The sequence below is a fragment of the Neovison vison genome, chromosome 4 (assembly GCF_020171115.1).
Source record: "Neovison vison isolate M4711 chromosome 4, ASM_NN_V1, whole genome shotgun sequence".
NCBI classification, from domain to species: Eukaryota; Metazoa; Chordata; class Mammalia; order Carnivora; family Mustelidae; genus Neogale; species Neogale vison.
In genome coordinates, this window is record NC_058094.1 from 191,733,712 (window position 1) to 191,805,800 (window position 72,089).

Below are 72,089 nucleotides of genomic sequence, written 5' to 3' on the forward strand. Positions count from 1 at the left end.
CTTTTTGATTATAATAGCTTTATAATAATTCTGAAATTGGAAAGTGTAAGTTCTAGATTTTTGTTTCAGTATTATTTTGACTATTCCACTTGTCTTTCCAATATATGTTTTAGAGTCAGTTGGCTAATTTATATAAAATCCTTGCTATGATTTTGAAAAGGATTGCAACAAATCTGTATATTAAATTGGGGAGAATTGCCATTTTAATTTATTTTTCCATTCAACTGATACTCTTTTTTTGGTCTTTTGGCAATTTTATTAAAACATTTTATAGTTTTCAGTGTATAGTCCTTTCAAATATTTTAAGATTATCTCTAAGTAGTATGGTATTTTTTATTTTAAATTCCCAATTTTATGTTTAGTATGTAGAAATTAGTAAATTTTTCCATACCAACCTTGAATATTTGACCTCCCTAAACTTACTCATTACTTCTAATAGCTTTTTTTGCACATTCCTTATAATTTACACTGGGTATGGTCATGTTATCTGTGAATGAAGACACTTTTATTTCTTCCTTTCCAATATTTATTATATTTTGTTCCATTTTTTTTTTCCTTATTGCAGTGGCTAGGACCTCTGTTATTAAGATGAATAGAAGTTGTAAGAGCAGATATTGTCACCTTATTCTTTTTTTTTTTAAGATTTTATTTATTTATTTGACAGAGATGACGAGTAGGCAGAGAGGCATGCAGAGAGAGAGGTGGAAGCAGGCTCCCTATTGAGCAGTGAACCAGATGTGGGGCTCAATCCCAGGACCCTGGGATCATGACCTGAGCCAAAGGCAGAGGCTTTAACCCACTGAGCCACCCAGGCGCCCCTCGTCACCTTTCTTGAAGTTACAGGTAAACATTCAATGTTTCAACATTAAATATAATGTTAACATTGTTGTCGTTTTTTTTTTTTCAAAGATGTTCTTGATTGGGTGGAGGAAATTCCTCTTTATTACTAGCATAATGAGAAATTTTAAAAATCACGAATGGATGTTGGATTTTGATAAGTACTTTTTCTATAATTCTTGAGATGGTCATGTTTTTCTTTTCTTTCTTTTTTTTTTTTTCTTTAATTTTCCAGTCTGAAAACAGTGACTTACATTCATTGCTCTTTGCATGTTATATAAACCTGTATTCCTGAGATAAATCTGACTTGGTCAGGTCATATGGTCATATGGTGCATATTATTAACATATGGTTAAATTTAATTTGCCAGCATTTGGTTATGAAATATTATGTCTGTGTTCATGAAGAATATCTGTCTGTAGTTTTCTTTTAATGTCTATAGTATCTTTTGCTGTGTTTGATGTAAAGATAATACAGACTTCATAAAATGAGAGCAAAATCTTCATTATTTTCTGAAAGAGTATGGGTAGAGTCTAGTTGCATGGTTTGGCTTTTTAACATTTTTTGTGACCTCTTTATTTTGTTTGTCTTGCTTTATAAAATTCTTTCCTGCCTCTTTTCCAGTTGTATTAAAGCAGAAACTGCCCATCCTTGATTTTCAGTTTGGTCTTCCTCCCTTAGGTAACTGAGTGTCCTTCAGTGTATTGCATTTTTAATTTTTTGGCTCATAATTTGGGGATTTTTCAGAATCCATGAAGTTCAGCTTTTTGGCATCTGTCCTGTAGCAGGAAACCAGTATATAGTGGAAAGCAAAGCAGTTTCTCTTTTGGACTAAAAACAGCGAGTGGGTTGGAAGTCTGGTCCCTCTATTGTCTCCCTGAGGGGCAAGAAGCAGTTGGCTCCACTGCAGGATCTGGGAGCTGTTCAGCTTACCGGAGCAGCTTCTCTCTGCATCCACAGCAGGCAGGCAGTTGCAGACTCCTAGCTTCTCAAAGCATTCACAGGGGGTCGGGGTTGTTGGTTTATTTATCTAGGCAGCAAGGAATAGCAGGTACTCTCCTCTGTAGCCACTCATTTATTCAGTCATTCATAGTATTTAGTGAATGTCTGCTGTATATCAGACAGTATTCCTGGCACAGAATATATAGGAAACAAACAGAAAAAGTTTTCCTCATGCATGAAGGATGTGTTTATAAGTGTTTAAGGGTGATAAAGCGTAAGTATAAAAACGCTATCAGAAGAAGAAAAATTGGAGGATGAGGGAAACCTCAAATGTTAAGAAGAGAGAGATAGTTTGCTGTTATTAAATAGGACAGTTAGAATTCTTCTCCTTGAAGAGGAGATATGTGAGAAAGAACTTGATGGAACTGAGAGAATAAGCCACGTCAATCTCTAGAGAGGAATATTCCAGGGATGGGAATTGCAGAAGCTAAGGCTCCAAGGCAAGGCACATGGCTTCCCAGCAACACAGTCGAGAATGGACATCCTCTCCCTTCCTAGAGATGCAGGCTGTGACATCATCTCTGGGTTGGTTGTTTTGTTACTCCCTATAGAGAACTGGGAAGAAGAGGGGATCACAAGTGTATATAGAACCTGCTTCAGCTTCTCAGAACTCATCTATAAAATGTTGTGGAAGCACTGTCCTAGAACAGATACTAGGATTTCTAGCCCAGTGTGGTACTTTTAAATATTCTAAAATGAGACACAGAGAAAACCAATTAATCTGTCATCAGGAGAGATTACTGTATATCATTTTATGGTAGGATAGTCCTGATGACAAATAGTAAAATATAAGCAAAATGATGATTAGTATTTGATTTATTGTAAAGACACCTAAGCAGAATAGATCCTGTTTTTTAACCTTAAAATAGCCAAGCAGTATCTCTTACATAAATGCAAAAATGCATTATTTATGATGGGTTTTCGTGTATTTAAAGATTTCAGAATTCATGTTTCTGCAGTATCCTTAGGATCCATCAAGAGCATTAGGAAGTAAGATAAAGCTGAAGGCAGTTTCATTAAGAAAGAAATAAAACTTTGGGGCTTTAAATATTAAATAATTTGTATACCTGGCATTTTCTTTATTAAAAGTACATTCCTCTGGATTTTTTTCTTAGGACTGATTAGTATCATAATTTAGTACTAGTGGGTTTGTTTTTCTCTTGGTAACAAGCTAGAATAATTTGTGAATCTTTCAAATTCAGAATAAGGAATAAAAATTAGATTGCATTAGGAAAAATGCAGTAGTTGCCTTGACAGCTATTTTAAAGGTAAACCTGTATTTTTCAATAATTCTCTATACCTTTATATATTAAACATCGTTTTTCTTTTTTGAGTTTTAAATATAAAGCTGTTCATAAAGTCATGTATTTTTTTGTATTAAACACATTTATTTATTTATTTATGAATTTATTTATTTTATGAATTAAACACATATTCTTTTTTTTAATTTCAGAAATTCAAACTCAGATCATTGTATTCTTTGTAAAGTTACTGAGTATACTTCATACCTAGTCTTACTTTGGTTCTCAATGATGATAAACATTTAAATGTGCATACATGAATCTCCAGGATGAGAGTTTTCACCTTTAGAAGAGGAGTTGTGTTACGCTTTTTGTATCATATGTTAGAAAAGTTAATTATTTTGTGTAGACCTGGGCATATTGTTTACCAACGATTTAGAGGGTGGTGTTTGTGTGTATGTGTGTATATATTACCCAAGTTCTTATTGAGTCAATTAAAAAGGATTTAGAATTCTGACTCAACCTGCCAGTAAATATTTATTTACACAAAATCCCAAGAATCATGATAGTTTCATTTTTAGAAACCAAATTAAAACTGCTTTGCATAAATGACTAATTGAATCAAAGTAAGTAGACTTACAGAATGGCACAAAGGGCAATAGAAGTGAGAAGCAAAGCTTTTTTCACTAAACTACAGTTTAGTGAGAAATTAACAACTCCAAAATTTTTTTAAAAATACAGTTTTTTCAGTCCTGACACTCTTGTATCAGTTTGCTGGAGCTGCTGTAGAGAAGGAGCACTTTGAGTGTTTTAAATAAAAGAAATTTAATGTTTAACAGTTCTAAAGGCTAGAAGTTGAATGAAAATGTTACTAGCAGGGTTGATAATTTTTGAGGGTGGTTTGTTACAAGGAGAAGATCTATTCCAGGCCTTTCTGCTTAAGCATGTAGTTGGCTCTCTTCTCCCTGTGTCTCTTCCATTGTCTTCCCTTTATGCCCATTTGTATATGTGGCCACATTTACCCATTTCAGGGTAAGGACATCAGTCCTATTGATTTAGCGCCACCCCAGGGGCTTCATTTTAACTTGATTACTTCTGCAAATATCCAAATAAGGTCACATTCTAAGGTACTGGAGGTTAGGACTGCAACATATCTTTCTTTGAGGTGGACACAATTTAAGACATAACTTGTCTTAGGAAATGCAAATAAAACATTAAAAATTAATATTGTCTTCCATTACAAACTGCAAAAACCTTCAAGTTAGCTTTTAGCTTCATGTCTCACTTTACTTTAATTTTGATACTAGCAGAGTTTCCCCTCTCCTGTAAGGCTAATTACCTTTGTCTAGTTGGTTCCTTTGTTTCTCTGTCACTGTACAGATCATCTAAGCTCACTTAGAGCAGAGAGAGAAGGCACATAATTAGACAGAAAATCCACTCCAGCAATTAGAAAAGATTATGTCAAATGGCTATTTCTGCCTTATGGATACAGGGAACAATCGTCTCCCTGTTTGAACACAGTGCCAGGCCTTGTGTATTTCTGAAGTTTGCTTGAGCTTAAAGTCTTTCAAGGTGAATTAGTAGCTGCAAAATTCTTAAATTGAAAATCAGGAGATGAATTTCTTTTCCTGTTGGCATTTGTCTTTCTCATTATTATTAAAAAATGTGCTTTCATTTACTTTATGGTATTTTAGTAATAAAGAACTAGACACAGAAATGCAAATTACATTATTTATTTTCAGAAGGTCTCATTCCAGACAGCTTATTTTGCTTTTAGCCTCTATTTCTTAAGTTTTGACTAAGGTGGCCTTACTATTCCCTTCTGCGTGACTAAACTTTAGACAGGTTTCTCCCTGACTAAAAGCCCTTGACCTTCTTTTTCTTAGAGACTTTATTTTAGAAAACTTGCAGTTATGTCTTTCTCTGCCCTGCTGTATTGAGATGTAAATTTTTTACAATAGCAACTTCTTACTTAAGGACTTTGGAGCCATCCTTTTGTAATGTAATCCTTAAGAAAGCTTGAGTTTCTGTCTCCTAGTTTCTGTGTGAGTATAAGAGCCCAACATCTGCAAGTGACAAGTAGGAAACACAGCCTAAGGACATTGAACAAACCTTGCTCCCTCCTCAGGGTCTTCTAGTGCTTTTCAGTTCTCTTACCCCAGCTTTTAAAAATCCTTCTGCCTTTCTTTCAGGACATTTGAATTTGAGCTCTCTCCCCTATTGCAATAGTCTTGAATAAAATCTTCCTTGCCATTTTTAGCAAGTGTCTGGTGGAAATTTTCTCTTTCACAGTTTTACCTGGTCATTTATTTGGGATTTTCTATGAATAAGAAGACCTATATGACTATGTCTTATTCTCTACTTGAAGTGACTGCAGTGTTACTTATCATTGTAATGTTAAAGCTATTAATAAACCTGAAACTAGTGTCACAAATACAATATTTGTGATCACTCAGAAATTCTGCTCTTAGTTTATTCTATGCAATATTTTGATTATTTCTGTTTCATTAGAAAGATGGAGAGATATTTAATGTTAACATCAAATACAAATATTTTTGCCTCCAGAAATCCAAGGTTCCTATCCATCTACTGTTTAAATATTTCCTAAGTTCTCTCTCTCGTCCAATTTTTATAACAACTCGTGTACTTAAGGGTTGTGTCATCTTTCATTTGGGCTAAATATATTTTACTTGAATCTGTACTTTCTTCCTACTCCCACACAAATTTATTTTCTATCTCTCACAAGGGTGATCTTTCCAAATTGGATGTCAGGATATACTGGCCTGTATCTTTATGTGAATTAAATAAGAAGTCCTTTTCTTCAGCTAAAATAGAATTAGGAAGGAGGGTATGAACTAAACAACTGTACTTGGGATGAGCTGGAGAAAGTGGGAACTTGAGCAATTTTCCCTTCTAGGTCTTAGCTTCTTGGAAAAGGATGAGGACAGATTATTTGTTGGTTTCTATGGGAAATACAGACTACTTCAATGGAGAGTGCTGGCTGTTCCTAATGTAGTAACACACTGACAAATTATAACTTTAACAATAGCAGGACTACTGGCTTTAGATGCTTTCTGATACAATGCATGTTGATCCACAGTATTACTTGTCAAGTATTCTTACCAAAATGATTCTAATCAGGACTGATTTTAGGTCTAATTTCTAGTTTACAAAAAAGGTAGACAACAGAGAAATGGATTTAATATCACAGGACATAAACTGGCAAATCCAAAAGGTGAGACATTCTACAGGACAGCTTGCCTTTTATCTTCCAACAGTGGATGCCATGAAGAAAGTCGGTCTATTCTAGATTAAAATGCATTTAAATGCTACAGCAACCAAACATAAGGCATAGCTCATGATTGATTACTGGTTTAAACTAATGAGCTATATTGGTTGGTGTTATTTTAGGATTTTTTTGTTGTTGTTAAGTAGGATAATAGTACTGCTAGTATAGAAGGAATTATACTTATTTAAGGGTGAAATGTCACAATAATTGCAGTTTACTTTTAAAAAACTTAGGTGAAAAAATGAAGCAAATATGGCAACATATAAATAGTTATTAAATTTACATGTCTATAAATCACAACTTATGATTGGGTAATCTTCAACAAAGCAGGAAGGAATATCCAATAGAAAAAAAGACAGTCTCTTCAATAAATGATGTTGGAAAAACTAGACAGCAACATACAAAAGAATAAAATTGGACCATTCTCTTACACAAAAATAAATTAAAAATCGATTAAAGACCTAAATGTGAGACAGGAAGCCATCAAAATTCTAGGAAAGACCATAGGCAATAACTTCTTTGACACTGACCATAGCAGCTTCTTACTAGATATGTCTCCTGAGGCAAGGGAAACAAAAGCAAAAATAAACTATTGGGGCTTCATCAAAATAAAAAGCTTCTGCACAGTCAAGCAGACAATCAATAAAACTTCAAAGGCAATCTACAGAATAGGAGAAGATATTTGCAAATGACATATCTGAGAAAGGGTTAGGATCCAAAATACATAAAGAACTTATACAATTTAACACCTAGGGGCGCATGGGTGTTTCAGTGGGTTGAAGCCTCTGCCTTCGGCTCGGGTCATGACCCCGGGGTCCTGGGATTGAGTCCCTCATCGGGCTCGCTGCTCGGCAGGGAGCCTGCTTCCTCCTCTCTCTCTCTCTCTCTCTCTCTGCCTGGCTCTCTGTCTACTTGTGATCTCTGTCAAATAAATAAATAAAATCTTTAAAAAAATAAAATTAGGGGTGCCTGGGTGACTCAGTGGGTTAAAGCCTCTGCCTTTGGCTCAGGTCATGGTCCCAGAATTCTGGGATTGAGCCTCACATCGGGCTCTCTGCTCAGCAGGGAGCCTGTTCCCCCTGCTCTCTCTGCCTGCCTCTCTGCTTACTTGTGATCTCTGTCTGTCAAATAAATAAATAAACTCTCATAAATAAATAAATAAATAAGTAAGTAAGTAAATAAAATTAACACCTAAAAGTAAATAATCCAGTTTAAAACTGGGCAGAAGAAACAAATAGACATTTTTCCAGAGAGAGTTGTAAGGCCCAGTCTCTATATAAGAAAGAGTTCTTAGAGAATCCAAAGTAAGCAGATGAGGGAAAAATAAGGACATTAGAGAATCCGAAGCCCCTGGAACCTATAGCTGCAGCAAACATTAAAGACCGCCCAACTCTCAACCAAATTAACATAACACCTCCTGCTAAAGACCTGTTAATCTCAGATCCTATTATTCAGTATATCATGTCTGGGTTCCAGCAAAATCACAGGGCATAACAAAAGGCAATAAAATAAAACAAAAGGCAAAACAGTCATCAGAACCAGACTCAGATATGGCAAAAGTGTTAGAATTATATCAGATGGGAATTTAAAATAAGTATGATTACTATATTTAGGGCTATCCTGGAAAAAGTAGATACATATAAATTCAGATGGGTAATTTAAGCAGAGAGATAGATGTAAAGCCTAAAAATGAGTCAAAAGGAAATGCTAGAAATAATATTTAAAAAGAAAACTAAAAATGAAGAGTGCTTTGATAGGTTTATAAGTAGACTGGCATGATCAAAGGAAGAGTGACTCTAAATTTATCTGGTTAATACTCAGACTCATTTCTCAGATGTAGATCAGTTATCATTTCCTCAAAAATGTATTTTTTCACCCATCTCTTTCTTGTCTTTATACCGTGTCGACTACTTGTCTACAAGGGAATCGTAAACTACCTTTCTAGACATCAACCTTCTCTAGTAGACTATGACCATGGTGTATGCAGTGTGGATCACTTTGTTATCACTTTCTGTTAGTCAGGACTAACTCATCATAATGCCAAACTAATGCTGAAGAATTAAGCCAGTAAATTGTATTTCTTATTTTTCTAAAAACCTTTACAGTCTATATTATAAAGGCAAACATCTGAGATATCTAACTTATATTTTTAACCATCGTTTGGCATCCAGAGTTTAATAATTGGAAAATTTCTCAAAAACCATGCTAAATTGTAGTAACTTGAGATATGGTTTTAAAAAAATGTGAAATTTGATTAGAATGATGTAAATATTGAATGTGTATCTAATTATTTTCCCCAAAGAAATCACCCCTTTAGAAGAATTACTTGATATGCAGAAACAGCTTAAAATTAGGACTTTGATTTCTTTTCCCTGGCTTTGACCTCAGTACACTTTGGATGACAATTCTCTGTAAGTCTCTCATGTTTCTGAATATCTTGTGATCTTGTGACACTTGGTCTGGAGTATATTTTCAAAGATATTTGTATATTAAATAACCTAGTAAGATAGAGATAGTACCTTCTTCCAAAGAAAAGTATATAGTTACTGCCCATGAGAAAAGACTCAGGGTCCTTACTTAACAGCATTGTTCCTCCCTTAGAATGCGATCCTGTGTGTGTGTGTGTGTGTGTGTGTGTGTGTGTGTGTTACCTGGCCCTCTTTGCATTGGTTTGTGGGAATTGGGGCTCAGAAACTCAGAGAAATGCTGATAGTCTAGCTACTGTTCTTGCTGTGAATAGTAAAGTGGCCTTTATCGCTGGCCTGGGAGTCTCAGTTTTCTGCCAGCATTCATGCTCCTGTAGCAGGCTAACTTGCTAGCTTGGAAGGAGGATACAATCTCAGGTCCTTCACCGTTTTTAAAATATACTGTTAGAAAAAAAAAAAATGCCTTCAGTTAGACAGTGGAGACCGCTCTTTAAGCAACAATTATTTAATTAGGGCAAGAATGGTTCTTTTGAAACTATAAATAATGGCTCACCTCAGGAAGTAGGTGATCCCATAATAACTTAGTGTTCTTTGCTGGGAATATAGAACCCACTATAAAACTACTTTAGCCTGTAACTCAGAGCCTTAGGGTTGGGGGGCAAAACTATACATGGTGATAGATTTCCAAGATCCCTTACTACTATTTTAGTCAAGAAGCTAAACAGATGACTCCATTAAATGACTTAAGTCATATATTCAGGTTGTAGTTAGTGACACACATGGATAAAACAAGGGATAGACAGACTTGGCAAGGCTCTTCTACACAGGGTGAAAATGAACCTGAAAGTGAAGAGAAGGAAGCGAGAAAGGGGTAGTGATGGGGAGAGAGAGAGAGAGAGAGAGAGAGGGGCAGACAGAAGTGGTGGGGGTAGACTGTGAGAAAAGTGGGGGAGGGAGGAAGTAGGGAGATAGAGCAATAGAATGACAAAGGGTTGGAGGAGGGGAAAAGAGTGAGTAGGGAGAGAGATGGGGGAGAGAGTGAGAATTGATAGTTAATAGCAAGCACATGAAAGAGAACAACAAATCGACAAATATCCCCTATTTAACTAACTGTCTAGGCAAATTTATATTGTGAATGTGCTAAGAAAATGATGTTTTCACTTATAATTCGTTTTTCTCCCTGGTGCTGTTGATCTGATCTGAGAAGTTACCATGCCGGTAAATTTGACTGTGAAATTACATTTCAGGTACCTAAAATTCAAAACCATGGCTTAAAATGTTAGCTCTTCTTGCAGTGGATGAACAGATACTCCTATTACAATCCAAATTGCATTTTGCTACTCATTTCCACATACCCTGTGATAGAGTCAACCCTTAACAATAATTGCATCTTCAGTCCACAAATCATGTGACTATGTTGATTGAATTGTGTTGTGAAAGGATCCAGTAAGGCATAATGAAGGGAAAGAAAAAAATTAATATTATATACAGTTTTATTAAATAAGCCATCAAAATATATGATCGATTTACTGAATCTTTGAGAATGTCTCATGACGGAAGTTTTGACTAATATTATCCTACCATAAATATGATTTAATCATTAAGAAAATAAGGTACATCACAATTAACAGTTTTATTCAGTTTGCCATATAAATTTCTAACTGAAAAACATTAAAAAAAATTTCAAAGCAGAGTTCTTGATGAGATTTTGGCTATAAAGAAACTAATGACAGGTAAAAAGTTATCAGTGTCCTTATTGGAAACCTTGGCATATTTAAAATCTAAATGAAATTGGTTATGAATGTCAGTGATACACTAACAAAGATTAACAAAGAGCTCTGAAGATATTAAATAACTGAAGTGGAAAGATAGAATGGTTGATGTGGTAAAGGTATTAAAAGACCAGCTGACAAAAGGCATGTTTCAGTGTTACTGGACTGGGTGTGGAATCCTCGAAACAAATGTAGAACATCAGAGCTTCTGCTTTGCTTGAAACACTGGATTTGAAGAGCTATTTAGAGAAGATAGAAAATGTATTATTCTAGGACACGATAGTATTATTAACATTAACAGTTATGAATGTTACTGCTTGCATTTTAAGTTTAGAGCTTTGTGAGAAGTGTTTACTTTTTATCTAAAATTACCATGATATGCTGGAAGATAGTTATTAGTATCCATGTTTTATCAAATAGAAACCAAGACAGAGAGCTTCAAGGTAAGGTTGAACTAGTTAATGGTGTGGCAGAGATTCAAAGCAAATTCTGAGGCTCTTTCCACTATGATAAAAGAAATATTCCTAGCCTTCAAATCAACTTCTTTCAGTGTAACAAAGGAAGGTATCTTTGCATTTGTTTTCTCTTGCTGCCTTAACAAACTTACCACACTTAGCTAACTTTTATTTTTTTAATTTTTTTTCCTAAAGATTTTATTATTTATTTATTTATTTGATAGAAAGAGAGAGATCACAAGTAGGCAGAGCAGCAGACGGGGGTGGGAGGGTGGGGGGGTGGGAAGGAGGCTCCCTGCAGAGCAGAGTTTGATGCAGGCCTTGATCCCAGGACCCTGAGATCATGACCTGAGGGGAAGGCAGAGGCTTAACCCACTGAGCTACCCAGGCGCCCCCTAACTTTTAAATTTAGTCACTAAACTTTAGTAGTTTATTTAAAAAAGAATTTTTTTTTTTTTTTTTTTTTTAAACTTTAGTGGTTTAAACCGTACCTGCTTTCCTGTGGCTTTAGATTGGAAGTCCCCATTTCTGGATCTGCTGTTAGCTGGGGACTGCCTTTGTTCCTAGGAGTCACCATCATGCCATCTTCTGTGGTTCCTCTATCTTCAAACCAAAAATGACAACTGAGTCCTTCTCACGTTTTAGATCTCTCTTCTCTTACTTTTTCTTTGGCCACCAGCTAGAGAACACACTCCATTTTTACAGGGCTAACATGAACGTCGGGTAATTTGGGACTTGTTACATTTGCAAACTCCTTTCACAGCACTACATAATATTAGTGTTTGAATAACCAGTAGAAGGGAATCTTGAAGGGAGGGAATCTTTAGAAGTTTCTCAACTACAATCTCTTGCAAATAACTGAATATTTGAAGTGTGGGGTCCAATTTTTTTTCTTTTTTTAAAGTAACTAGGATTTACAGTTTTATCCAGCATCCCTTATGATCTTCTCTGGGGGCATCCCAAAGATTTGCTAAGGTCTATTTGTCATTCTAAAAACTTCCATCGAATAATAACAGTCCAATGTAATAGGATAATTCCTAACTTATCTCAAAATTATACTTACTCTTTTCTCACTATCTAAGGCCTATTTCAATTTGAAAGCCTGAAGTCATGGGTGGTAGCAGGGGAAATGCAGTTTACTTTACAGGCCATAATCATCTCCTAAGTTGACTGTTGTTTCCGACCCCTCCAGGGTCAGGCTAAGAGAGAGAAAGAATTAGGAAGAATGGGCGTGGCCTTGCATCATATGGCCATAGTATTTCGAGGCTTAAGAGATACTTAAAATTGCCATTTCCTTTTGTAGAAAATTTTTGAGATTACTTAGAGATTCCTCTGGTTAATTCTACTTTCTATTCAGTTTTCTGTACCCATGGAGAAAATGTTTTAAAAAATATTGAGTAAGCTTCCTTTGAATTCCTGACCATTGTTCTCACATGGACCATCAGTGCTGCCCATCATCATCCAGTGTATGCTGAGTCTTTTGCCTTCCCAGATGGTGTTTTCATGCTTTAGCTTTACTCTCAAATTTTTAACACATTTTCCTCCATTCTTGTTCAGGGGTAATGATCGTTGATTTTTATTTGCCAAAAGAGAGTGAGAGAATAAAAAAGCCTTCAAAACAGAAAGAACATCTCCAGTTCCACATCGGCCTCCTCCTGTGCCCATATGTGCTAACCCCCTCTTGTTACTATGAAGGAATTCTCCATGCTTCTCTGAGGACACTTGCTCTGTGTGTGTTCTATATCCCAGTGCTCTCACCTCCTCAAAGAATTCCAAGCCCCTCTGTCTCTTTCCTGCGTTATTAGTATTTCATTCTTTACTACATACTGGTTGTTCCTCATTAGCATACAAAAGTTTATTTCCCTCCATTTTAGAAAAGAAGAAAAACAAAAACAAAACAAAAACCTTCCCTCTCAACTACTGCTTATCTGTATGTCCCACTTTACAGGAAACACTCTTCAAGATTATCATGGATTATCACTTTCTGCAAATCAGTGTCCTTTTCTCACGGATCCCTTGATTCCCTCCATTAATTATTTTCTCTCCCTTCCCAATTTTTCCAGCATCCAACTCCTTCTCCCCACTTCCATGTACCATCATTCTAGTCCAATACCGTATCATCTCTAACTTTGGTTACTGAATGATCTTCCTCCTGTTATCACAATCGGCCCAATAACAGTTTATTCTTAACACAAATGGTTCTAGTTCCTATCATGTCTTTTCACCTAAAAGCCTCCAGTGGTTCTGCCTTTTATTTGGTATTAAAACTTAAGTTTGGCCCACAGACCCTGCAAGTTCTAGGCTTCTTGATCCCCTTGGTTGCACTTTTGCTTATTTCCCTCTTATTTTACCTGCCCTGACAACTGTCCCTTTTCTGGTCTTGAACAGCTGAAGCCATTCCTGCCTTAGGGCCTTTGCTATTTACTCTCCTGGAAAGATTTTCCCCATATTTCCACATACCCCCTTCCTCATTCCTGTAGGTTTTTTCAGTGAGACTTTTCTTTTTTTTTTAAGAATTTATTTATTTATTTGACAGAGAGAGAGCTCACGAGTAGGCAGAGAGGCAGGCAGAGAGAGAGAGAGGAGGAAGCAGGCTCCTTGCCAAGCAGAGAGCCCGATGAGGGACTCAATCCCAGGGCCCTGAGATCATGACCTGAGCCAAGGTCAGAGGCTTTAACCCACTGAGCCACCCAGGCGCCCCAGTGAGACATTTCTTGACACCTTATTAAAAGCTTAAATACAGTGATGCTCTCCAGACCCTTATCTTTCCTTTTCTCTGTGTGTTTATTATTTGTTTTGGATTTGTGATTTTTCCAGCCTTGTTGACATATAATTAATATATAGCATTGAGTACATTTAAGGTATAATGTCAGTTTGATACATTTATGTATCACAAAGTGATGATCACTATACCCTTAGGAACATTTCTATCTCATCACGTAATTACCATTTCTTCCTTGTGGTGAGAACATTTAAGATTTAGTCTCTAAACAACTTCCAAGTGTATAAAATACACTATGAACTATAATTACCATGCTATACCTTAGATCCCCAGAACTTATAACTGGTTGTTTATATGCTTTGACCAATATCTCCCCATTTCCCTATCTCTTAGCCCCTGATAACCTCCATTCTACTCTCTCTTTCTATGAGTTCAGCTTTTTAAAATTCCAGATATAAGTGATAATCATTGAATATCTGTCTTCTTTGTCTGAGTTATTTCACTTAGCATAATGCCCTTAAAGTCCATCTATGTTGTCACAAATGGCAGGATTTCCTTCCTTCTCATGGCTGAATATTATTCCATTGTATATATGTATACCACATCTTCTTTATCCGTTTTGATTATAACATTTATTGCTTTCTAATCATACACATTTCTAGATTTTTTTCTTTTAGTCTGTATTGTTCAATAAGATCTAGGAGGGCAGGGAATTTTGTTTTTTATTATTATATTCCCAAAAAGGCATGGAAAAGCATAGGTCGTCATCTTTCTGTTTGTATGTGTATCTAGGTATCTAAATTTGCTGTGTAAGCATCTGGTGGCATAAATTTTCTTTTGAGCACCTGTGAGGAAGCATTTTCTCAATTTTGATAAGATATATTGTATTACCATTGAGTTAAAAATATTTAAAATTTTCTTTGGTCATTTTGTTCTTTGATCTATAAATTATTTAGAACTTACTATTTTTTAATCCTTTGAGGTTTTCTTAGAGATCTTACTGTCTTTAATTATATATTTATTATGTTTTGGTCAGAGGATGTATTATATATTATTAACCTTTTTAAGTATGTCAAGACTTACTTGTTATGGGCTAGAATATGGTTATCTTGGAGAATGCTCTATGTGCAGTCAAAAAAAAATGTGTATCCTATATTGGATGTAGTGTCCTATAAATGTCTTTTAAGCAATGTTGACTGATAATATTATTTTCTTATATCATTAACAATTTGGGGCCAGTCTAACAACTCATAAAAAAAGTGTGTTATTTCTCTGACCATGACCATGGGTTTTCCCATTTCTTACATTAATTGTATCAAGTTTTGCTTCACATTCTCTAAAGTTTTGTTTTAAGTATGCACTTTTATAATTGTTAGAACTTTTTGTGGATTAGCCCTTTTGTTATTATAAAATATCAATCATTATTCTGATACTACTTCCAGAGTTGAAATTTATATCCTCTATTTTCAAATATATATACACACACACACACCAGCCTTTTCATAAGAAGTGTTTATTTTGCATTCATTTTTTTCTATTCTTCTACTTTCAAACAATCTGTGTCTTTATATTAGTGTATACTCCTTCAGCTATCTGTAGTTGGATTTTGTTTCTTTTTAATTCATTGTGATAATATCTGACTTTTAATTGATTTCTTAAACATTTATATTTACTGTAATTATTGGCTTTGTTGGGCTATTGTTAGGATTTATCTTGTTTGTTTCTTCTGTTGTTTTTCCCTTGGTACTCCTTACTTCTCTTATTTTAATCAAACAATATTAACTTTTCTCTTGGCTCTGAATCTAATCATCTTAGTGAGTTTGTGTGCGTATTTGTGTGTTGTGGTGCTCACATAAGTCTCTAGAGATTGTGTATATCTTTAACTCAACATTTTATAATACATTAATTATATGATGCATTTGATGAATTATACTATAACTTACCAATGGTTTACTTTCATTTAACCCCTTCCCATCCTAGGTGGTATGGTTTTCATTTATTTTATAAATGCATATGCTATATATTCCATAGTACAGTGTGACTTTGCTTTAAAGTTCAAAGGTTTTTCAAGCATACTAGTGAAAATAATGAAATTGCTGTATATTTAACAAATATTTGTCATTTTAAATGATCTTTAATTCTTGTCATAAATACATGTTTACTAACTGGTTTCATTTCTCTTTAAACTGAAGAACCAGTTGCCAAATTCTTTCAGCCTTTGTTTATCTTTGTTTTATGTTCATTTTTGGAGGATGTTTTTACTGGATAGATTATGTTAAATTGATAGCTCTTTTCATTTAAAAATATATTCCATTGCCTTCTGGTTTGTGTTGCTACTGATGAAAAGTTAGCATTTATTCTGTTTATTCTCTTGGATTTTGCTGTCCTTTTTCCTCCAGCTGCTTTTAGAATTTTCTTATGGCTTATATCTTTGGTGTTCTGTAGTTTTATCTTAATGTGCCTCATATGATTTTCTGTTGTTTTATCCTGTTTGGGATATGTTGAACTTCTTAGATTTATGCATTTATATTTTGTTATCAAGCATAGAAAGTGGTTAGTGCAAAATGAGAAAAATGGTTGGTAGTTAGAGACTATTTTAGAGGAAAAATCATGAGAAACTAGATTTAAAATACTTACAGTGCTTTATTTGAGGTGAACCTTGAGATAAGAGAAAGGGATAAGAGCTAATTTAAGCAATGCTTAAGCATTTCAAATTTATCATGAGGAAAGATATCTTATAGATGAACATATAGAGATGATTCCTCTAAAATATTAAGCAAAAACTTGAGTTATTCAGAATACATTTATAAGAACATGCATATGAAAGATATTTAAGTACAGAATTTTGCATGCATAATCATGTCAATATAGAACCTCAAGTGAACTGAAAAAAGTTCCCCAACACTGAGCGGCTTATAGATTTTAAAATATATGATATTATCAAATGTATTTAATTAACAGATGACATAAATGACCCAGAGAGACTGTGGTGATCTACCAAGGCATGATAGGAAAGCATAGATAGAAGACAGACTGGATTTGCAGTCTTGGATGTTCTAACTATATCACCGTATGTTACTATATATCACTATATTACTGCTATTTTCCAAGGAACACAGTTTAGGCCTTGAGTAGTATTTTATAAAGAAGATACTAGAATGAAATAGGAATTAGATTATGAGTCTATATTAATATTTTGCTATAGTTAGAATGACAGATATTCTTTAATTTTACAGTAATTAGAATTGAGATGAAAATAGGAATAACAGCTGTATTTAAACCTTAAGTTTTAGCTTTTTAAAGCCAAGTCCTTATTGAAATAAATCTTTCAGAAAGACATGATAGGCAGGTTTAAAAATTCTTCATTTGGATAGTGACTTAAAATTAGTTTGAGCTTATTATATGAAGAAAGTGTCTTGCTCCTTCGTGAGGTGTTTAATGAAAGAAGAAAAATTAAAGCACTAGATTATCCTAAAGTGGAATGCTGTTACTACTGGTATTTTAAAAAAACAAATCATATGCTTCAGGCAAATAAATTTAATTAAAGGATCCAAGTGTCTTCATAGATGAAGTTGCATTATTCATGCTTTTTTACAATGATCCTTTGAATCTAGAGGAAGTAAATGAATACTGACAGCATAACAACCAAGGGATAAAAGAACACAGATTTAGTTTTGTGATGCCAAACTAATTTCTTTAAACAAATGGACAGTTCAGTGTAATTGCCAGTAAATTCAGTAAATAAAAGCAGTTGTTTCCCTCAACTGGTATTTTTAATTTTTTAAAACTGTGTGAGTCTGATTGTTTCAGGTAGGGAGAGAAGTATCTCACTGCCATTTGAAAGAAAAAAAGAAGTTACGGACTTAATGCTGTAGCATAGTTAAAGATTCTTCTAATCCATTATACGAAAATCTCCAAAAGTCTCTTTGGTCCTTTACCGAAGAATTTTTTTCTAAACATCAGTTTCTTCCTATGAGATAAAAGAAAAAAAAAAGGGTCTAAAATCTTTCTCAATTTTAGTCTAACATTTTCTCTTTTTTATTTTTGGAATTCTACTGCATGCGGAGTGCAACTGTTAATTTTGCCCTTGATAAAATACAAATTCAGTATTCAAGTGGTTATAATACATGCATAGAAGCTTTAGCCAGGGTCAGTCTGAAATGAACATAAATATAACATTTTAGAGCTAGCAGAAAATTCAGATTCTGTAAGCCAAAACCAATTTTTGATGAAAGCCAAAAACCAATTTTTGATGAAAACAAGGAGGTGAGTTTCCCAACTTCTGACCAGGGGCTTGTCCTACCATATTAGAATGCATTAATAATTGGATATGTTTTATGGAACATACAAAATTTCTGATGAAACCATAATATTCTCTATTAATTAGCCAACTTTCCATAGAGCTACGTTTATTTCTGCCAGTTAGAACACTGGTGGCTAAAAGTGTGTTTTTACATCTATCTGGTTGGTGAACTTTTTCTGTAAATTGCTAAATAATAAATATTTTAGGCTTTGTGGGCCAGATGGCCTATCAAAACTACTGAACTCTGCAAAAGCAGCCATAGACAATACATAAACGAATGTACGTGGCTGTGTTCCAATGAAATTTTATTTACAAAAACTGGTGAGGCAAGATCAGCCTCGCCCACGGTCTGTAGTTAGATGACCTGAGGTTTAGAATAACAATAACTTCATATGTATTTCTTAAATATCTCTGTGTGTATTTATATTGTATGATTTTTGCCAGGCTTTATGGTATATGTGTGCCCTTTTCCCCATCTACACACAGAGAATAAACTTCTTAAGGGTAGGAATTCTGCCTCATTTGTTTTTTTATAGTCAGGAATATTGGCAGAGCAAATTTTATCTATCAAATATGATGGTTCTCACAACCAAATGGAAATAGCACAGTGATTGAGAACATTTACAAAAGCATATTCAGCCAGTTCCTGGTTTCAAGAACTGCTTATAAAAAACTAGTTTATTATCAAATAAGTTCATAGAATTCTGCATGATGTCAACCTCATTTGATAGTTATAAGATGTATTAACATTGTGAAAGCCACGATAAATGCTTGATATAAAGAAATCAATTGTTTCCCAAACTTACTTGAAAGAACTGTGTTTAAATTCACTGTTAGCATCTTGAATAACACATTTGTTCTTTCTCTTGATTTTCATGTCTCCATTCACTATTATTTATAAATGTGAGTACTAGGCTGTGTGCTACCCCTTGGCATACCATCTTAAAACTTACTAAAGTTTATTTATAAGGTAAACACTTTTTTTTGGTTTTGTTTTGATAGTCTGTCTTTTTTTAAAATTAATTAATTTATTTTCAGAAAAACAGTATTCATTATTTTTTCACCACACCCAGTGTTCCATGCAATCCGTGCCCTCTATAATACCCACCACCTGGTACCCCAACCTCCCACCCCCCCGCCACTTCAAACCCCTCAGATTGTTTTTCAGAGTCCATAGTCTCTCATGATTCACCTCCCCTTCCAATTTACCCCATCTCCCTTCTCCTCTCTAACACCCCTTGTCCTCCATGATATTTGTTATGCTCCACAAATAAGTGAAACCATATGATAATTGACTCTCTCTGCTTGACTTATTTCACTCAGCATAATCTCTTCCAGTCCCATCCACATGGCTACAAAAGTTGGGTATTCGTCCTTTCTGATGGAGGCATAATACTCCATAGTGTATATGGACCACATCTTCCTTATCCATTCGTCCGTTGAAGGGCATCTTGGTTCTTTCCATAGTTTGGCGACCATGGCCATTGCTGCTATAAACATTGGGGTCCAGATGGCCCTTCTTTTCATGACATTTGTATCTTTGGGGTAAATACCCAGGAGTGCAATGGCAGGGTCATAGGGAAGGTCTATTTTTAATTTCTTGAGGAATCTCCACACTGTTCTCCAAAGAGGCTGCACCAACTTGCATTCCCACCAACAGTGTAAGAGGGTTCCCCTTTCTCCACATCCTCTCCAACACATGTTGTTTCCTGTTTTGTTAATTTTGGCCATTCTAACTGGTATAAGGTGATATCTCAATGTGGTTTTAATTTGAATCTCCCTGAGGGCTAGTGATGATGAACACTTTTAAAAATAAATGAAATGTCTTTCTAAAATACAATTTGTTTGTTAGAGCAGTTTTTGATTAACAACAAAAAATAAAACAGCAAGTACAGGTCCTGCCCCCCCCACCCCGGGGGTAACATAGGCTCCACTACTAGCAACATCCCACATTAGAGTGATACATTTGTTACAAATGGTGAACCCACACTAACAGATCATTATCAGATAAAGTCCATAGTTTGCATTAGGGTTCACTTAGTATTTACAGTCTACGGGTTTTGACAAAGGTATGATGACAGTTATCCATCATTATAATATCCTACAGAGTAGTTTATCTGCACTCAAAATCCTCTGTGCTTTTTTTTTTTTTTTTTTTTTTTACTGTCTCCATAGTTTTGCTCTTTTCAGAATGTCATATAGTTGGAATTACATAGTATGTAGTCTTTTCAGATTGGCTCTTTTCACTAAGTAAAATGCATTTAAGTTCCTCCATGTTTTTTCATGGCTTGATAGATCAGTTCTTTTTAGCACTGAATAATATTCCATATTGTTTGCATATACCACAGTTTATTTATTTACCTATGGAAGGACATCTTGGTTGCTTCCAAGTTTTGGCAGTTTTAAGTAAAGCTCCTATAAATATCCATGTGCAAATTTTTATGTGGGCATAAGTTTTCAGTTCTTTATGTAGATACCAGGAGTGCAATTATTTGATCATATAGTAGGGGTATGTTTAGTTTTATAAGAAACTAACATACTGCTTCCAAACTGATTGTACCATTGGCATTCCTACCAGCAGTGAAGGAGAGTTCCTTTTGCTCCACAGCCTCATTAGCATTTGGTGTTGTCATGTAATGTTTTTTTGTCTTATTTCTTGAAAAAAGCTAAAAAGTCAGAAAATCCATTTCCTTTTTTTCATTTGTATTGTGTTGAAATAACACATTCATAGATGATTGCAAAAGACTGGTTCTAGGTACTGGAATAGCATCTTTGAATAGAGTAGCATTTCATGACCCTATTTCTTCCTTCTATTGGAGCTATTCACAGTCTAAGATGCTGGCATTTGGGGCTGATACCCTGCTCATTATATGTCTTCTTTGTCTAGTAAGCAGCAAGGGTTTTGTGATATAAATATATTTGAGAGAGACACACACACACACTTTGCCAACTGCACAAATAATCCAGCCAATACAGAAGTAAGAAAAATGAACAAAAATTCTGGTGATAAAAAAAAATTAGTAAATGGGATAATATTCTTACAGTGTTCAAGTAAGAAGAAAAGTAAATTATTTCTTAATTATTTACATTGGCTGTATGTGAATTTAGTTTTGGGGGCTGAAGATGAACATGATTTGACTAAGTCAGGATTCTGACTACTACTTCTTACCAAATTCTACTTCTTTACTTCTTTTAATTCTCTACTTCTTACTCTATTCTACTTCTTACCAAATTCTCTATCCAGTACATCTCATCTGCATATTGTAAGAGTATTCCTTAATGTCATTCTTGGTGTTATGATCATAGGTATCAGGGAAAATAATGACCAGTTACATAGAACCCACTCTTAATATTACATTAAAAAGTAAGCAACATGTGAAATGAATGTAACAACCCTCGAAGATTGCTGGGATTAAAGTCTATCAGACATCTTTCTGTCTTTTGCCACACATGATGGCAAGTAGGCATTAGAAGTATTTTGCAACTTGCTGCATGAGTCCAGGGAAAGTTAGAAAAATTCTGAGTATGTTTTTCTGAATTGTGTCCAGAAGATTGGTCAATTTGTAATAGTTTTTGTTTACTTTCTAACTATTTCATCTTACTGAATAATGTTGGAGGAATAGAGTAGAGCAGCATTAAAACCCAGCATTAAGGAGTTTTTATCACCTCTTAATAAGTACATCACTGTGAGTGCATGGGATAACTTTCAGGTTCCCATTCTCAGTTTCTCCAGATGTTACTGTGCTTCTTTGGGTGTCAGACAGAGACTACTTTTAGTAATGATATCTACATTCAGACTGGAGGAAGGGTGGGGCTGGTGAATGCGGGAGAATGTTTAGAATGTGCAACTCTTGATCTAAAATTTGAAAAGTAGAACACATTTTCATGCACTGACTTTTTTTTTTTTATCTAACTACTTAGGTGTTATGGTTACTTCTGATTTTTAGACCAGGACCTTTGAAGTATAAATAGTGTTTCCTAGAAATTGCTCCAACGAAAAAAGATGGTTGAAAGAAATAGGGTCTAGAACTTAAAGAGGCATGTGGAAGATAATGAAACATAGGGTATTAAACTAATATGTGTGTAGAAGCTTTTACAGATGGGGCATGTTAGGAAATGATGGCAGACACAGAATATAAATTATGGAGGGTATTGGGAGTCATAAAAAGTTTGAATTTGATGAGAGAGAAACATGATTATAAAAATAAAGTAACAGAAAGAACATCTTAGGCAAATGTCATGGAAAAAACATAGCTTTTTGTTTTGATTATTATTTCAAACCACAAATCAATTTTCAAAATTTATTTTGGCTGACATATAACTATTTAATTTTTAGTATTTCTTTTAAACTTAATGGTCACTTTTCTTATTTGAATATGACTTGCGTTTCTCCTTACATGATGTAGAAATATAGTAATGTAATGAATACTCAAATATAAGAATGACAGATAGAAAATACATTTAAAATTAGACATTGAAAATTTTAAGTTAAGAATAACATGTTTCACAGTTCAAAGTGGAAAGAAAACCATTCTAGAGGAAAATGAAAGATTCCACTTTGAAAAAGCAAGTGCATTTTTGCATCTCTTTTTGTGTACCAAGAAGTTGCTAAATGTCTCAGAAATAAATGAGTGAACGCTAATGTCACACATTTAAGGTGTGGTGACACAAGAATTAGGAGGTATCAGCAGTACTAGTGCTGAGAGTGGTGAGCCATGTGAAATGAAGAGTAAGAAATTATTTATTACTGGCCTAGTTAGGAGTTGCTTTGCACGACTGTGTTCCAGGGAGTTACCTAAAGTGAGGTTGTGTGTATAGTAATGAAGATGTAAAGGTTTGGTTGCACACTTATGAAAGTAGCCCAATTTCTTATTTCCTACAACTTCACAAAGGTTCTTCCGACAATTTATTGATAATTTTTTTTTAATTTATTTGACAGAGAGAGATCACAAGTAGGCAGAGATACAGGCAGAGAGAGAGGAAGGGAAGCAGGCTCCCCGCTGAGCAGAGATCCCCATGTGGGGTTTGTTCCCAGGATCCTGAGATCATGACCTGAGCTGAAGGCAGAGGCTTAACCCACTGAGCCACCCAGGTCCCCCTTATTGATAATTATTGACTAAATGTGGGGTCTACTGATATGGTGGCAAGGTAAAAAGAACAATTTCTTTGTGATGTTCATTTGCCCAGATAAATCTTACAGTAGAAATAAGAGGGTCAGATTAAAATTCAGCATCGCTGCAGCTAACTTAAGGCCACTTAGTGATTCTGAGATTCCAACACTGTTAGATTTCCTGTCTGATGTCTTTCTGCCTTCTAAAGAACATGTACAAAAATTTTAAAAAATCTCTTCTTCCCACATGAAGTTACTGGGGAATTGAACCAGTCCTCTTTTTGCCTAAACAGTTATACATAAGACACTGGCTTTCTTGTGGTTTCTCCCGTAACAGTGCCAGAATCTCATTTAGATCCTGGACTTTTTTGTTAATACGAAAAAAGCCAGGGTGCTTGGGTAGCTCAGTTGGTAGGGCGACTGCCTTCAGCTCAGGTCATGGTTCCAGAGTCCTGGAATCGAGTTCCGCATGAGGCTCCCAGCCCTGTGGGGAGTCTGCCTCTACCTCTGACCTTCTCCACTCTCATGCTTTCTCTTGCTCACTCTCTCAAATAAATAAGCAAAATCTTAAAAAAAAAAAAAGCCATTATTCTCTCTGGGCAAATGCACAGATAGGCAGATATAAAAAAAAATCAATCTTATATTTTCCAGAGGTATGATTGACTTGCCAGACTCATCTGTGGAACCCAATTTGATATACAGTCTTCTGCAAGATGCGTCAGAGCGAGACCCACATGGGGCACTGTAGTGAATACTGCTGGTGCTTTGTCCACGTCCTCTAATTCTCTGTGCTCTTTTATATCCAGTACTGGTGCTCTTACTTGCTTGTTCTTGGAGAGCTGTCCTCAGGCACTCGAGCCATTTCATCCACTCTTGCAGAGAGCTGGAAGTACCCAGGAGCAATTTTTGCCAGTGACTAGGGTGCAGGATAATGATCACCTGCTTCCCAGCCTCAGGTTGGGATGAATTCTGAGGTGTGACTTATACTCAGACATACCTTGAGGGAACAAGCTAAAGCCAAAAGCCACCTTCACTGGGACTTTAGATGAACTCATACCTCCATGGCTTCTTCCCTTTTCCTGTTTTGCTTTTCTTATTCCCTTACCAGTTTTCTCAGGGAGCTTCTTTAATAAATCACTTGGCATACAAAGCATTCTCTCTGGGTCTGCTTTTCACTCCAGACTAACCATAACTATAGAGTTTAATCATTCGAACCAGGAAGCATATCTGATTGTGAATGGGATGCTCTTGTTAGTTATGCTGGACAGGAATATGTAAACATCAGAGGTCTAGGACAGATTAGGACATGTTCATGCTAGAGCTACAATGGCTCTTTCAAAGACAACTCTTCAGAAATCATTTCATTCAAAGCTCTTTTAAAATATGGCATATCACTGATTTATACACATTCAACCCTGCTTAACATTTTGCTCTTTCTATTATGTCACCAGTTTAAGTCATTATTAGCTCATGGTTAGCAGTTTTTTCAAAATTTCCCCTCCTCAGCCCCTACTGCATGACTCTTCTCCCTTCACCCTACCCTGGTCTCCCACACTGAGTTATAACATCAAGTCTGCCTTTCCTCTTGGAACAGTTTGCTTCAGTATCATTTGGGATTTAGCAACAACCCCAAATTTCTCCTCACATATTCTTCCAGAGAGCTCAAAAGCACAGATGTAAATTCAGTTCTAGCAATAGCCAGTAGCATCCCATATTTCCCAAAGGAATGTAGGCAAATTAACCTTTGTAAGTGGTGATTATTCCCATGTGATTTTATGTCTGTTTTGCCTTAGTTTCAGTAAACTTTTATTTGTAGACTAAATTTAAGGAACATATAATAATGAGATTCAACCCAGATTCTGATGTTTGTGATTTTAAAAATTATTTACAGAATTTATTTTGAGCTATTAAAATCCTGAGTAGATAGTATACATTGTGTTTGATTTTTGTTAAATTCTAGAAGTGTAATTTATGAGTTTTCTATGATTGGTGAAACCAAAGACCTTTCATTGAAAATAATTCTGTATTGCAATTGTATTTTTTTAGATGAAAAGATTTTTGTGTCAAATTTTTCTTCTTTTGCAAATTTTTAATGATGTTCTTGATGCAGTTCATATTATAAATGATGTGAACAATTAATGTTATCTTAGCTATACGTCCAAATGGACCCAATTCAGTTTTAGAATCATCCATTTGATTTCAATATGACAAAATGTACTTGAATTTGTTGTAAGTATGACACTATTTAACCCAGGCAGTGTAAATCACTTCTCAAAGGTTTAGAAATTTATTCTACATTTTTCTAAATTTATTTAGAAATAAAGGTATTGAAATTTAGATCTCACTCACTTTAAGGTAAAAATTACTTCCACAGCAGATAGAATTTAGCTTTCATCAAATCAGCATCATGGGATAGTTTTAAAATAGACATAATACAGTTTTAAAGCTTTAAAGTTGTAATTCATTTGCTTTAAGTAATATTGTTTTTAATTTTATGTTAATGATGCTGCTGTGTTTTCAAACAAGTGGTGAGATGAAGTGTCATAGTGTAGATTTGAATCTATAATCAGGTGCAGCAACTGCTGTGTCCTTTTTTCAGCTGGAAATAACTATCATTGTTATTTTATACATTACAGAAAAATGTTTAACTTAATTTTATTTAGTGGATTGGGTATCTTTCCAAAACAAGGATATAAATAAACTCAGAGAGTTGAGAATATAAACTAAAAAGAATTGAGTATGCAAAATGATTAACTCTTTTTGTCTAAGAGTCAGGCATGGAATATTGGCATTTTTTGGAACTTCAGTGTAATTTTATAGTTTGGTATAATAAAGCAATTAATTGAAGTATTAAAATATACATTGATTATGAAAGTGGATATTTGGTCCTAGAAAATGTTAAGCACATCTGTTGTTTTTAAAATAATTCTCTTGAGACTTCACAGTATTTACACAGGGTTAACTCTGTCTGTCCAATCTTGTTCCTAATGTGCTTTCTAAAAAGAAAGTAAATATTTTATTTTGTTTGCATATATAAGAACAAAAGCCTCTTAGAAAATAGGAAATTTAATTCTTTAAGAGATTACTAGTGTGTTAAATTAGCAAAGAACTATTTATTTATTTATTTATTTTTCAATTTATTTATTTTCAGAAGAACAGTATTCATTATTTTTTCACCACACCCAGTGCTCCATGCAATCCGTGCCCTCTATAATACCCACCACCTGGTACCCCCAACCTCCCACCCCCCGCCACTTCAAACCCCTCAGATTGTTTTTCAGAGTCCATAGTCTCTCATGAACTATTTTTTTTTAAGATTTTATTTATTTATTTGACAGAGAGAAATCACAAGTAGATGGAGAGGCAGGCAGAGAGAGAGAGAGGGAATCAGGCTCCCTGCTGAGCAGAGAGCCCGATGCGGGACTTGATCCCAGGACCCTGAGATCATGACCTGACCCAAAGGCAGCGGCTTAACGCACTGGGCCACCCAGGCGCCCCTCTCATGAACTATTTTTTCTAACCATTATTATTGTTGTTATCCCAAGTGTGGGTCACAGTTTTCTCTGTTGTTTATATACAAAAACAAGTATAGTATTATTTTCCATGATTAGATGTGGTCAGTATTTTCTGACATTGTTTTATACAAATTGAAAGAGTTGTTTCTTTAAGACTGATTTCATGTCACAGGATCAGCAGTAGCGAAAAAAGACAAGCAGAAATGAAAACATTATCATACATTTTTCCTGTTTTCCCAAATCATTAGTCAATAAATAAGAAGAACAGGATCATGTGTTTATAGCCAATCAACATTGTTTGATATTTAAGGGAGATATGTAAAGAGTATTGACAGAAGTATTGAGGGGATGCATGTAAATTATATAGTTTGCTGGCTTTTAAAAGTTTGAAAGTTTAGCTTTGTTTTTTAGATATAAAGTTGGTCCTCATTTTAAACCAGCCTTGACAATCATTTTGTTAAAATTTGAACTTAATCATATCACAAAGCCTCAATTAGCAAACTCTCTCCTGCCCGTTTCCCCTTCTTTTCTGTTGTGGGTCAGCCATAAATAATGACAGCTTTTTAAGAGCTTTAAGCATAAAATAATAGATGAAGAGAAGTCAAGCTTGTCTGTCATTATATCCATACTTTGGACACTTGCTTATTTGACTCCATCCCATATTCATTTGCCCTTCCTGCACTTCTGTTGTATTTACTAGCTGTGGGAAGGAGTTCATCTGCTAATTTTAGGAGTTATGTAAGTTTTATTTCTATAGCTTCCTATGTTTCAAAAATTAAGTTTATTATATCATTTTATGGAAATTGAGATCTCAACTGCATCATCGATGGTAACTTTGTCAGTCTGATTTTAACACCACTTTAAAGTTGGTGTTATACACAGAGTCAAGCATTCTTTATAATATCGGATCTGAAACCTACAACAGAGAAAAAAATCTCAATTTCTTATTTACGTTTGACTGTTCAATTCTTTTTCCATTGCATTGACTCTTATCATTTTGATTAAGTAGGATAGAATTAACATTGAAACTCCATGCATGTATTGCAGGCTTACTGAAAAATACCAACAATAAATGCAGATGGACACAGCACCCAGTGATGAGTTCAGTCATTTTCCTTAAATGTAATTAAAAAATGGGAAATAAAGCTCTATTACTGGTGCTAAAGCATTGAAGTTTTTGTGCAATTGTTTTTTGTGGTGAAGGCTTTTTCTCTTATAAAATGTTAATTAACTGAACTTATTAATGAATACAGTTAAACACACCTCTATTTTAGTGGTTAACATGATAAATTTGAAATAATTTATAGTAGAGGGAGTAGCCATACTTTTGGGGAATAGTGTTATTTGTCAGAAATTATAAATTGCCTTAATGAAATAGAAGGGTTCAGTTAGACATTGCTTTAAACAACACAGGTACATAACAATAGAAGGAGCACTAGCTAAAACTTAAATCTAATAGCAGTTTTGCATTTTGCTTTTCTTTTGCTTTGTTTAGAGGACAAGATAGAGTGCTCTGAGGCATATTTTCACTTCAAAAGCATTTGTCTTCACATTTTAGAGCTAAATAAGCTCTGAGAGTTCATTTTATATGGCAAATTTTTAGTCATTCTTTAAAATTGATTGGTATGTTTACTTTCTCTGCGTAGTCTTTCTCACCACCAGGACCAAGATAAGTGCTCCCATTTCTGCAATTTCTTGGCATATCATATAAGCTTCGTCGTTATTCTGTCATGTACCTATCTTTATGTATCTTATTTATATCACCAATTTTAAGTACAGAAACTGTCATAAAGTAGTTGTTTAATGAATGTCTGATGAATACATACATGAATTAATGAAGAAATCTTGAAATGAATTGCTAACAATATAGTGGTGGCTTTGATATAAGTTGTGTGCTTGTGAAATTCAGCTTCTAATATCTTCCTGGGTTATCTTTTAAGATGTTATATGCTTTGGATGTAATCACCAAAATATACTTTATACAGATTATTCTGTTTAATTACAGAATATATTGTAATCACTTGGACCAAAATACCTAAATCCCATCCTGGATTTAATAGGAAATTTGTCTATGTAGTTCCTCATGAATGAACCTATGAAAATAATTATTTTTAATTGCATGTTTTAATAAAATTTTTAATTATACTCATTAGAATCACAGCTATGATGAATTGTAATTTATGCTTTTAAGGAGTATAATATAAATTTAGCCTAAATTATTTTTTATTTTCTATAATATACTGCTTTAATTTTATCTGGTGTTCATTAACTATTAAGTAAAAATTGGTACAAAAATCTACTTAGCAATGATCTAATATTGGTTTTAAACTAGGTATTGACTTCAGAAATTGGAGTGAGCTAAAAAAAAATGTAGGAGAAAGAAGCAGCACAAAGTCAAGTCTCTCATATATTTCTTTTTTTTTTTTTTAAGATTTTATTTATTTATTTGACAGAGAGAGATCACAAGTAGGCAGAGAGGCAGGCAGAGAGAGAGAGAGAGAGAGGAGGAAGCAGGCTCCCTGCTGAGCAGAGAGCCCGATGCGGGGCTCGATCCCAGGACCCTGAGATCATGACCTGAGCCAAAGGCAGCGGCTTAACCCACTGAGCCACCCAGGTGCCCCTCTCATATATTTCTTTATATCAAGAAGGACTTTTCTCAACAATGCTAATAACTCTATCCTTAATAATAACTTTTATTTAATCTTCTAGATTGAAAATACCAATTCCACTCCATTTATGATTATCTGGTTTTTATTTCTATTTTTTATTATGTTATGTTATTTACCATACTGTACATCATTAGTTTTTGATGTAGTGTTCCATGATTCATTGTTTGCATATAATACCCAGTGCTCCATGCAGTATGTGCCTTCCTTAATACCCATCACCAGGCTAATCATCCCCTCATCCCCCTCCCCTCTAAAACCCTCAGTTTGCTTTCTGGAGTCCATAGTCTTTCACGGTTCATCTCCCCCTCCAATTCTCCCCGCTTCATTTTTCCCTTCCTTCTCTTAATGTCCTCCATGCTATTCCTTATGTTCCACAAATAAGTGAAACCATATGATAATTGACTTTCTCTGCTTGGCTTATTTTACTCAGCATAATGTCCTCGAGTCCCATCCCTTTTGATGAAAAAATTGGGTGTTCATCCTTTCTGATGGCTGAATAATAATCCATTGTGTATATGGATCACATCTTTATCCATTCTTCTGTTGAAGGGCATCTCAGCTCTTTCCACAGTTTTGCTGTTGTGAACATTGCTGCTATGAACATTGAGGTGCATGTGGTCCTTCTTTTCACTACATTGTATCTTTGGTGTAAATACCCAGTAGTGTAATTGCTGTGTCATAGTGTAGCTCTATTTGTAAGTTTTTGTGGAACCTCCACACTGTTTTCCAAAGTGGCTGCACCAACTTGCATTCCCACTAACAGTGTAAGAGGGTTCCCCTTTCTCCACAACCTTTCCAACATTTGTTTTTTCTTACCTTGTCGATTTTGGCCATTCTGACTAATGTAAGATGGTATCTCAGTATGGTTTTGATTTGAATTTCCTTGATGGCTAATGGTGGTATGAACCCTTTTTAATGTGTCTGTCAACCATTTGTATGTCTTCTTTGAAAAAGTGTCTGTTCATGTCTTCTGCCCATTTTTTGACTTGATTATTTGTGAGGTTTTTTTTTGTTGTTTTGTTGTTGTTGTTGTTGTTTTGTTTTGTTTTTGGGTGCCGAGTTTGAGAAATTCTTTATAGATCTTGGATATCAGCCCTGTGTCTATAGTGTCATTTGCAAATATGTTCTCCTATTCCATAGGTTGCCTCTTAGTTTTCTTGACTGTTTCCTTTACTGGGCAGAAGCTTTTTATCTTGGTGAAATCCCAAAAGTTCATTTTTGCTTTTGTGTCCCTTGCTTTTGGAGATGTGTCTGCAGTTTTTAAGGAGTGAACTGATAATCTTTGGGGGATGGTCCAGGAGGTTAGTAGATTAACTCAAAAGTTATTTATAGTCTTTGAACCAACAAGTGTTAATTGGGTGCTTACTATATGCCATACATTGTATTAATAAATGGGGACATGCCAGTGAGGGAATTTTGAGAACATCTTCCATCAAAGATTCTTCATTTTAGTGTAGAATGTAGACATGTAAATATACAATTGAACTATAATGTAGAAAGAAATTCTAGGGATATGATTACAAGGCTGTGATAGAAAAAGGAGTAAAATGTTTCTATCTGGGAAGGGGAAAGACTTTTTCTAAGTACATGACATCTTAGCTGGCTGTATATAAGTAAGGATAAGAAAGTAGGAACTATAGAAGAGGGAAGAATATAGTAAATAATGTGGAGGCATAAAGAAGCTTGGTATGTTTGGAGATAAAATGTAGTTCAGCTTGTCTGAATAGAGAATGTGAAGATGGGAAGGACTTAAGGATGAGCCTAAAAGGATGGCATAGTGACAGATTGTGAAAAAGTCCTGTTTTAAAGATGTTCGGCTTTATTCTGTGATCAGTGAACACTCACTGGAAGAGTTTACTTAGCTAATCCAGATTGGGGAAGACTGAGACATGCACTAAGACGTGTGGTGACAGGGATGAAGGACTTGACTCATTTTGGGGGTATTAGGGCTTTTATATCAAATTGGATGTTGAGAGCAAGGGGAGAAATCTGGATTTCTGCCTAGTTGATGATGAAGACAGAGAACAGAGGAAGAGGTAGAAGATGGCACAGAAGATGATACAATGATTCAGGTTTTGGGAAATGATATGCTAAGGTGCCAAGAAGTCAGCTTGCTAGACTCAGGAGGCAGTCATGTGAAAGATAATACATTAGAGAGAGATTATTTGCAAGTTTGGAGAAGTGGTCCAGAAATGCTTCAAAAAGGAAATGAAATTTTAAATTGCTCTTGAAAATAGTATAGGTTCTAATTGTTTGAAGTACTACCAAAAAATATTGTGGATCTGTGAATTTTATGAAGAAAGAGGGAAGAACTAGAAATTATAAAGGCATATTTGAGTAATGGTAAGTATTAAGAGAGACAACAAAATTGTTTAAGGATCAGTGGGAAGAAAGCCTTGAAAGGTAGATTGACCTACATGGAGCCGGGTTTTGAATTTCTTTCCAAGCATTTTAGAGGCTTTTAAAAAATGTACTGTGTAAATTTTGAAAGTTAGTGACATGATTAGAACTCCACTTTGGGCCACTAATGGCAGTAACACGAGCCTAGGCAGGAAAGGAGGAGGAAGAAATCAAAGTTAGGAAGCTTGAGGAAATGATGGCTTCAAATAAAATTATGATAGTGCAATTACAAATGAAGAGTCATGGAGAGCATTGAAAAGATAGAGTCAGTGTGGCTTAGCAAATGATTTAGATATGATAAATAATGAATAAGTAAGGTACTGAAAATAATTTTGAAGGCCTTAGATGTGAAAGCCATTGATGGACATGGGAAGACACTGATTGGGAAATAAAGATTAGGATTCATCTCTTGTATTGATATTTTTTGCAAGTATACTTTGTGCTTGTCAATGTACTAGGTTTAGTATATAGAGATTAAAAAAAAAGATGAAAAGAAAATAAATGAAGAAAAGAAGAGATGCTGCCCTTAAAGTTTTTATATTTTAGCGAGGGCAATAGAAATGTAAAGAATATCAGAACGTGTGAAAAGGCTACTACAGTGGTATGAAGACTGCTTTTGGAGCTCATTTAGGGAGAGGTTGGGTTTGTGATTCTAGTGGACATCTAGGCAGAATGTTTCAGCTTAGAATTGGAAAGAGGAGTTATGCCCAGGAAAGAGGATGAGGATGCATTTAAGTTCTTACTTTACTTGACCATCCTGACCCTTTTGGCATTGCTAATAAAACCCTCTTTCAGACCTTACATAAAATCTTTCCTTATCATTTTTTTATTCCTGTCTAAAGTCCTGTCACAACCCAATAAATCTTCCATTCTTTGTTATTTTTAGTCTCCGTAATCTCACAGATACCCATGGGTTTACTATTACTTATAAGTTCATGAGTCCCAATTTCTGTCTCTAGCCCAGGACTATCTTTTGAGTTTTATGTGCATAAAACAACTGTTGCCAGATATCATTACTTGTACATCTTAGGTGTGTTTCAAATTCAACATACCTCAACATTGAGAGTTAGGAACCAGTCTTTCTGCTTGAACCAGTCTGTCTTACAGTATTCTGCTATAGGCAGCTGGTACTAATCATCAACCCAGTTGTCCAAGTTAGGAATCTAGGATTCGTCCTTCATCATTTTATTTCATTACTCATTTCCAATAGTTGTCAAGTCCTGCAGAGTGAAACTCCGCAGCAGTTCTTGACCAGTCCTCGCTATTTTTCTCATTGTCATTGTCCTTGTTCATTACCGGCATTATGCAGTGGCCTTCCACAGAGTCATGTTACTTCCAGTTTGACTTCCTTCCCAATCCGTGAGCCATACCTGGTTGTTATGAACTATGGCACCTGGCACTGTTTCAGGTACTTTACGTGTATTCAGTCCTCTCAAATCTAAGGGGTAAGTGTGTTCCTCTCTTTTTTGTGTAGCATATAGAAATTGGGGTGAAAAGGTTTTTCAGTGTCACACAACCAGAAAATAGGGGAATTGATCGAAAGCCAGATACTCTGAATGGTGGTACCATGCCCGTACTCACTGCAGATTATATGCCCTGATCTTATACTGCTTTTATATTATAAGGTGCTTTGACCCTTGAACTATTAAAACAACAAACTTAAAGCCAGTGGTTTATACCTATTCATTTCAATATTTTTTTCACTATAATCTTTTTGATAAAATTTTTATACTTTATTTAAATATATGTACAGGTGAATTTCATGTCAGTCTTTTAAAACTTCAAAACTCACCATTTCTTTACTTTTCTCTCCTTTGACTAAGCCTAGATAAACATTCATTTGTGTGCCACACTCTATCCAAAGATATCCCTTGTAATTTTTGTAAACGTGATGTTAATAAGAAATTATTATTATTATTTTTAACCAGGGGAATAACATTATCACACAGTAGGTGTGGCATCATTTTGAAAAATGTTCTGCTAAACAGAGCTAATGAGAAGTGAATTGGGATATAGTTTAAGTCTGGTTTTGTTTCTTGTATAGTGATATTTCAGAGTCACCTATTAGATTAATGCACCAGATTCAGTAATATCCTCATACCTAATGAGTCTGCTTAGATACTCTTCACCACATGATAGTATATTAAAAGCCTCATCTGCTGTAGGTTTTTTATTTAACCTGGATACCAACCTGACTTCTTGTACCTTTCTAAAAGGAAGACCCTAATGAGAATGTCTTCATAGTCTATTGAGACTGGTTGGATGTAATTTTAATCCCTATATAAATCTTCATAGATGGCATACAGAAAAACCTTAAAATAATGCTAAGATATATTAAATATCTGTTTGGCTATCATGTTGTCAAAATTATCTTAAGATATCTCAATGTAAAATATCTTAATTTTAACTTACCTTTCTGATATATTGCTGCTAAAAAGACACTATTGGTATATGAATAAAAGTAATTAATGGGTTGACAGAACTTGTCTTTTTTTTTTTTTTTGCAATTTTAAAAAAATTATTTTTTCAGTGTTCCAAAATTGATTGTTTATGCACCACACACAGTGCTGCATGCAATACATGCCCTCCATAATACCCACCACCAGGCTTACCCAACCCCCACCCTCTTCCCTTCCAAAATCCTGTTTGTTTCTCAGAGTCCACAGTCTCTTATGGTTTGTCTCTCCCTCCAATTTCCCCCAACTCACTTCTTCTTTCCACCTCCAATTGTCCTCCGTATTATTACTTATGCTCCACAAGTTAAGTGACTATTATGCATTTGTTCTCTCAACAGATAATTTACTGAGCATCAATTACATTCTAGGAACTATGTTATGTACTTAATATTTACCATTTAATATAATAGACAAATATCCCTGCCATCATAGATGTCACATTTATACCATTCTTAAAATAAAATTTCCATAGCTAGAGGTGGCCTGGGAATCAGAGAAGAAAGAACATAAAAAAAAAATATGTAGGTTACAGAAAGGGAAAGAAGTGTGCCAAGAATGGGTAATGAACATCAGTGTTGTGTAATTAACAATTTTTATTAGTGAGGACTGTGACCTTTGCATCAACATCACAGTGTTTTGCCATAAATTACATTTATAAAAGTTGAATCCAGTCTGAAATTATGAAAGCTGAGTCTTGAGGAGATGGCCCACATTCAGAGAATTCATCTGAAATTTGCAAAGCTTCCCCAAAGGACTGACCATTTGTTACACTGACACATATGTTCTTAAAAAGCACATTTCTACCTATCCTGAGAGCAATTGATGTCTCTGTAGCAGTTGTAAGCTTAACTGATTTTCTGATCTGCTCTGTATTGAAATGTTTTTGGTTCCTTCTTGGATATCACCTAGTTGTTTTGAATTAGGAGTGAGAAGTACAACATTCCTCAGGCAGATTCCTGAACAGTATCTAGAATATCTGAAAGATGTAGACTTGATCTCTGATTCTCCAGTCTTTCAATTATTTGAGCTCCTACACCACTCCCTTGGGTGGCTTGATTCTCACTGCACAGAGCAAAAACCATTTATTTAACATTCAACGCGAGCTTTCTAAGTAGAAGATTATTAGAATGTTGTCGTGTGGGTGATGCGAAGACTGATGACACACATAGTTGTTTGCTATCACTTAAATGAGTGCACGTGTGATGAGCACCAGGTATTGTATGGAAGTATTGAATCACTAAATGTGTGCACCTGAAACTAATACTACAGTGTCTGTTAACTAACTGAAACTTAAATAAAAACTTTTAAAAATGAGCCATCATTTCATTATTTGTATAATGGAATAACTTGAGCTTGCTTTGCTGTCTGAAAAACTGCAGTGAAGCATATTAGTAAATTCCACTACATGTTATGGTTTTCTTTCCAGATGAAATGCAATTAGCACACTGTTTAATAATGTATTAGCCCACTGCTATTTATGGCAAAGCTTATGTGCTGCAGAACCAATGCTTCTTTAAAAGAGTGGCTGTCTAATATTAGAAAGCAGGAAACATACAAGGCAATAAACATTTCAGAAATTTTTGTTAGGGGCTGATCAGAATTCAGTGTTAGCTAATACCTCATAACAATATGATTTTATTGGAAAGGATTCTGAATTATCTGAGAAAAGTAGGGTATTCTGGTTAAAGTGATATTACTTAGGCAGCATGAGTTTTTATGTGGTTTATTAAATTACCATGTTCTTTACTTTTCTTGGATAAACAGTCAAAACTATTTTCTGGAAAAACAGTTCTACCTAGGGCAGAACTGAATATATAGATGGATTTTTATTTTCCAATTTCAGTATTTTTCTTCATACTAAGGAAAATACAGTGAAATAATTCACATCTATTGGAAAATACTCTGACGATTTAAAAGGCTTTATAACATGAAACCTTCAGGGCAAGTAAGATAGTTAATAGCTGTTCTAACCTCATTTGAAATTAATACCAATGTATCAATCTGAAATACTACTTTTTTTTGGTTATGGAACTTATGCAATTCACCATTGGTTGATCCCCTATGTGCAAGATACCATGCCAAGAAACTTGGGGGATACAAAGTCAAAGGAGACTAAACAAAAGAGATCCCTCTCAGTGCAATCTTAACATGTAGCAGGTGCTAAAATTTGACTATGATGCGAGGTAGGATGCAGTAAGTGCTTCATTAGAAGTGTAAGTGGAAGACAGAGACCAAAGGAAAGAGCGTAAGACCTCCAGTATATGTTTTTCTCTGGGCCTTAAAAGAAAAAACAAGATTTTAATGAATAAATTATTAGGAAAATATATTATATATTGTAGACTGAAGGAATAGCATAAGAAAAGGAATGGACTGCTTAAGAAAAGAATAGTCTGAAGAAGTTGGGGGATAATGAATAACACATGGTTGTATCTATGGTGGGAGAGATGATGGAAGTCAGAATGTGGAGATTCTTGAATGCCCATATCCTAGAAAACAGAGCCTGGGACAAAGGTTAAATGCTAACACTTTATTGGGTACTTCAGTCTCAGGAAGTTATGGCAAGTGAGGCAGACAGGATGGAAATCAAATATAAGATATATTTGATGTTACACTACTGAGTTTCCTGTTTTACAAGAAATCACAGCTGGTTGTTTGGTTAAGCAGAGTATCTCCAGAGAGGCCATATAGAACTGCTGGATTTTGAAGCAGTTTGTCACTGGGTAGAAGGTGAGCAGTTTAATCTCCTGGCTGCCTCTCATCGCATCTCTTGTAGATCAAAATTAAAAATCATGGGTGATAAGAATGTCCTAAAACTAGACAACGGTATTGACTGTGCAATTTTGTGAGTATACTAAAAACCACTGAGTTGTACACATTAAACGGGTGACTTATATGGCACATGAATTATAGATCAGTGAAGTTATTATTTAAAGAAAAGTCAATCCATGAGAAGCTAGAGCCTTTTGGGGTATAGTCAGTTTTGATTTAGGAGCTAAATCTCTGTGGATTCCACCATGAATGGTGACAACCCAAGTAATCATAATCCCATTTCCTACCATTAAGGACAACTGAGACAACTGTGAGCAGATGAAGTAAATGTGCCTGTTAAAATAGCCAGGATTCGTAGCCTAAGAAATGACTGGATCTTCCACAGGGGCCACTCAAGACAGGAAATATGAAACTGGGCAAACCCAGAAGAATAGATAAGACTAAATTCTTGTGAAGAAGCAGGGGCGCCAGGGTGGTTTAGTTGGTTGAGCATCCAACTCTTGATTTCAGCTCAAGGTTGTGGGATTGAGCCTTGCCTCTGGCTCTGCACTCAGTGGGGAGTCCACTTGGGATATTTCTCTTTCCTTCTACGCCTCCCACTTGCTCTCTCAAATACATATATTTTTTTTAAGATTTTATTTATTTATTTGACAGAGAGAAAGATCATGAGTAGGCAGAGAGGGAGGGGGAAGCAGGCTCCCTGCTGAGCAGAGAGACCTATGCGGGGCTCGATCCCAGGACCCTGGGATCCTGACCTGAGCCAAAGGCAGAGGCTTTAACCCACTGAGCCACCCAGGTGCCCCTCAAATACATAAATCTTAAAAAAAATACTTGGGAAGAAGCATAAATAGATCCTAAAGAATGCTTTAAAAGGATTATCAAATCAACCTGCAATTTCTTTTTTGATAACTGATCTAGGGACCTGAGATTAAAAGCAGCAACAGAATCTTTGCTTCTCCATTGTTTGATAGGTGGAGTTCATTTGCCCTCTTGTTGAATCTGGACTGGGTCAGTAATATCCTTGACTACCATAATGCAAAAGAAGCAACTTTCTGGGACTTCTAAGCCTATGTCAGAAAAAGTATTTGCAGCTTTCATCTTTGTCTCTTGGAACACTTGCTTATAATAACACAGCTGCATATGGTGAAGAAGCCCAGGAAGCTCCATGGACAGGAGCTGAAGCACATGGCCCAAAGGCTCTGTTTAGTTCCCAGCTGACAGCTAACTCTTCCTCCCAACTCACAGCCAGCAGTAACTTACAAGCACTGCGAGTGAGCCATCCTGTCCATAGCTCCTTCAGCCCTGGTAGAGCTTCTTTAAAAGAGTTTATGCTGGACGGGGCACCTGGGTGGCTCAGTGGGTTGAGCCTCTTCCTTTGGCTCGGGTCATGATCTCAGGATCCTGGGATGGAGCCCTGCTCAGCAGGGAGCCTGCTTCCCTTCCTATCTGCCTGCCTCTCTGCCTACTTGTGATCTCTTTCTGTCAAATAAATAAATAAAATCTTTGAAAAAAAAAAAGTTTATGCTGGGAGGAGCAGAGATGAGCTGCCCACACAAGCCCTTTCCAAATTCCTGACCCACAAAATGATGAGACAATAATGTTGTGTTGTTGCTTTCAAAATATTTTATTTATTTCAGAGAGAGAGGAAGAGGGAGAGAGTGCATGTGCACAAGTGGCAATGAGGGGCAAAGAGAGGGGGAGAAGCAGACTTCCCATTCAGCAGGGAGCTGAATGTAGAGCTCAGTCCCAGTACCCTGAGATCATGACCTGAGCTAAAGGCTGAGCCACCTGCAACCACCACCCCCCGACACACACATTGTTGTTTTTCTTTTCTTTTCTTTTCTTTTTAATTTATTTATCTGACAGAGATCACAAGTAGGCAGAGAGGCAGGCAGAGAGAGGAAGGGAAGCAGGCTCCCTGCCCAGCAGAGGGACTGATGCAGGGCTTGATCCCAAGACCCCGGGATCATGACCCAAGCCAAAGGCAGAGGCTTTAACTCACTGAGCCACCCAGGCACCCCACATTGTTGTTTTTAAGTCACAAAGTTTTGGAAGTCATTTGTTGTGCTGTAAGAGAATATTATAGTTAATATTTATGATTGCTTTCTTTAATCACACATTCTAGATTTCCCTCACCACATTTTGCTGGTCTGAGTTTCTTGATGTTATAACTCATACTTTCTTCCTCAAAGTACCCAAGCTTTTAGTTTCTTTGTCTTTTAGAAGCCACGTTTGCTTTAATTGTCCATTCACCATTATCACTTGGCATGGACGCACTAGAGACATCCAGTAAATCACCTGGGTTCTACAAATATTACTCTTTCCCCCACATAGTTTAGTAGCAAACCTAGAGCCTCATGATTACTTCACCATCATAGCAACTTTTATGTATGCCCACCAGTACAGTAGCATGAAAAGTATGGTGGTTACCTGTCTCCTGCATCTTTTAGTCTAATGGAGACTGCTGTGATCCCCGACAATGTCTTTACCCCTAGCAACTAGAGCATCTAGGATGTGAGAATTTAAAATTTTATGAATACAAAGGAAACACTCATCAAGTAGATCACTGGCAGTGATAGCGAGAGGAGCCACTTCTGATTTGCACTTTTTACCTCCTGGTCCTATAGATTGTAGTTATTGAGAGATAGTTATTCATACTGGCCATCAGTTAAGTCTATATACCACACCCGAGCATTCAGTTCTCAAATCCTGAAAGTATTATGCCTGAACTGGGACACCCTAGGTGAACTTTCAATAGGCCATTTATTTTTTTTTTATTTTTATTTTTTCTAATTTATTTATTTTCAGAAAAACAGTATTCATTATTTTTTCACCACACCCAGTGCTCCATGCAATCCGTGCCCTCTATAATACCCACCACCTGGTACCCCAACCTCCCACCCCCCCGCCACTTCAAACCCCTCAGATTGTTTTTCAGAGTCCATAGTCTCTCATGGTTCACCTCCCCTTCCAATTTACCCCAACTCCCTTCTCCTCTCTAACACCCCTTGTCCTCCATGATATTTGTTATGCTCCACAAATAAGTGAAACCATATGATAATTGACTCTCTCTGCTTGACTTATTTCACTCAGCATAATCTCTTCCAGTCCCGTCCATGTTGCTACAAAAGTTAGGTATTCATCCTTTCTGATGGAGGCATAATACTCCATAGTGTATGTGGACCACATCTTCCTTATCCATTCGTCTGTTGAAGGGCATCGTGGTTCTTTCCATAGTTTGGCAACTGTGGCCATTGCTGCTATAAACACTGGGGTACAGATGGCCCTTCTTTTCACAACATTTGTATCTTTGGGGCAAATACCCAGGAGTGCAATGGCAGGGTCATAGGGAAGCTCTATTTTTAATTTCTTGAGGAATCTCCACACTGTTCTCCAAAGAGGCTGCACCAACTTGCATTCCCACCAACAGTGTAAGAGGGTTCCCCTTTTTCCACATCCTCTCTAACACATGTTATTTCCTGTTTTGTTAATTTTGGCCATTCTAACTGGTGTAAGGTGATATCTCGATGTGGTTTTAATTTGAATCTCCCTGAGGGCTAATGATGATGAACATTTTTTCATGTGTCTGATAGCCATTTGTATGTCTTGATTGGAGAAGTGTCTGTTCATATCTTCTGCCCATTTTTTGATATGTTTGCCTGTTTTGTGTGTGTTGAGTTTGAGGAGTTCATTATAGATCCTGGATATCAACCTTTTGTCTGTACTGTCATTTGCAAATATCTTCTCCCATTCTGTGGGTTGCCTCTTTGTTTTTTTGACTGTTTCCTTTGCTGTGCAGAAGCTTTTAATTTTGATGAAATCCCAAAAGTTTATTTTCACTTTTGTTTCCTTTGCCTTTGGAGACATATCTTGAAAGAAGTTGCTGTGGCTGATATCGAAGAGATTACTGCCTATGTTCTCCTCTAGGATTCTGATGGATTCCTTTCTCACGTTGAGGTCTTTTATCCATTTTGAGTTTATCTTTGTGTACGGTATAAGAGAATGGTCGAGTTTCGTTCTTCTACATATAGTTGTCCAGTTTTCCCAGCACCATTTATTGAAGAGACTGTCTTTTTTCCACTGTATATTTTTTCCTGTTTTGTCGAAGATTAATTGACCATAGAGTTGAGGGTCCATATCTGGGCTCTCTACTCTGTTCCACTGGTCTATGTGTCTGTTTTTATGCCAGTACCACGCTGTCTTGGTGATCACAGCTTTGTAATAAAGCTTGAAATCAGGTAACGTGATGCCGCCAGCTTTATTTTTGTTTTTCAACATTTCCTTAGTGATTCGGGGTCTCTTCTGATTCCATACAAATTTTAGGATTATTTGCTCCAGCTCTTTGAAGAATGCCAGTGGAATTTTGATCGGAATGGCATTAAAAGTATAGATTGCTCTAGGCAGTATAGACATTTTAACAATGTTTATTCTTCCGATCCAAGAGCATGGAATGGTCTTCCATCTTTTTGTGTCTTCTTCAATTTCTTTCATGAGTGTTCTATAGTTCCTCAAGTATAGATCCTTTACCTCTTTAGTTAGGTTTATTCCCAGGTATCTTATGGTTCTTGGTGCTATAGTAAATGGAATCGATTCTCTAATTTCCCTTTCTGTATTTTCATTGTTAGTGTATAAGAAAGCCACTGATTTCTGCACATTGACTTTGTATCCTGCCACGCTGCTGAATTGCTGTATGAGTTCTAGTAGTTTGGGGGTGGAGTCTTTTGGGTTTTCCATATAAAGAATCATGTCATCTGCGAAGAGAGAGAGTTTGACTTCTTCATTACCAATTTGGATACCTTTTATTTCTCTCTGTTGTCTGATTGCTGTTGCTAGGACTTCTAATACTATGTTGAACAAGAGTGGTGAAAGTGGGCATCCTTGTCTTGTTCCTGATCTCAACGGGAAGGCTGCAAGCTTTTTCCCATTGAGGATGATATTTGCTGTGGGTCTTTCATAGATAGATTTGATGAGGTTCAGGAATGTTCCCTCTATCCCTATACTTTGAAGCATTTTAATCAGGAACGGATGCTGGATTTTGTCAAATGGTTTTTCTGCATCAATTGAGAGGACCATGTGGTTCTTCTCTCTTCTCATATTAATTTGTTGTATCACATTGATTGATTTGAAAAAGTTGAATCATCCTTGTAGCCCAGGGATGAATCCCACCTGATCATGGTGGATAATCTTTTTAATGTGCTGTTGGATCCTGTTGGCTAGGATCTTGTTGAGAATCTTAGCATCCATATTCATCAGTGATATTGGTCTAAAATTCTTTTTGGTAGGGTCTTTGCCTGGTTTGGGGATCAGGGTAATGCTGGCTTCATACAAAGAGTCTGGAAGTTTTTCTTCTGCTTCAATTTTTTGAAACAGCTTAAGGAGAATAGGTGTTATTTCTTCTTTGAAGGTTTGATAGAATTCCCCAGGGAATCCGTCAGGTCCTGGGCTCTTTTTTTTTGGGGAGGTTTTTGATCACTGCTTCAGTCTCGTTATTAGATATCGGTCTATTCAGGTTGTCGATTTCTTCCTGGTTCAATTTTGGTAGTTTATATTTTTCCAGGAATGCATCCATTTCATCTAGGTTGCTAAGCTTATTGGCATATAACTGTTGATAATAACTTCTGATGATTGTTTCTACTTCCCTGGTGTTAGTTGTGATCTCTCCCTTTTCATTCATAGTTTTATGAATTTGGGCTTTCTCTCTTTTCTTTCAGATTAGTGTGGCCAATGGCTTATCGATCTTATTGATTCTTTCAAAAAACCAGCTTCTAGTTTCATTGATACGTTCTACTGTATCTCTGGTTTCTCCCTCATTGATCTCAGCTCTAATCTTGATGATTTCCCTTCTTATGTGTGGAGTTGGTTTGATTTGCTGTTGATTCTCCAGTTCTTTAAGGTGTAGAGACAGCTGCTGTGTTCTGGACTTTTCAGTTTTTTTTGAGGGAGGCTTGGATGGCTATGTCTTTTCCCCTTAGGACCGCCTTTGCTGTAACCCATAGGTTTTGGACCGAAGTGTCTTCATTCTCATTGGTTTCCATGAATTGTTTCAGTTCTTCTTTGATCTCCTGGTTGATCCAAGCATTCTTAAGCAAGGTGGTCTTTAGCTTCCAGGTGTTTGAGTTCCTTCTGAACTTTTCCTTGTGATTGAGCTCCAGTTTCAAAGCATTGTGATCTGAGAATATGCAGGGAAAAATCTCAGTCTTTTGGTATCGGTTGAGTCCTGATTTGTGACCCAGTATGTGGTCTATTCGGGAGAAGGTTCCGTGTGCACTTGAGAAGAATGAGTATTCTGTTGTTTTAGGGTGGAATGTTCTGTATATATCTATGAGGTCCATCTGGTCCAATGTGTCATTCAATGCTCTTGTTTCTTTATTGATTTTCTGCTTTGATGATCTGTGTAATTCTGAAAGAGGCATGTTAAGATCTCCTACGATTAGTGTATTCATATCAATATGACTCTTTATCTTGATTGATTAACAGTTTTCTTAAGTAATTGGCTGCTCGCATATTGGGGGCATAGATATTTACAATTGTTAGATCATCTTGATGGATAGTCCCTTTAAGGATTATGTAGTGTCCTTCTGTATCTCTGACTACAGTCTTTAGTTTGAAGTCTAATTTATCTGATATGAGAATCGCTACCCCAGCCTTCTTTTGAGGCCCATTGGCATGAAAGATGCTTCTCCATCCCTTCACTTTCAGTCTGCGTGTATCTTTAGGTTCAAAATGGGTCTCTTGTAGACAACATATGGATGGGTCCTGTCGTTTTATCCAGTCTGCAACCCTGTGCCGTGTTATGGGTGCATTTAGGCCATTCGCATTGAGAGTGATTATTGATAGATAGGTTTTTATTGACATCGAGTTACCTTTGAAGTCTTTCTTTCTGTAGACTGTCTCTATATTTCTGTTCAATGCTATTCTTGGGATTTTTCCTCTTTTATAGAACCCCCCCTTAATATTTCCTGCAGTGTCGGCTTGGTGGTTGCATAGTCTTTTAAGCCTTGCCGGTCTTGAATACTCTTTATCTCTCCATCCATTTTGAATGTCGGTCTTGCTGGATAAAGTATTCTTGGCTGCATGTTCTTCTCATTTAGTGCCCTGAATATATCTTGCCAGCCTCTTCTGGCTTGCCAGGTCTCTGTGGACAGGTCTGATGTTATTCTGATGGGCTTCCCTCTGTAAGTAAGGAGCCTTTTTGCCCTGGCGGCTTTCAAGAGATTATACCTACAATTATAATTCCTCAATTTGACTATCAGGTGTCGTGATTTTTTTTGGAATGTATAATCTTGGGTGGAGACCATTCAGCCTCTAGTACATGAATGTTGGTTCCATTCGCGAGATTGAGAAAATTTTCATGAAGGACTTGTTCCACTATATCTTCTAGACTTCTTTCTTTCTCCTCCCCTTCAGGGATTCCAATAATTCGGCTGTTGGAACGCTTCATGGCATCATTTATTTCCCTGATTCTGTTTTCGTGGTTTCTAAGCTGTTTGTTCCAGGCTTCCTCCTGATCCTTTCTCTCTATCTGTTTGTCTTCCAGATCACTTATTCTATCTTCTGTCTCAGTTACCCTAGCTTTGAGAGAGTTTAGATTAGATTGGAACTCATTGAGAGCATTGTGAACCCCCTCCCTGGTAGCTTTAAACTCCGCCCTAACATTGTGAACATCCTGTCTGGTCGCTTTCAGTTCGGCCCTAATCAATTCTGTTTGGTCATCCATGGCTTTCTCCAACCTAGCTATTGCCTGGATAATTGTTAGCCTGAATTCTCTTTCCGACATATTGTCTATGTTGATAGCTGTTAGCTCTGTTGCAGAAGGTCCATCCTCTGTATTTTTCTTCTGTTGGGCATTCCTCCTCCTAGTCATTTTGGTGGAAGATGACTGAACAGATGTAGCTGGATTTATCAACTCTGGTGTAGTCAAGGTGCACCCTCGAACACTTCTGGGCAATCAGGATTCCCCACTCAAATGAGAGACAAAAGAAAAAGGAGAAGGAGAAGGAGAAGGAGAAGGACAAGGAGAAGGACAAGGAGAAGGACAAGGAGAAGGACAAGGAGAAGGACAAGGAGAAGGAGAAGGAAAGAAGGAAAAAAAAAAAGAGAGAGAGAGACAGGAAAGAAAGGGAAGATGAAAAAGAAGGTTCAGCCTAGATGGGCCCCAAGGTAAGATTTATGAAGTAGACAAACAAAAAGAGATAAAAAGACTGATACAAGTATATGGCAAGAGAGGGGGGCAATATATATATATATATATATATTATATATATATATATAATATATATATATATATATATATATGCAAATAAAGAAAGAACCTCGTCAAAAAGACCCACAAGTGTAAAATTTATATGCTATCAGGACAAACACAAAAAAACACAGAAACAATGGTGGAAGAAGATGGGAGAGTTCTTATAAATTCTCAGTGTGTGCGAGGAAGGTTGTTTGGTTCTTCCTGGATGTATCTTGATATCTTTGTTAAAGGACTCAACTTTCCTAAGATAAAGGGGATTAAAAATTGGTTTACCTTTAGGGGTAGTATTGATTGTGGAAAAGGGATTACTTTGAAGTTTAACTCTATATGAATATTAGAGGATAAAAATAAAAAGGAATAAACTAGACTAAACTAAACTAAAATTTTAAAAAAGGAATTCAAAAAATAAAAATGCAAAAGAAAAACATAGGTGTATGTATCAAAAAGTTCAGGTTAGAAAGGTATTATGGAATTTGATGTACTGTACAACTTGCTGTGATGGTAAATAGGTTCAAAAAATTACCTATGTCTTAAAAAAAAATGAACTGGAATAGTGGGAACGAGTGAACAATACAAGTTTTCCTATGAAGCAGTGGTTGTTCTCTTGTAGTCTTTTTTTTCCCCTCTTTTTTTTTTTTTTTTTTTTTCTTTCTTGGTTTGTTTTCTGGGGGAGGGGCCTGCCCCGTGGGTTGTCAGTCAATGATGTTTCCTGAGTTATGTCCCCCGCCCCCCTCAAGGGGGTGGGCTCTGAGGAAACTGGCTTTTTTCAGGCTCTTGTTCTCTGGCGGTTTTTATGCTTGTTCACTTTTTTTTTTTCTCTCACCTTGACCGCATTTGATGGTTTTTGTAGTTTTAGAGGAAAACAAACTGCACCCTGATCTCCCTCTCAGAGAGAAGCCTCAGCCTGGGTGCAGAGCCTCAATAAGTTCCCCCTTGGCCGCTGGCAGAGCAGGTTCCAAGTTGCAGACCCTGGGGGCGCAGGATCTTTTGATTGTACCCAAAGCCAAGGCAGTGGCGGCTGTCTGGGAGCTCCCGACCGCCCTTGAGGTTCCAAGCAGCGATCGCACACTGAGATTTTGTCGCCGGCCCGGGCTGGGAGTGCCCAGCTTGTGCGCACCTCTTTTCAGAGGCGGCTATGCGTCTCGGGCACTAAGAATGAGGCGCTGGTCCGTAAGCCCCAGGCTGGGCTTTTGTGCACTCTTCAGGGGAAGAGTTTCAGGCGCGTGGCTTAGGCTTTGAAACAATGGCGCGGGTCAAAGAGCACCGGCCGGGCCTTTGTAACTCAGGGGAGCATGAGGGACGTGGGCGCGTATCTCAAGCTTTGTGGTAGGGCTCATGCGTTCTGCTGACCGCGTGGCTCCCACCCCCTCACAGGAACTAGAACCCACACATTCTCGGGCGCGCTGGCGGCTTAGGGACCAAGAGCTGGTTTCTCCACTGCACTCTCTCTGCCTCAGCGCCGGGGAGGCTGTCCTGGGACCAGGGACTTAAGCCCCTGTCCCTAGCCGCCCCGATTCCCACAATTTCCCCCCACGATCCTTTGCTCTTTTGGAGTGCTTTCAACCAGTCTCCAAGTTACTGCTGGTCCCCAGACGCAGGGCACTCTCACTCGTATTGGGGTATTACTTTCCAACCGGTCGCCTCTGGTGACTCCCTCCCCCTTTTGTTTGTCTTCCGATATCAGTCTGCCATTCCCATTCTGCTTTACCTGCCCATTGGCGTCTTCTGCCCCTGTAGAGATCCAGACGTGTATAATTCTGATCTCAATCTGATTACATGGGTGATTGGAGTTCTTTGCTAGGTAATCAGCTCACTTTGGGGTACCAGCTGAAAAGGTGCCTCCTCCTACTCCCCACCATCTTGTCCTAGCTCAATAGGCCATTTAAATGTGTTTGTAGGCTGCCTGTGTCTGGTAAGGGGTACGATGTCAGAATGGCAAATCCTGTGTCATTTGTTGCATCTCTTTGGCCATAAAATATGTCTCCTAGTTCAAGGAAGTATTATGTGGGATACTGTGTAACTTAATAAGTTTATAAGTTCTTGTATACTGTTGGTATGAAAGTCACTGCAAGTATGGAAAGCAAAGAGATATTTGCTGTATGAAATAATTCTGAAAGAACAAATACATGCCTGCTGCTAGGTGGAAATTTTTGCAAAAACTTAAACATTGTAACAGTTCCCTGAATTTCAGAAGGCTTATACCACATCTGTCATGCATTTATCTTACCAGAGCATCTAGAATACTTGTCAATGGCTGGTCCGAAGGTAGTGAGTTATCTCAATTGATTGTTCACAGTCAGTTACAGATAGAATACTTGTCAAGCTGTGCATGGTGTCATTAGCATAATTTCATAATAATATAAACTTGGTGTGATTTTTCACTGGAATGTCAAGATGACCAAAGTTCTTGAGGACTATATTCTGACAAAGATTGTAAGACTTACTATAGACCTGAAGAAGACAGGGGTTTTTCTTCTCTCTACATCTCAATCTCTCTACATCTTCTCTCTTCTCTCTACATCTCAATCATAAGATGATTGAGGAAAAAAAATGTCTTTCAAAATGTAACCATACACATACATACACAAAAGTAACCATACACAATCTTTGTTAATAAGCTTTGGTAAAGATACAGCATATAGCATGCATCTTCAATTTGGAGTATGACCTGATCAGTTTTACTCTAGCTGGCCTTGATCACCTGTGATTCATCTGGTTTTTCAGAGCCAACACAGATAAACTCAATGGAGATAGTATGGAATTTACTACTCCTGTGATACTCCTCTTTGATGTTGGCATTGATCTTCCCTATTCCTCTGGGAATATGGCTTACAATGTACTATATTGTACTGTGGTGGGATGTTGCAATTTCAATCATCTACCTAGCATTTCCTATAAAGTGACCCTTATACAGATCATGGAACCCATGTGAGCCTTTCTATTAGTTTCTGAATATATCATTCCAATTATGAAGGTAGGGCCTGAATAAATAGCCACAGAGTAGGTCTCTTAATTAGTGGTTCACTGTGAGTTTCCAGTATGAATTGATACCTATGATGACATATTTTTAGGGGGGGCATCAATTCCTTAAAATGCCCTTCAATGTTTTTTCTACTTATCATGGAAAATTATGTCAGTGCCATTTGTAATCTCTTTCTCTCTTTTTTTTTCCATCTCCCTCAAAATCAATAAAACCCCCTCCTTCTAGCTATATACCACACTTCTCTGGGTTGCCAGACTGTCAATATCCACTTTCACACACATTGTCCTTGCTTAAACCGGTACATCTGTTAGTCTCTACAATTCCTTTGGCAAGTGTGATTTCTTCCCTGAGCGGAGGTTACACCTCTCAGGTTTTGCTGAGAACTGATTATGATTATCATCCTTGTGGCAATGAGGTGGTGGGGGGTATTGAAGAGAATAGTTATCATCTCCTGAGACAGTGGCTTCATTTGAAGCCATTGCACAGTTTCAGGCAGTATTAGCAATATAACTACCACAACATGAAGAAAGCAGTGGCTCTTTTTGGCCAGGAGGGTTAAAGGAGAGTCAGAAGTTCAGTTACTCAGTTTTTCTAACCCCCAGGTCATAGGGCCCATTCTTTCATTATCAGGACATCTATTTGACAGTGGAAGACCTCAGCCATTGAACATTATTTCCCTTTGCAGTTTTGCCCCTTATAATCAGATAAATTTTTAGCAGTGTTCCCTCTGGGTATAAGAGAACAGTCTTCTCTAAAGCTACCATTGAAACTCTGGTTCCACAGCATGACTGTGTTGACAAATAGCTTCTTAGAACCCATCTTTTTTTTTTTTTTTTTTTGGCAAGACTTCCCATGCTGTTCAATGAAGCCACCAAACACCAAATTCCTTACAATTATCGTTACAGCATACTGACCAGAATAGTATCTCTTGATCTTCTGATTCCTTGTGTTCTACCTACACATTATGCTAATTAATCACTGGTAAGAGCTTTAGTAATTGCGGTTTCACTGTGTTTCAGGGACTGATACTACCTCATTTATCATCAGCAGTAGGGTTCCTATTGCTTTCTGACAATGCCGTTGTCAAACTACAAGTCTGATGGCCTGCTGGGTCCCTTCTGACCTCAACTGCCTTAGCCTAGATTTCCTAGAAGACAGAATCTAAAATAAATCTTCCATCCAGGGGGTCAAAAGTGAGGAGAAAGGAAGCAACCCAGTAATAGAGAAAAATCAAATAAATATGATGTATTATAGAGTTGACCACAGCTTCAAAAGAGTACATATCTGGTGGCTAGGTAATAAATGATATACCTGGAGAGGTCGTATGTAATCACTGCATTTTAGAATAATCCATTTGACGAAGGAAGTCTTAGAATACTCCATCAAGGGAAGGAAGAGAAGGCAATTTATCTGCCATCCCTTTCTTTCACTGGTTAATGTTTGACCCTTTGGGCCCTAGTGTTTCACTCTTTAGTAGTGTATTACATACATTCTCTGGGATAACAGGAAAGTATGGAACTTATAAACTTAACTGAGTCACACGTGGGCCTTAGAGCTGCTGTCTCCCACTGAAATGTGTATGATGTATGTGAAATTCTAACCTTGCTCTTAGAGAAGTCTAAGACAACTAAAGTTTATAAGAAATGAGGTAATAGCGGTAGAATTTGGGGCTTGAAGGTTATACATTTTGAAAAAATAATCACTAGAACATATTCATAATTCATGGGGAAAGGCAATTGTATAAAAATATATAAGGAATTGTTTATTGAGCTCCAGTAGAGCACAATTCTTGCCTATGTTCAACCATTCCATTATTTCAGGATTATATTGGCTGTAGATAAGACACAAACTGGATATATCCTCTGATACTAAGAAGAATTTGTCCACCAGTGTTTGATTAATATTGTGGACAGTTTTTTTTTTCATTATGGGTTATGTCCTGAAGGATTTCAGGAATGTCCTTTGAAGTTACCTTATGCCAGTATTCAGCCAACCTAACTTTGCTATTACTTATCTTGTATTCCAGTCATTCTCAGTATTCTATTTCAGAACTGGTAGCCAAATTTTGTGTGTCTGTAAATGAAATTTTTAACCTTCTCCATAGATTTTTCATTTGCTTTACAGGAGATCTTTGCACAGGACCCTAGTCAGCATATCTGGCTTAACCATAATGACCTGAATAAGCATTTCCTCTAGATGCATTTTTAATGTCTTTTATGGTGGGTCTGTACTTTCATAACCATAATTTCATCAGGTAGCATCAAACATCAAGCAGTTCATATATTTGTTGTCCATTTTATACATGAGTACCTGAGAAGGATAAGAATCATCTTTGTTTTCATAGTTCATTTCAAAGTTATGAATTATGAAAACCTATCAGCTATCTGTGATTATATTTAGCCTTTTATATTAATCAAATTGACATGCCCTACAAAGTGTTGTAAGTTTAGTCACTTGAGTTGATTTCTTCCAGTATGAAGCTGGATTCTGTGAGGGAGTCTGTAGTAGTTATTCAAACCAGCCATATATTTTCCCTTTTCATTTGTGAGATAAGGCATATCAAGTAAGGATTTTTAAAGAGAATTTCTAAATATGTTCTCAAAATGGATAATTTTTGAACTATAGAAACATAATCACTAGATTTTCCAATTAAATACGAATGTTAAGCTTGCTTAATTGAGAGATTAGATATATGTTTCATATGAGAAAGAGAAGTATGAATATTTTATATTTATTTTTTTTAAAAGATTTTATTTATTTATTTGACAGATAGAGATCACAAGTAGGCAGGCAGGCAGAGAGAGAGGAGGAAGCAGGCTCCCCACTGAGCAGAGAGCCCGATGTGGGGCTCGATCCCAGGACCCTGAGATCATGACCTGAGCCGAAGGCAGAGGCTTTAACCCACTGAGTCACCCAGGCGCCCCAAATATTTTATATTTATGTTTTATTTAATTAGCGTATTTAAGCAGAAAATTTTTGGATGATTTCAGTTAGCAGTAGAGATTGTATGTATGTGATGACCTCAAGTCTGAAGGTGCGTCTATCATGAAAACTGAATAGATTTTTTTTTTAAGGATCTGTTTTTTAGGAGCAGTTTTTGGTTCACAGCAAAATTGAGAGGTAAGTGCATAGATTTTTCATATATCCCCTGCACATGCACAGCCTTCCGCATTAAGATTGTTACAGAATGGTACATTTGTTATAATTGATGAACCTGCATTGACACATACTTATCACCCAGAGTTCATAGTTTACATTAGGGTTTATTCTTCGTGCTGTACATTTTGTGGGTTTGTCCTGAAATAAATAATAACATGTATCCATTATTATGGTATCATATAGTATATTTTCCCTGTCCTAAACATCCTCTCTTCTTTGCCTATTCATCCTTCCCTCCCCACTAGCCCCTGGCAACCACTGATCTTTTTACTGTCTCTATAGTTTTGCCTTTTTCAGAATGTAATATAGCTGGAATTATACAGTATATAGTCTTTTTTCGATTGGCTTCTTTTACTTTGTAATATTCATCTAAGTTTCCTCTGTGGTTTTTTTTTTTCATGACATGGTAGCTCATTTCTTTCTAGCACTGAATTACTATTCCACAGTTTATCCATTCACCTCCTGACGGACATCTTGGTTACTTCCAAGTTTTGACGGTTGTGAATAAAGCTGCTATAAACATCCATGTACAGGTTTCCATATAGATAAAAGTTTTAAAACTGAGTAGTTTTTCTAATTTACCAGAGGTTTCGCAGTCTTTGTGAGGAAGAAGATATGCCTTTATTAGAGCCTACTTAGGCTATAAGCAGTGGCCTTTGACTTGTGTTGCGTTGTTGAGTTAATGCCCTAGAGCATGGCCTAAACTTTCTCTTGCAGACAAAATTATAATGATTTGGTAGGACCATATAAGTAGTGTTGAAGAGATATTTTGAGCTCACTTAAGACTTCTTCAGTTTCTGTGACTCATGGAGTGGTTCTGAGATGTTTTATTTAGTCATATTATAAAAGAGCATTCCAGGGGTGCCTGGGTGGCTAAGTCAGTTAAGCATCTGCCTTCAGCTTGGGTCATGATCCCAGGGTCCTGGAATCAAACCCCACACTGGGCTCTGTGCTCAGTGGGGAGCCTGCTTCTCTGTCTCCCTTTGCCTGCTGCCCCCCTTGCTTGTGCTCTTTCTCCCCACCCCCACCATCAAATAAATAAAGAAATAAATCTTTAAAAAAAAAAGAGTTTCTATTTCAGAAAATCTTGGTATCTGATATGTACAATTATCTGTTTAATATGAGAAATTTCTGTAATTGTCTTTTAGTTATTCATCTTGAGAAGTATAGGATAATCTGTATGGTAATCTTCCCTTGAATAATGCCCTTCATTTAGTTGTTAGATCATAGCCTAGAATGAGCTGTTGTTTTGTAGAGTTAGAATTTTTCATTAGAAGCTTGGTGTCCCGGGGCGCCTGGGTGGCTCAGTGGGTTAAGCCGCTGCCTTCGGCTCAGGTCATGATCTCAGGGTCCTGGGATCGAGTCCCGCATCGGGCTCTCTGCTCAGCAGAAAGCCTGCTTCCCTCTCTCTCTCTCTGCCTGCCTCGCTGTCTACTTGTGATCTCTCTCTGTCAAATAAATAAATAAAATCTTTAAAAAAAAAAAAAAAAGAAGCTTGGTGTCCCTTGTTATTTATCTTGATGAATAGATGTATGGAGTCAGTTTTTGAGTTTCCAAATTAAGGAGACATTTACTTAATGGAAGATATCTACTTATTAGACTAGAATTAGTCCACAAAGGATCTGTATATTCCTAAGATCTTCTAGCAAAACTTGGGAGAAGTAAGGTGTATTTTCAGCAAATTGCTAAGTATATAACTCTTCAGATGGATTTTTGATTTTCCCAGGAGAAAGCAAATAAATATTGACTATTTTAAAATCCTTTTTGGCTCTAATCTAAGCTGAACATAGATGTATTAGTGTAAAAAATTTGGCCTCAGAGGGCACTAGAATATGGGTTAGGAATGAATGGGAAATAAGGAATTCGTGTTTTGTAAATTACTAATTGAATTTGGAAGAATTGTAGATGCTTGGCCACTGGGCCTTTTATTAGCTAAAATTGGTGCATGTAGGGGTAGATAAAAAGTTGGTCCATTATCCATTAATCAGGGTGTGACTGGTTCAAACTATTCTTCGACTTCTGCTTGAGAGGGTATTGAAAGCTTTAGGTAAAAGTTTGAAGAAAAAAATCTCACATAACAGTGTACAGGGATTCCCTTTTCTTACACATCCTCACCAATACTTGTGATCTTCAGTCTTTTTGATAATAAATACTCTAACAGGCATGAGGTGATATCTCATTGTGGTTTTTATTTAAGAAATACTCTAAGTTAAGAATAACTTATTTAGGTGATCAGGGGAAAAAGCTGAAAGAATAGAAGTGGTGTAATTTGTGGGTAAAGATCAGTAAGAGTAGAGAAATAAAAAGATGTACAGGAGGGGAAAATTCAGTTTGGAATGAGATTTTTTTTTCCCCTTTAGTTTATGCTCAGGAGTTGTTGGGAGTGTCTGTCACTCTCAACCATATTTTGTTTTTAGGCCCTTAGTATGTTCATAAAAGACAGCTGACCATAGATTGTTATTTTGTTTTACTTCTTTTCAAGAGTTTCTTTTAAATGTATTATTCTTGACGTGTCATAATGCCATTGTATTTCTAATTCACTCTTAGTGTAATATCCCCATTTATCAATATAGGCAAAATTATTTGGGGTATAGTAAGACAAAATATAGGAAGCATAAGTTCTGCCAGAAGGAAGTCACAGCTTTAATGTAGAGATGAGCCCATGATAAGCAAGAGGACCCACCAGGATATGAATTAACTGTGTGAATGGCATCTCAACTTCCTCAATTAAATAGGGGTGTGATCAATGTCTCAACAGTTGTTGCACTCAGTATACTGACTAACCAAAGCAGGATTTTTTTCAGAATTTGCTGTCATGAAGGTTTTTTCATAATCCAGAAGCAAGATTTAATCCATTATCTTTCTTATGAATTGGTCACTGGTCTAACAGACCTATAAACATTTGACATGTAAAACTGTCTTCCCTATAGTGTTGATTTTGTGTATGGTGTGTGGCCACTAACAGAATGTGTAAAATTTTGTAGTGAAGTCATACATGTGCATTTTAACTCCTATGTATTTTATTCTTCTTGCGATTATTGGTATAATGAAAAAATACAGTGTGTGTGTGTGTGTGTGTGTGTGCGCGCGCGCGCTCACATTGGTCATTTTTTTCCACCAACTCTCCTTACCTCCTATGAATTCTCCATTGCTTAAATGAGATTCTTTTAGGTATAATATATATGAGTAATTTTAAAGATCTTCCTAGATCTTTCCAAATCCAAGACACTTGGCTTTTTGGGAAGCTCTTAACTATAGGAAGTGTTGGACCTCACCCAAGAAGCTGATCTCCATGTTTACTGAAGTAAATTATTCATTTTCTGCTAGAGAAATGAGTCCATTTTTATCACATTATTTTTATTTTCCTCTTTTTCCCTGAGCATTTTTTAAAAGATTTATTTTTTTGAGAGAGAGAGAGAGAGAGAAAGCACATGCAGAGGGGGAGAGGGAGAGGGAGAAGGAGAGAAACAGACTTCCAGCTGAGTGTGGAGCTCAACATGGGGCTCCATCCTATGACCCACGAGACAATGACCTGAGACAAAAAACAAGCGTCAGACACTTAACTGACTCAGCCACCCAGGTGGCCCCCCACCACCTGCTTTTTTTCTAGCTTAGGTAGTTTTCATGGGAAAATCATCAAATAGCAACAAATTATTTTAAATTTCATTTGTGAATTTCTAATAACAGGGGTGATTTGTAGTATGTATTCAGAATTCCAAAATTTTGATTTTGCTAGGGGACTGTTTTTACTAAATTTGCTTCTTAACTAAGTCTTTTTCTAAGCCAGAATATTCTCAACATGCTTGCATGTCTTCAAATCTTCATTTCTATTAAGGTATAGAATTTCATAACATAGAAATTCATAACATAGTCCTTCATATCTCAGTTGGGTATTTTCCAGTGACATCTCATCAGATGATACTTTATGACTGTTCCATTGTCCCACCTGATCAGTCAGGATTCTCTTTTCTAAGAATTCTAGAATGTGAGAGTCTTTGACTCACTAATATCTGTTCATTGTTTTTGCTAGCTTATTTTTTAACTCCTATTTCTTGTGTGATTTATGTATGCTTACTACATTTGAATGGAGACACTTCAAAGATAGTTTATCTCTCCTTAAGGAGAAAAAAAGATGTTTTAAAGTGCCCCTCATTTTTTTCCCCCTAAGAACAAAATCAGCAAAATATCAAACAATGAAATACCTTCATGTCTCCAGAATCCATATGTAGTAGACATACCAGTATTTTCCCCTAGCAAGCAAACATGGGATCAGACCATTCATTGATATTGTCTGGGAAATGAAACAAAGTTAAGAGTGCTTGAATTATGGAGTAAAATTTTGATTATTTTATGAGTTAAAGGACCAGACTTGTTGGCATTTAAATATATAGTGACCTATGATAAGTGAAACCTTAGACTATCACATGAGAAAATCTTAAAATTGTTTTTTGTTTAAAGTTTGAGAACTGATTTTTCCTCCTGTCTCACTCATACCCAAACTATATTCTGTGCAGCTTCTTCCTCCATCCTCCTTCGAAGCTCTTTTTTCTAGGATCTCCAATAGCCTCTTAATTGCCCAATTTAGAGATTTCAGGGCATTTGATGTCTTCTGAGTTTTCTCAGCTGCATTTCATATCTATGCCATCATACTTTTTATTGCGATTCTTCTGTGCTTTCTGAGGTACAGTACTTGGCTTATAATCTTGTCACCACTCTGAGATTCTGTGCTTGCCTTTCTATTCCTTACATCGTCTCCCTGAGTCATTTCATCCATTCCTATGGCTTCAAACACTGTAGAAGCACAAATACTAATTCTGTATTTCCATCCTAGACTGTTACCAACTCTAGGCCGGCTAGGGTTCCTATATGTCACATGCTGAACTCAGAGGCTTTGCTCCTTAAGTATTTCTTCACATAGTCTGATTTCAGTTAAGAAAACCATTATCCACTTACATCTGAAGTCTGAAACTGCATATTCGAGAGTTATCTTCACCATCAAGTTTTTTTTTTTTTTTCCTTTCTGGAATCCATCTCATCTTTTTTATCCCTTATTTCTCATTTGTCATTTCTCATTGTCTATTTATTAGTTTCCCAACTAGTGGCTTTCTCTAGCTTTATGCAGCCCATTTTCCACAATCATAGCAGAATAATCTTTCAAATATCAAATGAGTAATTCATCTTAAATTGAATCTGATGTATAAAGTAAGGTCTAAGTTGGTTTCTTAAAATTGTAAGCTGGTTGTTCTAAATGTGTTTACCAAATAGCTCATATTTGATTTGTGATGTCTATATTATTGTATAATCAATTCTTAGAGACAATTTAATGTAGTTTTTCACATAGGAATGGAGATAACTCATTTTAAGTGGATGAAAATAAGAGAGAATAAAGAGAGTTCTTTTTGTTTCCCTGTTCATTTTAATAACCTTATTCTCTGAGTATTTCCCAAAATAATGTATGGATAATCTTATTCTCTTTTTTGGTTACCAACAAAGACTTTACTATTGCTGACACCTGTGCTTTAGAAGATCTTTTATTTTATTTTTTTTAAAGATTTTATTTATTTATTCGACACAGAGAGAGATCACAAATGGGCAGAGAGAGAGAGGAGGAAGCAGGCTCCCCGCTGAGCAGAGAGCCCGATGTGGGACTCGATCCCAGGACCCCAAGATCATGACCTGAGCCGAAGGCAGCGGCCCAACCCACTGAGCCACCCAGGTGCCCTAGAAGATCTTTTAGATATGTGTTATATTTATCCAGAAAACAGTGTTTTACTTGTCATTTGACATTTAAAATAACTGAGAGTCAATCTCTAGTTTTAATTAGAATTGTCACATGAATGCATACTATCCTCAGCTCAGGCTGTTAGCAGTAAGCTATTCATTTAGCTAAATGATAAATTGAAAAAAAAATTGCAAAGCAGTCCAAAAAAATAGATGCTGGTTGGCTGTTTCATTCATAATATAATTATTGAGATTGTAGTCATATCTTTCAGTGTCTACCTGGGAAATGTATGGAAGGTTAATTTTTTAAGACATCAACATGTCTAAAAATGGCTTTTGTATATACCTACACTTAGCTGATAGTTTTGGGTGTCTATTCTGGTTTCAGAAATATTTTTTTCTTAGAATTGTCAAAGTATGGGGCACCTGGATGGCTCAGTGGGTTAAGCCTCTGCCTTCGGCTTAGGTCACAATCTCAGGGTCCTGGGATCAAGCCCTGCATCAGGTCCTCTGCTTGGCAGGGAGCCTGCTTCCCCCTCTCTCTCTCTGCCCGCTTCTCTGGCTACTTGTGATCTCTGTCTATCAAATAAATAAACAAAATTTTTAAATAAATAAAAAAAGAAAATAAAAAGAAATGTTGAAGTATCATTTTTTTTCCAGTTGTGGTAGGCAGAATTCTAAGGTGATCTCCTAAGATTTTGAGCCCAAAACCCCCACCCTCAATATCTAATCATTCTCCTTATCCACTACCATCTCTGAGGTGATGGCTGATCACCCTGGCCTTCCTTCAGCAAGAATCTTGCCATGTCAGTTTAGCCAGAATGCCCCTAAACCCCTGATATTTCCTTTTAGTAATTTTCCATCCACTCACTCTCACCTGGCTCCTTGGCCACACATTCTTACTTTTCCTTGTATTTGGAATTGAGCCCAGCTTTGTCTTGTACTGCTAAATCCTACTGCAGTGGTCCCTATACCCACTGAGACAGTCCTGAATAAAGTGTGCCTTACTACTTTACCAAGTATTGTGAATAAACATTTTCTTCTAAATAACTGTCTCCCAGTTAGTTAATCTAACATTAATCTAAGTATTGCTACAGAGGAATTGTGCAGAAATACTTAAGGTCTGAATCAGTCAGCTTTAAGACTGGGAGATTATTTGGTGGTCCTGACCCAGTCAAAGGAGTCTTTTAAAAGCAGAGAGTTTTCTTTAGATAGTCACAGAAGAGGAAGCCAAATATTTGAAGCATTAGAAGGTTTCAGTGCACTGTTACTGCTTTTAAGCAGGTGGAAGCCTTTGGGGTGAGAAATGGGAGTGGCTAAGAATTAAGAGCAGGCCCTGGATAACAACTAGTGGGGAACCAAGGACCTCAGTACTACCACAAGAAACTGAATTCTGCCAACCACAGTGAGCCTGGAAGTGGATCTTTCCATTGGTCTTCAAATGAGAACTCAACTCAGATGACACCTTGATTTCAGCCTAAGAAGAGAGTCCAGACATGCCTTATTGGACTTCTGACCTATAGAACTGTGCGGTAATAAATAAATGAGGATTGTTTTAAGCTGCTTAGTTTTGATAATTTTGTTATGCAGCAATAGAAAACGAATACACCAGTCTTTTATATTCACATGTATTTGAGAAATCTGAAACCATTCTAATCTAAAGTATGATATCTTCCACAGGGAAATTTTTAGAATTTTCTTTTTGACCCAGTGTTTTGAAATTTCTTAATTATATATTTTAACAAGAATCTATTTCCATCCTTTTTTCTGGATACATGAAGTTTTGTTTATTGTTTTTTTTTGTTTGTTTGTTTGTTTTTGTTTTTTGATTTTTTTTATAATGAGGGAAATTTTTTTGGCCCAGGAAAATTTTTATGAATCATTTTTTAATTTTTTCCCTTACTATTTTCTCTGTAATGTCTAGAATTCCCATTGTTCATATGTTGTGCATACTTGATTAGTGAACCAATTTTCTTATATTTTCTCCAATTTTCTATTTCTTTTTTTTTCCCAATTTATTTATTTTCAGAAAAACAGTATTCATTATTTTTTCACCACACCCAGTGCTCCATGCAAGCTGTGCCCTCTATAATACCCACCACCTGGTACCCCAACCTCCCACCCCCCCTGCCACTTCAAACCCCTCAGATTGTTTTTCAGAGTCCATAGTCTCTCATGGTTCATCTTCACTTCCAATTTGCCCAAAAGCACATACCCTCCCCAATGTCCATAACCCTACCCCCCTTCTCCCAACCCCCCTCCCCTCAGCAACCCACAGTTTGTTTCGTGAGATTAAGAGTCACTTATGGTTTGTCTCCCTCCCTATCCCATCTTGTTTCATGGATTCTTCTCCTACCCACTTAAGCCCCCATGTTGCATCACCACTTCCTCATATCAAGGAGATCATATGATAGTTGTCTTTCTCCGCTTGATTATTTCGCTAAGCATGATACGCTCTAGTTCCATCCATGTTGTCGCAAATGGCAAGATTTCGTTTCTTTTGATGGCTGCATAGTATTCCATTGTGTATATATACCACATCTTCTTGATCCATTCATCTGTTGATGGACATCTAGGTTCTTTCCATAGTTTGGCTATTGTGGACATTGCTGCTATAAACATTCGGGTGCATGTGCCCCTTTGGATCACTACGTTTGTATCTTTAGGGTAAATTCCCAGTAGTGCAATTGCTGGGTCATAGGGTAGTTCTATTTTCAACATTTTGAGGAACCTCCATGCTGTTTTCCAGAGTGGTTGCACCAGCTTGCATTCCCACGAACAGTGTAGGAGGGTTCCCCTTTCTCCGCATCCTTGCCAGCATCTGTCATTTCCTGACTTGTTGATTTTAGCCATTCTGACTGGTGTGAGGTGATATCTCATTGTGGTTTTGATTTGTATTTCCCTGATGCCGAGTGATACGGAGCACTTTTTCATGTGTCTGTTGGCCATCTGGATGTCTTCTTTGCAGAAACGTCTGTTCATGTCCTCTGCCCATTTCTTGATTGGATTATTTGTTCTTTGGGTGTTGAGTTTGTTAAGTTCTTTATAGATTTTGGACACTAGTCCTTTATCTGATATGTCATTTGCAAATATCTTCTCCCATTCTGTCAGTTGTCTTTTGGTTTTGTTAACTGTTTCCTTTGCTGGGCAAAAGCTTTTGATTTTGATGAAATCCCAAAAGTTCATTTTTGCCTTTGCTTCCCTTGCCTTTGGCGATGTTCCTAGGAAGATGTTGCTGCGGCTGAGGTCGAAGAGGTTGCTGCCTGTGTTCTCCTCAAGGATTTTGATGGATTCCTTTCTCGCATTGAGGTCCTTAATCCATTTTGAATCTATTTTTGTGTGTGGTGTAAGGAAATGGTCCAATTTCATTTTTCTGCACGTGGCTGTCCAATTTTCACAGCACCATTTATTGAAGAGGCTGTCTTTTTTCTATTGGACATTCTTTCCTGCTTTGTCGAAGATTAGTTGACCATAGAGTTGAGGGTCTATTTCTGGGCTCTCTATTCTGTTCCATTGGTCTATGTGTCTGTTTTTGTGCCAGTACCATGCTGTCTTGATGATGACAGCTTTGTAATAAAGCTTGAAGTCCGGAATTGTGATGCCACCAACTTTGGCTTTCTTTTTCAATATCCCTTTGGCTATTCGAGGTCTTTTCTGGTTCCATATAAATTTTAAAATTATTTGTTCCATTTCTTTGAAAAAGATGGATGGTACTTTGATAGGAATTGCATTAAATGTGTAGATTGCTTTAGGTAGCATAGACATTTTCACAATATTTATTCTTCCAATCCAGGAGCATGGAACATTTTTCCATTTCTTTGTGTCTTCCTCAATTTCTTTCATGAGTACTTTATAGTTTTCTGAGTATAGATTCTTAGCCTCTTTGGTTAGGTTTATTCCTAGGTATCTTATGGTTTGGGGTGCAATTGTAAATGGGATTGACTCCTTAATTTCTCTTTCTTCTGTCTTGTTGTTGGTGTAGAGAAATGCAACTGATTTCTGTGCATTGATCTTATATCCTGACACTTTACTGAATTCCTGTACAAGTTCTAGCAGTTTTGGAGTGGAGTCTTTTGGGTTTTCCACATAGAGTATCATATCATCTGCGAAGAGTGATAGTTTGACTTCTTCTTTGCTGATTTGGATGCCTTTAATTTCCTTTTGTTGTCTGATTGCTGAAGCTAGGACTTCTAGTACTATGTTGAATAGCAGTGGTGATAATGGACATCCCTGCCGTGTTCCTGACCTTAGTGGAAAAGCTTTCAGTTTTTCTCCATTGAGAATGATATTTGCAGTGGGTTTTTCATAGATGGCTTTGATGATATTGAGGTATGTGCCCTCTATCCCTACATTTTGAAGGGTTTTGATCAGGAAGGGATGCTGTACTTTGTCAAATGCTTTTTCAGCATCTATTGAGAGTATCATATGGTTCTTGTTCTTTCTTTTATTGATGTGTTGTATCACATTGACTGATTTGTGGATGTTGAACCAACCTTGCAGCCCTGGGATAAATCCCACTTGGTCGTGGTGAATAATCCTTTTAATGTACTGTTGAATCCTATTGGCTAGTATTTTGGTGAGAATTTTGCATCTGTGTTCATCAAGGATATTGGTCTATAGCTCTCTTTTTTGATGGGATCCTTGTCTGGTTTTGGGATCAAGGTGATGCTGGCCTCATAAAATGAGTTTGGGAGTTTTCCTTCCATTTCTATTTTTTGGAACAGTTTCAGGAGAATAGGAATTAGTTCTTCTTTAAATGTTTGGTAGAATTCCCCCGGGAAGCCATCTGGCCCTGGGCTTTTGTTTGTTTGGAGATTTTTAAAGACTGTTTCAATCTCCTTACTGGTTATGGGTCTGTTCAGGCTTTCTATTTCTTCCTGGTTCAATTTTGGTAGTTTATATGTTTCTAGGAATGCATCCATTTCTTCCAGATTGTCAAATTTGTTGGCATAGAGTTGCTCATAGTATGTTCTTATAATAGTTTGTATTTCTTTGGTGTTAGTTGTGATCTCTCCTCTTTCATTCATGATTTTATTTATTTGGGTCCTTTCTCTTTTCTTTTTGATATGTCTGGCCAAGGGTTTATCAATTTTATTAATTCTTTCAAAGAACCAGCTCCTAGTTTGGTTGATTTGTTCTATTGTTTTTTTGGTTTCTATTTCATTGATTTCTGCTCTGATCTTTATGATTTCTCTTCTCCTGCTGGGCTTAGGGTTTCTTTCTTGTTCTTTCTCCAGCTCCTTTAGGTGTAGGGTTAGGTTGTGTAACTGAGACTTTTCTTGTTTCTTGAGAAAAGCTTGTACCGCTATATATTTTCCTCTCAGGACTGCCTTTGTTGTGTCCCACAGATTTTGAACCGTTGTATTTTCATTATCATTTGTTTCCATGATTTTTTTCAATTCTTCTTTAATTTCCTGGTTGACCCATTCATTCTTTAGAAGGATGTTGTTTAGTCTCCATGTATTTGTGTTCTTTCCAAACTTCCTCTTGTGGTTGAGTTCTAGCTTCAGAGCACTGTGGTCTGAAAATATGCAGGGAATGATCCCAATCTTTTGATACTGGTTGAGTCCTGATTTAGGACCGAGGATGTGATCTATTCTGGAGAATGTTCCATGTGCACTAGAGAAGAATGTGTATTCTGTTGCTTGGGATGAAATGTTCTGAATATATCTGTGATGTCCATCTCATCCAGTGTATCATTTAAGGCCTTTATTTCCCTGTTGATCTTTTGCTTGGATGATCTGTCCATTTCAGTGAGGGGAGTGTTAAAGTCCCCTTCTATTAATGTATTATTGTTGATGTGTTTCTTTGATTTTGTTATTAATTGGTTTATATAGTTTGCTGCGCCCACGTTGGGGGCATAGATATTTAAAATTGTTAGATCTTCTTGTTGGACAGACCCTTTGAGTATGATATAGTGTCCTTCCTCATCTCTTATTATAGTCTTTGGCTTAAAATCTAATTGATCTGATATAAGGATTGCCACTCCTGCTTTTTTCTGATGTCCATTATCATGGTAAATTCTTTTCCACCCCCTTACTTTAAGTCTGGAGGTGTCTTCAGATTTAAAATGAGTTTCTTGGAGGCAACATATAGATGGGTTTTGTTTTTTTATCCATTCTGATACCCTGTGTCTTTTGATTGGAGCATTTAGCCCATTAACATTCAGGGTAACTATTGAGAGATATGATTTTAGTGCCATTGTATTGCCTGTAAGGTGACTGTTACTGTATATTGTCTCTGTTCCTTTCTGATCTACCACTTGTAGGCTCTCTCTTTGCTTAGAGGACCCCTTTCAGTATTTCCTGTAGAGCTGGTTTGGTGTTTGCAAATTCTTTCAGTTTTTGTTTGTCCTGGAAGCTTTTAATCTCTCCTTCTATTTTCAATGATAGCCTAGCTGGATATAGTATTCTTGGCTGCATGTTTTTCTCGTTTAGTGCTCTGAAAATGTCATGCCAGCTCTTTCTGGCCTGCCAGGTCTCTGTGGATAAGTCAGCTGCCAATCTAATACTTTTACCATTGTATGTTACAGACTTCTTTTCCCGGGCTGCTTTCAGGATTTTCTCTTTGTCACTAAGGCTTGTAAATTTTACTATTAGGTGACGGGGTGTGGGCCTATTCTTATTGATTTTGAGGGGCGTTCTCTGAACCTCCTGAATTTTGATGCTCGTTCCCTTTGCCATATTGGGGAAATTCTCCCCAATAATTCTCTCCAGTATACCTTCTGCTCCCCTCTCTCTTTCTTCTTCTTCTGGAATCCCAATTATTCTAATGTTGTTTCGTCTTATGGTGTCACTTATCTCTCGAATTCTCCCCTTGTGGTCCAGTAGCTGTTTGTCCCTCTTTTGCTCAGCTTCTTTATTCTCTGTCATTTGGTCTTCTATATCGCTAATTCTTTCTTCTGCCTCATTTATCCTAGCAGTGAGAGCCTCCATTTTTGATTGAACTTCATTAATAGCTTTTTTGATTTCAACTTGGTTAGATTTTAGTTCTTTTATTTCTCCAGAAAGGGCTTTTATATCTCTGGAGAGGGTTTCTCTAATATCTTCCATGCCTTTTTCAAGCCCGGCTATAACCTTGAGAATTGTCATTTTGAACTCTAGATCTGACATATTACCAATGTCTGTATTGATTAGGTCCCTAGCCTTCGGTACTGCCTCTTGTTCTTTTTTTTGTTGTGAATTTTTCCGCCTTGTCATTTTGTCCAGCTAAGAGTATATGAAGGAGCAAGTAAAATACTAAAAGGGTGGCAACAATCCCAGGAAAATATGCTTTAAGCAAATCAGAAGAGATCCCAAATCGTGAGGGGGGATTTCTCCCCCCTCACGATTGGGTGAGGGATCTCCTCTGATTGGGATCTCCTTTGATTGGGATCTCCCAATCTCTTCTGATTGGGATCTCCCAATCTCTTCTGATTGGGATCTCTTCTGATTTGGGGACAAAAAGAGGTTCAAAAAGAAAGAAAGAAAAAAAAGGAAAAAAGAATTAAAAGAAAGAGATTGTTAAAAATTCAATCAAGAATTTAAAAAAGAATTAAGAAAAAAAAAGATTGAAGAGATTAGGATCTCTTCTGATTTGGGGATAAAAAGAGGTTCAAAAATAAAGAAAAAAAAAGAATTAAAAAAAAGAAAATGAATAAAGAAAAGTATAAAAAAGAAAAATATATATATTAGATAATCTAGTTAAAAAACGTTAAAAAAGAAAAGGGTAAAAGTTATAAAAAATTTTAGCAGAAGAAGAGAAAAAAATGAAAAAGAAAAAAATTAAATTAACTGCAAGACTAAAAAATCACAGGCAGAAAGCCATGAGTTCCGTGGTTTGTTTTCTCCTCCTCTGGAATTCTGCTGCTCTCCTTGGTATTGAAACTGCACTCCTTGGTAGGTGAACTTGGTCTTGCCTGGATTTCTTGTTGATCTTCTGGGGGAGGGGCCTGTTGTAGTGATTCTCAAGTGTCTTTGCCCCAGGTGGAATTGCACCGCCCTTACCAGGGGCCGGGCTGAGTGATCTGCTCGGCTTTGCTTTCAGGAGCTTTTGTTCCCTGAGCGCTTTCCGTAGAGTTCCGGAGGACGGGAATACAAATGGCGGCCTCCTGGTCTCCCGCCCGGAGGAGCCGAGAGCCCGGGGCCCCGCTCCCCAGTGCGCCCTCAGCGAACAGCTCCTAGTAACTCGCGTCTGCCTAACCTCCGGCCGCGCTCCGAGCTCACCGAGCTTGCGACGGGTTCAAGGCACCTCCGAGCTGCGAGCTTACTGTCGGCTCTGTCTCTGCAGCCGGCTTTCCCGTTCCAATATCCGCAAGCTCTGCGACACTCAGACACCCCCGATCCTTCTGTGACCCCGCGGGACCTGAGGTCACGCCAACCCCGCGTGGGCTTCGCCCCGGTTTAGCCTCCGGAGCGATGTCCCTCAGCGGAACAGACTTTTAAAAGTCCTGATTTTCTGCTCCGTTGCTCCGCCGCTTGCCGGGAGCCGGCCCCTCCCCCCGGGGTCTATCTTCCCGTCGCTTTGGATTCACTTCTCCGCCAGTCCTACCTTTCAGAAAGTGGTTGTTTTTCTGTTTCTAGAATTGTTGTTCTTCTCTTCGATCTGCCGATGGATTTGCAGGTGTTTGCAATCTTTAGATAAGCTCTCTAGCTGATCTCCTGCTAGCTGAGGTAGTCTCAGCCTGCTACTTCTCCGCCATCTTGACTCCTCTCTATTTCCTCTTCTTAATGTTCTTTTCCTACTTGATTTAACCAATTTCATTTTCTAACACTTTTATTGAGTTTCTCATTTCTGCTATCATATTTTTCATTGCTATGATCTCTTTTCTCCCTCTGATTTTCAGTTTGTATAGCATGCAGTTACTGTTGTGGGTATTATCTTTCTATATATCTATATCTATATTTATATCTATATGCATGTGTGCATGTGTGTGTGTTTAAGTCTTATCCACAAGTTTGTCTTTGCACCAAACTTCATATTTCTGTTTGTGGTGTCTGTGTATACCTTTCATATTAGGATATTTCTTGGAATGTCTAGTGCTTCTTGGCTCTCTGGTCATATATGAAAGGATTGCATATGATGGAATTGTCATCTGAGAGTTTCATTATAGGGTGAATCAGGAGGGCTCTTTTAATGGAAAACTTCCATTATCATAATTTGTAAATCTTTTCTCTAATAACCCAGAGAAAATACCACTGATACCACTGATTTCACAATCACTTGGTGAAGAGTATAAGCTTTACTCTTACAACTGTGGCAAACAAGTTAGCTGCCTATAACTCTAGGAATAGAACAAAGGAAGAAAGGTACAGTCTTGATACTCCATATATAACCATATATAAACTTTCATTAGTTCTTCTGTTATCCATATGGAACCTCTGGCTGTTGTCTTCTAGTTCAGAAAGAAATTCATTCTTCAGAGAATATGTTTTCTGTTCTAGCTGAGTGTGAGGTAGGAGGTGTACCAGTGACCTGGTTTTTCCCATTGGGGAAAGGACTGTAGCAGGGTCCTAGGGGGAGCTGGGAGTGGGAGAAAATTTTTTTCAACGTGTTTTCCTGTTTGGAAAACTTCATACTCATACCTCTTTCAGAGATATCATAGTATTGGGGAGATTCTAAAGTGCAAACCAAATTGCTTCTCATTGCATGCCTTCTGAATTGGAATTAGTTTTCCATTGTTCAAAACCAGACATCATTTATTCTGATTTTCAGATTCCAGATTTTGCTTCTGTCATCTTTTCTCCTTTCCTTTGTTTTTTACAAGTTTATGGATTTTAAAAACTTATTGTATTGTTTTAGTAGAGGTTAGGGATAAATATCAGCCATATTTTTAGAGCAGTCTTTTTAAAAACATATCATACCGTGTCACATCTCTGCTCAAAACCTATCAATGGCTTCTCTTCCACTGGAATGGAACACACTGTTCTACCTGTATGGCTCCAACTGTCTGCTTCTTTGCCATATTTTGTACTGCTCTGTCTTCATCAGTATGCTTTAGATACTGACCTCCATTCTATTCCTCTATTATGTTTGATTTTTTCCTACTTCGAAGTTTTTTATACTTTGTTTCCTGTATGTGAACTATTTATTTTCCCTTCCTTAGCCTTTCCCCACATTCTTCACCAGGTTAACTCTTACTTATTCTTCACTTTAAATGTCATCTTCTCTAGGAAGCCCTTTCTCACCTCCCAGTCTTAAGAACGTTGTTTAATTACGTGTGAGTCTGTTGCCTGACACAGTTAGCAATTACATCTTAATGTGATTTGCTTCTTTTGTCTGTCTCCCTGCTTGTCTTTAACTTCCTGAAGAGAAGACTGCAGGTTTTATTGACCAGTGTATTGATGAGAGCCTCTTGCAGTTACAGATACGTAATTAGCCTGACTAAATTTTCTTGAGTATGTAGGTAAGTTGATGGGTAAGTAGAGTTGCCTCTTTCAGGCTGTGAGTTTCATAAGGAAAAATGGGAGAACATATGGGAAGAATGCTGAGAAGTATGTGACTGAACTTACTGTTGATACACAAAGGGAAATCTCTGAAGGAGTTTCTGAAGAATGTAATTAAATTGAGGACTCTACTATGCCCCTTTCTTTGAGTGTTATATTTTTTTTTTAGAGAATTTAAATTATCCTTTATTAGGTGTATAATTTTGAGCATGATGCATGCATCCTTTGATTCTTAATTTTCTCATTTATGAAGTTGGCATAATAGTTCCTATTTTAAGTACATTGTCTTTTTCAAGGATTGCTTAATAAACACATGTAAAGCCATTAGTACTCCGCTTGAATATTGAATTTAATTCTTATAGTTTCTTTACCTCTTCATTTCCTCTGTGTCTTATGTTGATTCAATATAAGGAAGATACCTTTTCTAGGTAGCGAAAGATTTATAATAAGTTACCATGGGACACTGAAATGTGCTTTTTTGCTTCCTTAAAAATTAGGACAGACTTACCTGTCAGATCTTGAGTGGTAAGTCAGCCTATGAATTAAATGAATTCTTGAGGTCTTTTAGGCTTGGAGAGTCTAAAGTAGAAGAGTGTAACTAGTACTAGGCATATCATTTATGATGTAGAACACTCCTGTATACCAACAGTCATAGGGCTGTGATTACTCTAAAAATTGGACCATCTTACAAGGCTTAATGCATATTAGGAAAAAATATATATCTGTATAGTAAAGAGGCAAAGTTATATTTATCATGTCCTTGAAGGCAGGAGATCCTGTCTTATGTGTTCTGGATTCATCAATATATGATGCATGATGTGATATCCATTATTCAGCTAATTTGAAATTAATTTGCTAAAAGGAGAGCCGTGGTGTTTTGTTGTTGTTGTTGTTGTTGCTGCTGTTAGAACAGGAAAGAATTATCTAAGCACTCAGCATTTTGACATTCTTTTATTTTTAATTTTTTTAGAAGACTTTATTTATTTGACAGAGAGAAGTACAAGCAGGGGGGAGCTGCAAGCAGATGGAGAGGGAGAAGCAGGGAGCCTGCTTCTGCAACTCAGAGCTCAAACCCAGGACCCTGGGATCATGACCTGAACTGAAGGGAGACGCTTAACCGACTGAGCCACATAGGCACACCTTGACATTCTTTAAATAGCAAGCTTTCTCAGGTCAATTTTGTTTTTTTCAGTCAAATATTAGTTGAGAACTTACTACATATAGGAACTATTAACTGTTTATTTAGTAAAATACTGTAGAAAAATACCACTCCATGATCATTGCTTGCTTTCTTTAAATCTTGACTTAGTAAATTGTAAGTTCTTATGAAAAGTCAAAATAACCAAAACTGACTAGAAAAGGAGAGGTCATATTCAAATGGGAAGATCAGTTAATGCTTCTTGGAGAAGGTGACACTAGTGCTGCCTATTAAAAGGTACTCATTAATTTGATAACTGTAGTTAAAATTTGGTCCATATCATCAGTAAAGACTCAACACATTTTAAAGTGATACCAAATAAACTGGCTTGGTTGGATCATTGAGTTCATGTATGGTAGTTGTTAGAGTTTAAGTTAGATAAGAATTTTGGGGAGCAGTTTCTCTCTGCCCCAACCTTCCAGAATTCCTACTTGTTCTGCCAGTATCAGTCTCCTGGAAAAATTGTACTTGGACTCCCTATACTACATTAGGTCGTCTTGTACCTTTTGCCTATAGGCTTCTTTTTAAATGTTCACCTGCCTAGGGACCAGAGTTACAGAGAGGGATTGAGCCTGATAGCTATACCACCTGCCATAGTGTGTTAGATTTGTATTGTAATTCATGATCTACATAAAAGTGTGTCTCAGTCACATGATCTAAGGTAGTCTTTTTCACACGCAGCCCGAAGAATTGATAGCACTCAAAGTGCTGCCATTGGATTGGGGCAGTTTCTGGGTCATGCTCTTGAACTGAATTGTGCAAAGAATGACTTATAGATTTTTTTTTTAGTTGCCCGATTATTGAGTTCAAATGCTCAAAGTACAAGTAGGTGTTGATGCTCCAACTTTTGCAGGGGATTTTCTAAGTACTCAGTTAAATTGTCCTTTGTGTATATTAGTGGGTGGGAAGAAGAGTGGGCTGGGGGCTCTTTCTGAGCTCAATTGGATTCGTAGGCAATGGTGATGGAGTCATAGAAACAATTATCCAGGCTGGGTATTTTTGTCCTTTAGCAATTATAAAGGCTTAAACTCTGAGGGGAAAGGAAGACAAGTTCCTTTTAATTAGCTCATCTAGCCTGTAAGCAGATAAACTGACTCCGGGACTTTCGGTAAGTCTCTGTTTGATAGAGAGGAGCTAGAGCTACAAGTTTCCTCTAAGTCTGGTTGGCTCAGTAGGGCAGCTTTGCCAGTGGTGTGAAATGGGGAAAAAAGTTATGATCACTTAAGAAGAAGAATAGTGGCTTTCAGAGAACACCATCCTCAGATTGTGTACTGGGCTTTCTTTTTCTTTCAGATTTTTTTAATCGTGTTCACAAATGTGTGTTGAATTTACTTGTTTAATCTTTTAATAAGTCAGCAAGGAAATCTTGAACAATTTTATTCCTTGGGCAAAGGTTAAAATGAAATTGATATGGTTTAGTTTTTTCAGATGTCTTATTTATTGCACAGTCTTATCTGTAGAGGATTTTAATGTGTGTATCATCCAGGTGGAAGATAGTATGGGAGATATGTTTTGAAAATGGACCAATTTTGTGATTTCTCTTCAACTATGGGGAATGTCCCAATTCAAGTTACAATGTTTGCTATTTTAATATTTTAAACCAGTTTTCATTTCAGTTTGTTGTTTTCCCTTCTGGTAATACTAACACATAAACAAAATGCATAGTTTTCATATAAAGTGACTTTATGACTTGTTTTAAATAAATAATTTTAATTACATTGATTGTTTCCATTGACAAAGTTTTGTTTTTAAAATAGTATCTCCCATACTTCACCTATTTAGGAAAAGGGACTAAGACATTTTCTTCCATGGTGTTGAAAAACTGAGTTTGAGCTTGTTACCTGCTGCCATGTGGGGAATAAAGAAACAAAAACAGATACTGACAACCACTTTTTCAGAAAACGTGTATAGCGTTTGTTACTTTCTGGGGAAATTTTATCCCACAGTAGAAATGGAAATAGCTTGTTTCTGAGGGCTCAACATTTTAGGAAACTTTGTATTGTTTCTTATCTTAGAAAAAGTTTTCACCTGGAGACTTTTTTTTCCTCTAATATGTTAAAAGAATGAAACAAGTATTGAAGCCAGTGGGAAAAGTGTTCCCTGAGAATTTAGAAGCAGCTCTTTGAGTTAACATTTCTTTTTTCAAACAAACACACATACACCATGATAAAGATAGTTTTTTAAAAGAATTATTTTTATTAACATATAGTGCATTATTTGCCCCAGGGTTACAGGTCTGTAAATCGTCAGGCTTACACACTTCACAGCACTCACCATATCATATACCCTCTCCAGTGTCCATAACCCAGCCACCATCTCCACACCCTTCCTCCCCCCAGCAACCCTCAGTTTGTTTTCTGAGATTAAGAGTTTCTTATGGTTTGTCTCCCTCCCAATTCCATTTTGTTTCATTTTTTCTTTCCCTACCCCCCAAACCTCCCACCCTGCCTTTCAGATTTCTCATATCAGGGAGATCATATGATAATTGTCTTTCTCTGATTGACTTATTTTGCTCAGCATAATACCCTCTAGTTCCATCTACATCGTTGCAAATGGCAAGATTTCATTTCTTTTGATGGCTGCATAGTATTCCATTGTGTGTGTGTGTGTGTGTGTGTGTGTGTGTGTGTATCTCACATCTTCTTTATCCATTCGTCTGTTGATGACCTTCTAGGTTCTTTGCATAGTTTGACTATTGTGGACTTAATCTGCTTTAAACATTTGGGTACACACTCCCCTTGGGATCAGTACGTTTGTATCCTTGGGGTAAATACCCAGTTGTGCGATTGCTGGGTCATAGGGTAACTCTATTTTCAACTTTTTTGAGGAACCTCCATGCTGTTTTCCAGAGTGGCTGCACCAGCTTGCATTCCCACCAACAGTTTAGGAGGGTTCCCCTTTCTCCAGATCCTCCCCAACATCTGTTGTTTCCTGACTTTGTTAATTTTAGGCATTCTGGCTGGTGTGAGGTGGTATCTCATTGTGGTTTTGATTTGTATTTCCCTGATGCTGAGTGATGTTGAGCACTTTTTCTTGTGTCTGTTGGCCATCTTCTTTGGCCAAGAGATGTCTTCTTTGCAGAAATGTCTCTGCCTATTTCTTGAATGGAGAGTTGGTATCTCAAATCTATTGTAAAGAACTTGCCAAACTCAACACCAAGATAAAGATAGTTTTAAGAAAGAATTTTAAGATTTAATGCTGCCAGTGTCAGAAATTTTTCTACCTGATGATTGTAATTTGAATTAGCTATGGGTAGAAGCCCTGGTTAGAGTTCTGGTCTGCAGAAGTGAGGGCATTATACACTCCATTTCATGAGCTGTGAAAACTGTCTTGCCTTCTGACCTGTGGACCTCCAGTTGTGTGACCCAGCCAACTCTGTACTTCTCAGGG